The sequence below is a fragment of the Chenopodium quinoa genome, unplaced genomic scaffold (genome assembly GCF_001683475.1).
Source record: "Chenopodium quinoa cultivar QQ74 unplaced genomic scaffold, ASM168347v1, whole genome shotgun sequence".
Taxonomy (NCBI): Eukaryota; Viridiplantae; Streptophyta; class Magnoliopsida; order Caryophyllales; family Amaranthaceae; genus Chenopodium; species Chenopodium quinoa.
In genome coordinates this window covers 1,544,046-1,616,134 of record NW_018742441.1, presented here as the reverse complement: position 1 = coordinate 1,616,134, position 72,089 = coordinate 1,544,046, and the positions used below count along the sequence as shown (strand labels likewise).

General features: G+C 35.6%; 4 protein-coding genes across 5 annotated transcripts; 2 read left to right on the top strand and 2 right to left on the bottom strand.

Annotated features, from left to right (window-relative positions):
• Positions 1-30,816: 30,816 nt before the first annotated feature.
• LOC110716575 (pentatricopeptide repeat-containing protein At4g20740-like) lies at positions 30,817-43,347 on the top strand. 2 transcript variants are annotated; one of them, XM_021895204.1, is made up of 3 exons: positions 30,817-33,162; positions 42,635-42,773; positions 42,866-43,347. In XM_021895204.1, the coding sequence occupies exon 1, from the start codon at positions 30,975-30,977 to the stop codon at positions 33,147-33,149; it is 2,175 nt and encodes a 724-aa protein (XP_021750896.1). In that variant the 5' UTR covers positions 30,817-30,974; the 3' UTR covers positions 33,150-33,162; positions 42,635-42,773; positions 42,866-43,347. The 2 variants fall into 2 exon arrangements, with proteins under 2 accessions (XP_021750896.1, XP_021750905.1); XM_021895213.1 differs by having other exon boundaries at positions 42,625-42,773.
• Positions 43,348-43,730: 383 nt separating this feature from the next.
• On the bottom strand, positions 43,731-47,383 carry LOC110716588. The gene is made up of 2 exons (XM_021895223.1): positions 46,777-47,383; positions 43,731-44,162 (listed from the first exon to the last, which is right to left on the bottom strand). Exons 1-2 carry the CDS (start codon positions 47,050-47,052, stop codon positions 44,037-44,039), a joined length of 402 nt encoding a protein of 133 aa, XP_021750915.1. The 5' UTR covers positions 47,053-47,383; the 3' UTR covers positions 43,731-44,036.
• A 5,035-nt stretch (positions 47,384-52,418) lies between these two features.
• LOC110716566 (glycosyltransferase-like KOBITO 1) lies at positions 52,419-59,518 on the top strand. Its single transcript, XM_021895195.1, has 11 exons — positions 52,419-52,984; positions 53,541-53,690; positions 53,802-53,854; positions 54,389-54,497; positions 54,590-54,724; positions 54,840-54,884; positions 55,452-55,639; positions 56,425-56,566; positions 58,365-58,411; positions 58,527-58,614; positions 58,822-59,518. The coding sequence occupies exons 1-11, from the start codon at positions 52,646-52,648 to the stop codon at positions 59,098-59,100; spliced, it is 1,575 nt and encodes a 524-aa protein (XP_021750887.1). The 5' UTR covers positions 52,419-52,645; the 3' UTR covers positions 59,101-59,518.
• Positions 59,519-66,573: 7,055 nt separating this feature from the next.
• Positions 66,574-67,860, bottom strand: LOC110716894. The gene has a single exon (XM_021895551.1). The coding sequence runs from the start codon at positions 67,858-67,860 to the stop codon at positions 66,574-66,576; it is 1,287 nt and encodes a 428-aa protein (XP_021751243.1).
• Positions 67,861-72,089: the final 4,229 nt, after the last annotated feature.

Genomic DNA, 72,089 nt, shown 5'->3' with positions numbered 1-72,089 from the left:
CTAAAACATTTTTCCTTAGTGCTTTTAACACCAAGTCTACTACTTTGATGTTTCTTGTCTTGACCTACTTTTTAAAATGCCTAGCCATACGAGTCTGGTAACACTGAGTGTGATGTAGAGCTTCTAGTCGTTTCTCATCGAGTAGAATTAATTCTTCATATCTTGCCCTAGTCCATTCAACTTCATCGAGTTTACTCTCTAATGCAATGCGTAGAGATGGTATTTCTAGTTCTACAGGTTGTACGACATCCATTCCATATACCAAGGAAAATGGCGTATTTCCTGTTGATGTGCGAATTGACATGCGGTAACCTCACAATGCGAAGTGAAGTTTTTCAGGCCAATCCTTATAATTCTCAGTCATTTTCTCGATGATAGTCTTTAGGTTTTTATTAGCCGCCTCGACTGCTTCATTCGCTTGAGGTCTATAAGGGGAAGAATGATGATGTTGAATGCCGTATTTTTGTAGCAATTCTTCACATTCGGCTTGAAAGTGAGTTCCATTGTCACTTATCATTTCATGTGGGACTCCGTATCGACAAATAATATTTCTCTCGATAAAGAGTGCTACATGTTTTGCAGTGAGTTTAGCGTATGATTGCGCTTCGACCCACTTTGTGAAGTAATCAATTGCTACTAGGATGTATTCGTGGCCTCCTGTTCCTGGGGGAGTAATTTTGCCAATGATGTCAATTCCCCATGTAGAGAATGGCCATGGCGATGTGTAGGTGTAGAGCAAGGATGGAGGGATATGTTGTAAATTGGCATAAATTTTGCACTTAGGGCATCTTTTTACGTGTTGATGGCAATCCCTATTCATTGTAGTCCAATAATATCCTTCTCGCATTATCTTTTGGACTAACATTTTGCCATTTATATGAGTGCCACAGATTCCTTCATGGACTATTCTCATTGCTCTTTGTGCATCCTTCTTTCCTACACATAAGAGAGCTCGACCCTTAGGTACCCTTTTATGTAGCTCGTTGTCTATGAGTACATATTGGGAAGCCAAAAGCCTTAATGCTTGTTTTGCTCTTTTGTCCATATGAGGAGGCTATTCTCCTTTGGTGACATAATTGAGTATGTCCGTGTACCACGGTTCTTCTTCTTCTTCTTCTTCTTCTTCGCCTTGGACTACTTCGTCGTCTTCTATAGCCTGGATGTATGCTGGTTTGTGCCTTTTTTCTATAGTTAGAGGCATTTTCTCGGTATCCGTGGGAATCCTAACCATTGAGGCTAATCTTGCCAAGGCATCAGCAAATTGATTTTCCTCTCTAGGTAGATATGTATATTCTACCTTGTCTAACTGATTGGTAAGAGTTTCCAGATAGGTTTGGTAAGGGGCTAGACTTTCGCTCCTTACTTTCCACCTTTTAGATATCCGATTGATAATCAAAGAAGAGTCTCCGAATATTCTTAACTTTTTTACTCCCAATGCCAAAGATGTTTCAAGGCCTACCACGCATGCTTCATATTTAGCAGCATTGTTGGTAACGTCAAAATCAAGCTTTATGGAGATTGGAACATGCTCTTCTTTAGGTGATACTAGTAACACTCCAACGCCACATCCCTTTTTCTTCGAAGCTCCGTCGAAGTACAAGGTCCAAGTATCATCTTCAGTAACCATTAGGTCTTCTTCTGGAAATTCATTGTCTTGTATTGGCGTCGAGTCTTCTATTGGAAAATCTGCTAGAAAGTCTAACACCACGGATCCTTTGATAGCTTTTTGTGGCATGAACCTTAAATCAAACTGGGCTAGATTGACTATCCATCTTGATATGCGTCCATTGAGTGTAGATTTCTCGAATAGATATTTGAGTGGATCTAATCGGGAGACTACGAAGACGGTACGCACTAGCATTTAATGTCTTAATTTGGTTGTGGCCTACACCAAGGTGAGGCACAACTTCTCGAGTGGTGTATAGTTGCTTCGTACTCGAGCATCTTCTTGCTTAGGTAGTAGATTGCATTCTCTTTTCCTTCTACTTCTTGTGCTAGCATAGCTCCCATTGTCTCTTTGGTAACCGTCAATTATAACCTAATAGGTATTCCGGGAAGTGCTGGTGCTAATACGGGAGGGTTTGCGAGATAGGCCTTGGTCTTTTCAAAGGCTTTTTGACACTCGTCATCCCATATTACTGGTACATTCTTCTTGAGTTTTTTGAAGATTGGTTCACAAATTATCGTCAATTTTGATATGAACCTACTTATGTATTGCAACCGGCCAATAAATCCTCGAATCTGTTTCTCAATCTTGGGCGGTGGCATTGACATGATTGCTTTGATCTTGGTTGGGTCCACCTCTATTCCTTTAGAGCTTATGACGTAACCCAAAAGCTTGCCTGAGGTGACTCCGAAAGCACACTTAGATGGATTCAACCTCATATTATATTTTCTTAGCCTTTCAAAAAATTTCCTTAAGGCTACTTGATGGCCTAGACGGTCTTTTGATTTTACAATCATGTCGTCGACATATACTTCGACTTCTTTATGCATCATGTCATGGAGTAAGGCAGTTGCTGCACGTTGGTAAGTAGCACCCGCGTTTTTCAAGCCGAATGGCATTAACGTGTAGCAGTAAGTGCCCCATGGCGTTATAAAAGTTGTTTTCTCCATGTCTTCTTCTGCCATGAGAATCTGGTTGTAACCTGCGTATCCATCCATGAACGAGAGAAGCGCGTGATTTTCCGTGTTATCTACCAGAATATCGATGTGTGGCAAAGGGAAGTCGTCCTTTGAACTTGCCTTATTTAGATCTCGAAAGTCGACACACATTCTTACCCTTCCGTCTTTCTTTGGAACTGGGACGACGTCGGCGACCCATTCGGGGTATTTGGATACCTTGATGAAACCTGCTGTTATTTGTTTTTGAACTTCTTCTTTTATTTTAAGAGCTACGTCAGGTTTCATTCGACGTAACTTTTTTTTTACGGATTTCATTCCTGGAATTAGTGGTATAGTGTGTTGAGCTATTTCTCTATTAGTGCCTGGCATATCTTCATATGACCAAGCAAATACATCGATAAATTCTTTAAGTAAGTTAATTAAATCGGTTATTTCTTGTTTATTCAGTGTTAATCCGATTTTAACTTCTCTTTTATGGGTTGAATCATTTGAGATATCAACCGTTTCAGTTTCTTCAATTACCGGTGTTTTCTTTTCGAGTGTTTCCATTGCTTTAATAATTTCTTTGTCTTTTTCATTGTTAGTTAAGCAATGCTCGTCATCTTGGGTTAGAGAAGAACACGAGAAGTAAGGAGAATGAGAAATATTATTATACTCTGAGATCATTACATCAAAGAGTGATATGTCCTCAAGGACTGGATCACTAACTATCCTAGGAGAAGAAATAGGAGGGGGAGGTGCTATTACTAAAGACTTAGAATACTTTAGGGGGAAGGACTCTGACTCAGAATCTAACTCAGACGACTCTTCAAACATCGGTCCTTGCCCTGTCGTGATGGATATCTCCCTTCCGCTTGGAGTAGTCACCTTGATAGTCTTGCGCCACCCCTGTAGGGATCCTTCAGCTGGAGTGATTAGCTTCGAGGGATCGAAGCTTTCACTTTGTAGGATTGTTTGAATGAGCGAGGAGTTATCCTCTTTACAAGTTGGCTCATTCTTTTCTTGCCCGAACAAAATCCCATGACGTTAAATTCAAAGCATGGGGGTGCTTTCTCCTTGTAGACGGGATTTGGGATTTCATCAGTGAAGTAGCAATCCAAGAAAATCTCGAATCCCGGTTGTCTTATGTCGTTTACAACAAATGGCTCGGGAAATTCATGGCATGGATAGTCCTCTCCTTCTTTTATAAATTGACCATTAAGCGTAAGAGGGTACTGATCCATTGGGATTGCTTTCTTTTGAATGCGAGCATCCCTACGTGCTTTTGACTTTTCCTGGGCTCGCTTGAGATCTTTCTGAGTCGGTTTGAAACCAAGTCCTAAAGTGTCTAACTTAGGGAGGCCAGGTGACTCCAGCGGTTTTTCCATTCCTTTCTTCTTTCCCAGGGTCATCCCAGGAAAATGTCCTTGTTTCTTCAGCATGGCATTTACAATCATGTTGGAATGGGGGTCATGGCAAAGAGAGGCCCTTTCATCCTCCTGGATTAAGGAGACTTCTTCGTTAAAGCCCCATAAATCTTCATCATCCTCGTCGTGCTCGACATTAATGATTGAATTCTCTATAGATTTGTTCCTCATAGGCGAAGCATCGATGGTGATTGGAATTCCCCCAACTATAGCTTACTTGTTGATGGAGAGATGAAGGGACGGCCTTTAGATCATGAAGCCAAGGGCGTCCCAACAACAAGTTGAACGAAGCTTTAATGTCTACTACTTGGAAAGTAGTAGCATGTTCTATTGCTTCTGTCGTTACATTCAGGGTAATTTTGCCAAGAGCTCGACGACGAGTGTTGTCGTAGGCCCTTATTCCTTGTGTAGACGGAGTTAAATCTTCGTCCCTTATGCCGAGCATCCTCGCAGTTCTAAGTGGACAGACGTTGATGGCCGATCCATTGTCTACAAGAGTCATAGGAACATTCATCCTCTTGCAAACTACTGTGAGGTTTAATGCCTTGTAATGTTTGTCACCTTCTGGGGGTAAATCTTTGTTAGAAAAGGTGATCAAATTAATTGGAATAGGAAGGTCACTTGTGAGGAAGTTTTCTAATCCCTCGGGAGTAGTGTTAGAATCTATCCCAATTTTGTCCAAGGCATTCATTACGGCCAACCTATGTTCTCGAGATGTTTCCAGAAGTTTCCATACATTCATCTCAACTTTTGTCTTCTTAAACTGCTTAACAATATCACTGTCTTCAATGATAGGTATGGGAACTTGTTGTGTGGTTGGAATAGGTTGTGTTGAAACGGGAGGTTGCATTCTCCCGGATCTTGTGAGGACGTCTATCGATGAGTCTTCTTCAGCCCAAATGTCATCTGTGGTGTATGACACGGAAAGTGGATGTCCTACTATGTCCTTTAGATAGACATCTTCTTCATCACTATCCCAAACTCCATTAATGGTTGCATCCTCTTCTTGTTGAACTTGGACTAGTTTCTTTTCATCAATCATTTTCTGAACCAAATCCTTGAATTTGAAATAGTTTTCTATAGTGTGACCCCCTGATTGATGATACTGACAGTAATATCTATCTGTTCTTTTCAACAATTCAAATGGTCTCGGTTCGAGAGGTTTGATCTCGCCACTCTCGGAGAGCATTTCGAACATTTGTGCATATGGGATCCCAATTGGAGTGTAGATTCTATTGCTCTTCTTGGGCTTTTCAGTGACTTGTAAAGGAAAATGTTTTGCCTCATGAGTCGTTCTCACTGGTGTGAATTCCCTTTTAGGTTCATCTTTCGGAAGTGGAACCTCATCACATTTCTTTTGGGATTCCTTTATAGCCTTGAGAGCTTCACGTAGTAGATGCGATACCTCCATCATAGACAGTGTGAGCAATTGTATATCTTCCTTACTTGCCGGTTCTGGAAGGTTATCCTAGACATCGAAAAAGATTTCCTCTTCCTTTTCTATGGCATGAATTTCTTTGACAGGTCTAATGAGATATGAGGGATCAACCTCGTTTTCTTCATCAGAGATAACCAGGGTATGAGCGAGAGGTGCATTGTCAATGCTTGGCTTCTTACTGGCAGAGGGCAACGACAGCTTGTTGTTGTCGATTAAGTCTTGGATGGCTTCCTTAAGCTTCCAACAATTTTCGGTGAGATGGACCCTACCTTTGTGATACTTGCAGTGTGCATTGGGGTTCCAATTAGCCGACCTCTTCTCGACTGGTGGGTCCCCAAATGGTCCAATTGGAGTTATAAGACCTTTTGCATTTAATCGATCAAATGCGGTGTCATAACTCATACCAATAGGAGTAAAGTTCCTCCTAAATGGTTTCTTCTATCCTTGATTGTTCATAGCAAGGACTTCTCCTAAATTAAAAGTGCTAACGTTTTTTGAGTGGGCGGTTTTGAAAGAAGAAGGATTGTCGTTCTTCTTTTCTTTCCAGCCACTGTTGGAGTTATTGTTAGCAGCTTTACACTTAGCCAAGTCGTCTTCAATATTGATCCCAATGTGATAAACGGCCTTGAAGGTATGGAGATTATTTTGATACTTGAGATGCTTGGAATATTTTTCTTGAAGATTTTCAATGAATAGCCTCACAGACTCTTTTTCACTTGGCACCTCAATCATCTTAGCTGAGGTTTCCCTCCATTTGTTAAAGAAAGAGGTGAAGCCTTCATTCTCTTTCTGCTTGAGGATTTCAAGTTCCCTATGGTTAGTATCGACTTGAATGTTGCACTTGTACCTATCAACGAAAGCGTTTGCTATGGACTCCCAGGTGGAGGTCTTTTCTTTCTCGAGAGAAAAGAACCATTGTTGGCAAACGGTCTCGAGAGATAGTGAGAACAGAGAGGGAAAAACCTTCTTATCGATACCCTTAATACTCATTATTGTTTCAAATGCTCTTAAATGAAAGTAAGGGTTGTCATTTGCTCTGAATTTTGGGATGGCGTTGGCGTTGAACTTCTGCGGAAGAAGATCTTTGTCCACCGAGACCCCTTGTGATGTAAGTTCTTGAAACTTGTAGTCGCTAGACAGCTTCCTTAGACTCTCTTGCATGAGGTCCATCTGTTGTTGCTTCACGGGATCATCAATCTTGAGTGCAAGAAGCTTCAGTGTCTCAGTCACGGTAACCAGTTGGTTCCTAAGATCATTGACTTCTTCTTGTGTTACCATTATAGTCTTAGCTTTCCTCTTACGAGCTATGGGTTTGTCGAAAAGTTGGACTTGTACGAAAAGGTTGTCTTTGATTAATCGTCCTTCCTTTCTTGACCACGCGCTGTAAATTAAACCATTTTGCGTTTTAATTACTTGACTCGAATCAACTTGACTTTACGGTTTATTTTAAGGAGGAAAAAAAAAGAATAAATAAAAAAAAGGGTGCATATTTTTGGCAAAAATAATGTACGTATTTTTAGGGAACTAAGTATAGTTTTTTTTATTGGAGGATTAATATCCGGCTTACCCCCCTAAAAAAATGACCGAAAAAAACGCGCACACAAGACTCTCTTAAACATGGTCAAAGTATGTTTATTGGTGTGTGCGTTGAGTGTAAGTGACATGCTCGGACTCTCGTGTAAGACCATGGGACTTAGTGCCTAAACTCGATCATCAACTCAAATAAGTACTATTGGCAGCAAAACTTAACCGAATTAGTTAGAAAACTTATTAATTAGATTCTAGGTGATGACCCGACCAATAATCCGAACCGTCGGCCAGACGACAGGACTGGCGTCGCACTGTGGAGCTTGGCGCCAGATGACAGAGCTGTCTTCAGGCGCCACACTCCATAATGTGGCGCTACAGCTCAGACCTTGGCGCCAATATTGGAGCTTCGATCTGGGACTGTTTTCGGTGTTATTAGTCAATTGGGGTATGCCTAAAGTCGTACTAGGTCAATTCCGATTAAAATATTAGACTTTATTGACTCAAATTAATTAACTAATTAATTAATTAAGCAAATTTCTTTAAATCATTAATTTATTAAATCTCAACACAAGTCAAACAAACGGTTAAGAGAAACATAGAATATATGCACAACAAATAATGCACAATTAGTCAAGTAGGCATAATATGATGCAATGTGTTTGCAACCTAACCATGGCTCTAGTTCTCTAAAGTTCGGGATATGGTTTAGTTAATAGAGGGTCCATGGTTAATTGTCCGGATGCACGGCGCGGAAGCCTAACCGTGAAGGGTTGGCGCGAGTGGATGGGACACCGCGAGATTAGAAAAACTCGCTTCCATGGTTTGGTGAATTCAACATCTCGGATGTACCCTTTGTTGCACGGAGCGTTCAATCGGGTAGATGAAGCATGAATTCCCAGAGGGTTATGTCCATATGTAGAACACATATGGGTTTCAGAAAAGTGAGAAAAAATTCAATCAGGAAGTAGGATCGAGCAAACAATACGAAAAACCGGTCGAAATTAGAACGCATATTTCAGGGTCGGTATTGGGGGAAATTGACGCCAGCAATCAGAGACTGGCGCAATCTTTTAGCTGTAGCGCCTGGCGCCAATGCTGGCGTCTAGCGCTACGGTTAAAATGCTGGCGCCAATGCTCTGGCCCCTGACGCTACTTCCCACATGCCTCAGCAGCTTTCTGTGCTCGATAAAATTTTCAAGTTTCACGCGGTGTTATTTCGGTCCTAGTTGTGAAAGATATTTCTCAAGTTTCCTACGTGTAAAATCCTATGTTTTTAACTCATTAAGGATGGTCTTTCCAATGAGATCTTTTTTATGCATATGACAATAATATTAATCAAAATTACGCACATGAATTAAAATAGAAATCCTCCCCAGTGGAGTCGCCAAAAATTGTGGGGAATAAATTTCAAGCGTTAAACCCCTTAGCTTGAACCCCACTGTGATCATACACTAAAGTACGGTGGCGTCCAAAAGGGAAGAAGATAGAGCAAAAGAGTCGCCAACAAGTTTTTTTAGGAACTTGTAAACCGTTCACAAGGAGAAGGTTACACCCCTTAACGATCCAAGAGATCGTCAACTCCAAAAGGTCTAGAACCAAATAAGGGTTCGGGGATGAAGGTACAAATCCAACCTAAAAGAGATTGAACCTGCCCTAATAATAGGCCTCTACTTTATTCTGATCGTATTCATGTGCGCTTCTTAACTAACTTGCAATCAATAGGATTAACCCTAAACCTGTTTATCTATGTTGGTTGAATTTAATGCACAAATAAACTATTATTGGCGATCACTTGAATTATAATCAAATTAACCCTAACAAGATTATTAATTATCTTATTAAGCGTGATTACAAGTAAAAAATTCCCTTTAAACATGCATAAAAGGTGTGATCAAGCAATAAAGAATAAATAAGCATCAAGCAACATAATAATAAATATAATGAAAATAAAATTATAATCATCACAAATATAATTAAGAATAATCATCATAATAACAATCATACTAATCATAATAATAATCATGTTGATCATAATAATAATAATTATAACAATAATAAAATTATAATTATAGTCAAAGCAATTATAAAAATAATCATAAATCACGTTAAGGCATAATAAAAAAAAATAGCAAGATCCTAGGCATGATACTAACAAGATTAATAGCAAATCCTAGCATGTCACTAAGCAATAAAAATCAAATCTTTAACCCTAATATGATACTAACAATCATAAATATTAGGAAGAACATAGGAAGCATCGTAACAATCATATTTAATATTAAAGTTACCCTAGACATGATACAAGGAATATCATAATAACAATGTAAACATGATTTCTACATAATAATATCAATTAAAACCATTAAAGTACTTACTTTGATGCCTCGTACCTCTTTCTAATAACAAAATACACACGTTAGTAACTTCAAGGAAAATAATAAACAAACAATTAAATTAAATAATTGAAAGAGAGATTTGGGACCAAACCCTCAGAAATTAAACCTTTCACGTCTAGGGCGAAGGCAACTTCAAATATGGCTAGGTGTTTCTAGATCTTGCGAATGCGGAATTTTGTATGTAAAAACAAAGTTTAGAAAAAGAAAGAATTGTGAATTAATTGATTAAGGAAATCTTAAGGAGAATTAGCGAATTATTAAAGAGAATGAAAGAGAATTGAAAACTGATTGTTGGTGAATGTCAATTAAAACTGACTATTGATGAGAATTGGTGAATGAAAACGGAGTTTTTAATACGTTATTTATAGAGAAAATCAGCCAAAAAGATAAAATAAACAAAACAAAGTCTGACGCACAAAAAACAGAGCTGGCGCCAACCCTGACTAACTAGCGCTAGGCACCAACACTAGCGCCAGGCGCCAATGCATGAGTTAGGCGCCAATGCTTGGAGTCAGGCGCCAAGCCTGTTTTTAACGCGTTTTCGAAAATCAGATAAGTTTGCCGTACTGGAGGATAAAATCATATATTTTCCTCAAAAATGCTATTTGATTTTAATTAAAACTCTGAAAAGTCAACAAAAGTCAATTTATCAATGCTAATTGAATTAGGAATGAAAAGAACCTTCTAGAAGAATCTAGAAGACTAAAACCATTCCTAATTGCATTAGGAATGATAAATCATATTAGGCCCTCCCCTAGATCATTGGGCCGCACATAAGGCTCAAACCGGGCCAAGTTCGGTAAATTGGCCATAACTTCCTAATATTCATCGGAATTGGGCTTATAATATATCGTTGGAAAGCTCTTGTCAAGCCCCATCCAACTACACTACTATTGGACCCATATCATGGACCATCCAAACTGGATTGACTGTTTTCTTAAAATAAGTTTTCAAAAACAGAGATAAGAGAAAAGAAATTAAAACTTTCCGCAACACTAAACTTTCCACACTTTCGCTTCATTCGATTATGATTCGACGCAAAAGGTACTCATCACTGGGTTTGGTTTTGGGGAGACACAAATGGGTGTCTACAGTAGGATAGGTACGGATGATTATGATACCCAAGATTATAGGTTTTGGAGTATGGGTTATTCTGCCTATAAGCTTGAAAGGCATTGACTTGCTCCACGGAACTTCTGCAATCTTGCTCCCAATGACCTAAAATTCCACAATTTTCACAGAAAGCCTCATTAGCATTATTATTAATTGCAGAAACATTAGTTACATTAGTAGTGCTAAGATTATCTAATTTTTGGCAGATATAGGTTAATTGAGCTTGCAAAAAGAATACAGAGTCAACACTATGCTTCCCCTTGTTAGCAAAGCCTCTAGGATTCCCATATTGGGAATTATGTATCACCATATCTTCAATAACTTGACCTGCATCATCAACATTAAGGTTCATAAACCTCCCACTAGCTGCAGAATCCAATATTATTCTAAATGAATTTCCAATCCCATTGTAAAAGGCTTGGATTAACTGCCATTGTGCCAGATTATGGTGGGGACATTCTCTTTGTAGGTCCTTGAACCTCTCCAAGCCTCATATAAAGTTTCATCGGCTTCTTGGGAAAAGTTTTGAATTGCACTCCGTAGTACAGCGGTTCTCTCTGCAGGATAATATTTGTTAAAAAAATTCAAAACAAGAGTTTCCTAGTCAGTTATACCAAGTGCAATTCTATTTAAACCATTAAACCATGGCTTTTCAAGTTTAATAAAAAGAAAGAGAATCTCCCTAATTTGGTCTTGTGTGACCCCAGCTTTCCTGATGGTATTACAGTACTGACAGTAGTATGCAATATGAAGATTTGGGTCTTCACCTTTAGCTCCACTAAATTGCTTCCTTTCTATCATCGTTATAAATTGGGGTTTAATCTCAAACTGTACCCCATCAAGAGCTGGAGTGGGAGTAAGGTGTGGAAAATCTGTAAGCTTTGGTTGTGAATAATCACTAATCTTCTTTGGATCCGTCATCTCTTATTTTGGATCTGAAGATACCTCTGAATCGCTAGAATCAGTTGGAGGGTCTCGGTGATTATTATTATCACCAGAACCCGCCGGAATTTGCTTGTGAAAATTCTTCTGCCTATGGAAGGATCGTTCAATCTCGGGATCGAATGGGATGTAACCTGATCTGGAACACCTGGGCATAAACAAAGAACTAGAAGAAAATATGGACTTGCCTCAAAGAACTAACCTTCTCTGAGACAAAAAGAAATAACCCAGACTACAAAAATAATCAGAAATAAAAATAAAACCGTTTCCCTAGCAATGACGCCAAATTTTGACAGGCTAAAGTCATATCACCTAATCAAAAGTAATTCCTAAATCCTCTAACTAATGTAGATAGGGAAGTAGGGTCGAATCCACAGGGAAACAAGTCTTTTTATTCCTAATTAATTAAAATAATCTAAATTATCAAGTAACCAATATATTATAATCAAAGGAAACTAAACTACGGAGATTTAGAGTAAAGAGAAAACAATGAATAAAAGATCTAGGGAGTAGGTTCACCAACAAATAATATTCCAGGGTAAAACATAATAATCGATCATCAATGCTAAAATTAATCAGATCATAAAGGGCTTTCGCTACGTATTACAATCACACAATTAATTTACCGGTATTAAATCTCATCTCTCGAATCTCGACTTAACCATTTATAAATTAACCTACCTATTGAAACTAGACCTAAACATCAATTCTCATCTCTCGAATCTCGAATCAATATTGTCAAACTCATGCATAAAAGATCTGCGCAAATCTAGTCACAGAGCATTAAATCAATCAATAGGAAATTAATCTAGCATTGACAATTAGCAACAATAATTTACCCCTTCATATTATTTATGGATCCCCATAAACCCTAGAAGGAAATCTACTCACACATAATTAAATCTAAACTAATCAAAACAATAAAAGAAGACATGATAGAATAAAGAAATAAAATTGTTGAAATTAATAAAGAAGAAATCGTTACCGAAAACGACGGAACTACAAAGTTGAGTTAAGAACAAGAGTAAAAGTTGAGAGAAGTCTAGAGAGAGAAAATAATCTAAGTGGAGAGAGAAAGTCTAAGAAAAGATATAAGTGAAAAAATAATCCTAAAACGTACTTAAACAAAACTCTGAACAACTCCTAATTAGAAACTAACTGCTCGTCTAAGGAGCAGCTCAAGAAACACGCACCCGGTCGGGAACGCCTTTTTCTCCGCGTACCCTGCTAAATTGCTGCGCCCGATCGAGCTGATAGCTCACCCGATCGGGCGCGCCTTTTGCCACGCACCAGCACATCTCTTGCGCACCTTGCCCAATCGAGCACATGCTTGCCCGATCGGGCCCTTGCTTCACCTCGAGGCTTGAAACTTCTATTAGGCTTATTTCTTCGGTCCAATCCTTATATCCACTTAGGGTCTTGGTCACTCGGTCCAAATACCTCGGTATCCTGATTACCGAGCCCTTAATCACCGGCTTGATAACTCTAACCGGCCTTAGGCTTCAAAGATGGTCGTGCTCCTCCAATTTTCGTAGTTGATCCATGAAAACCCGGGAAAATGCTCCAAAAGTACAATTTCCTACAAAACTCAACCAAAACTACGAAAACACTAATTAGTAATAAAAGTGGCTCGAAAGAGCCAAAAACACTACTAATTATGACCAAGGGACATGGGTAAAACACTATATAAAATAGACATATCACACCACCACACCGCCCACCGATGTTGGCCAGCCGAAGCTAGCCACGGTGGCTGAGTGCCAATAGCAGCCACTGCCGCAAGGGCAGCAGCACTGGCAGCAGCCGTGCAACGCTTGCACACTGCTGCCCACAGCCACCTTGGACCGCCGCCTTCCCCTCCCTCCTTCTTAGACTGCCACCGGGTCGGCAGCCACCGTGGCTGCGCCACCTAGCCGCGGCTGCCGGCCTTAATACTAATTATTTTTTTTGTTTTCAATTTAATTAAAATAACATTTATTAAAATTAAATCAAATCAGTACAAAAATTAAAATTAGATCAACATTTAATATAATTAAAATTAGGGTTCATCATAAAATTAATCCCAGTTTAATTTTAACTTTTAAAATTAAACCAATGATCATACACAAAATATTTTTATGCATAAATCAATCCGATTAAAATTATGAAACATAAAATAAATCAAATTAAATCAAAATCAAGCACAAAAATCACATTTTAGGGCTAGGAATTTTCGAAATAATTCAAAATTAGGGTTAGGGTTTTTGATAATCCGAAACTAGGGTTCTAGGGTTCGAAATTTTTGAATGATCTAGAGCTTAATACGGTCATCTTCATGGATATTTTGAGCATAATTAAATCACATTAATTAATTCCAAAAGTTTAATCACATTAAATATAACAATTGAACCATAATTAAATTAATCTCCCTCCTAATTGAATTAAAATTGTGGATTATTAAAAAATTATTGTCAATATACGTAAATTCAATAGGCTAACTGATACCACTGTAGGAGATTATAGGTACTACGCAGCGGAAATAAACATGAATCATATTCATACAGTACCTAATCCCAAGATCTAATGCATAACACATAAAGGACATATAATCGTACCTTTGAAGCGTGATTCCACGTGCGATCGAGCAAGAACAATTGGAGATAAAGAACCCCAAGCATGATTCCTCTACTTAGTCCACGGGCACAGATTAAGACCTCCACTAATCTAGTTAGTTGCAATTGAACCCTTCAATTGACCTTTTACAGAGAAGAGTGAGAAACGAACCACCATGAACCACCACGAACCACCATACGCGCCACCAAGGTTGGCCGGGCGTACAGATGAGGGGAGGAGAGATATAGCCGTGAGATAGAGAGAGGAATTAGGGTTTTTGGGATTGGTTTCCTTTATGTCAAAATACACTGTGTGTGAATTATGACTGCTTCTTTGCAACCCTAGGCATGGATCTTATTTATAGATCTCATCTCTAAATAAGAGCCCATGTCAAAAGCCCAAAACCTAATTCCAATCTAACTATGCTAGCCCAATCCATTTCATGATTAGTTAAATGCTCATAAGGCCCATTAATGGGCCTCTAACTTGCTTAACCCAATACCCTTGTGTGTGACCTCATAGGATCCATTCTAGCGGGCTTTGGACTATTTGACTAGTCCAAAGGTCATCTCTCATAGTCTAGCAACAGATGATGACTCCCCAAGAGAACAAACTTATTATCTCCATAATAGTGATCCTTGATATATCTAGTAATTGCACTTATCGAAGACAAAACTCCTTCATCTACATCCCTCTCTAATATTCTCTCTTTTCCCCTTATTTTATAATACGTTATCAGCACCATTTCTTTAGTTATCGGGAATCGGAGAAAACATTAATCAAACAATATATATAGTACTTCGTACACATTTTTTTTTCCTCCCGTTGAGGTAAGCTTCATCACTTTGTATTGATTAAGCTATTTTGTTCTAATAGATTATCTTATCATGGATAAATATTGCATGAGTTGATTACAATTATCATTATTTTATCATAGATTCAATCATCATTATCATGCGTGCGTTGATCATAATCATGAAATTTTTTATCCTGATTGTTATTTTGGTTGATGACATGTTATTCCAATAAGTGTAGTGAGTGTTAATTTGGATAAATTTACATGTTTGTGTTGAAGATTTTGGTTGTTCTTTGTTGTCACGTTATCATATAATGTTGTCTCTAATGATCTCTAATAATTGTATTATAATTCATAATTTGATTACCAACTGTGAGTAGTACACTAGTATTTTCTACTATACATTATCATGATTGCTATTAATTTAATTTATTATCATGGATTATTTTAGTTCTGCAACATCTTTCTTGGTTGATTCGTTTCTTTGATTCGTGCATTACTATTGATAAGTATTTTAGTCTCTAATTCTATTTTGCAACACCTTTATATTATGCATAATTTCGTTATAATATACTGCTTAATTTTATTTTGTCAATACATATTAATGCTTTTTATTATCAACCATTATAATTTGATATGTATATGTTTGATATTTTATGAGATCTAATTTTGATCTATATTTTGTATAGTAAAATATGTCGAACCTTACCAAGCTCGAATTTGTGGCCCTTGATATTACTGGAAAGAGCTATTTATCATGGGTGATAGATGCTGAAATACACCTAGATGTTAAAGGCCTTGGTAAATTCATTAAGGAGGGTAATGAAGCAACATTCCAAGATAAGGCAAAGGCCATGATATTTCTTCACCATCACCTCCATGAAGGACTCAAAAATGAATATTTAACTGTTAAAGACCCACAAATCCTTTGGAGTAATCTAAAGAAAAGGTATGACCACCAAAAAACAACCTAGAGCTCGTTATGATTGGTTGAATTTGAGATTGCAAGATTTTAAATCTGTTAGTGAATACAATTCAGCTATGTTTAAAATAACTTCTCAATTGAAATTATGTGGAGAAAATATTACTGATGCAGAAATTCTTGAAAAGACATACTCCAGTTTCCATGCTAATAATATTGTCCTGCAGACACAATGTAGAGAAAAAGCTTTCAAAAATATTATGAATTAATATCTTGTCTTCTTGTTGCTGAGCAAAATAACGAGTTGTACTGAAAATCATGAATCATGTCCTACTGGATCTACTCCATTCCCTGAAGCGAATGTGACAACCCATAACGGGAAAGAAACTAAAAACAGAGACCACTCCGGCAGTAGTGGTCGAGGTAGAGGTAGCGGTCGTGGCCAATGGCGCGGCCGGGGTCGTGGACGTGGATATGGTAGAGGCCGTAGAGGTCATTTCACGTTCCCACCAGAAGTGGGAACGTAGGGATGATAAATAGAAAAGTGATACCAATATGTGTTATCGTTGTGGAGGAAAAGGCCATTGGTCTCGGTTTTGTAGAACTCCAAAGCATCTTGTTGAACTTTACCAAGAATCATTGAAGAAAGGAAAGAAAGTTAAGGCAAACCTTGTTCTTGAAGATGGTGAAGGTGATATTGATTTTAGCAATGCAAATCAATTCAATGTTGTTGATTTCCTTACTTCCCCAGAAGGGAATAATTTTTATTTTGGCAGTACAACTCATTTAGAAGTTATTGATTTCTTCCTGCCCCAGAAGGGAATAATTAAAATTTTATTGTTTTGTGTCAGTTTTAAGTATTAGACTTATGTTTGCTTATTCTAGTGATTTACTTAAGTTAATTTCTATGGTTGTAATAAGGACTTTTGCTTTATAAATTTATGAACTATTTGAGTGTTTTTATTGATCATGTTTATTTTTATGCTAAATAATTTGACATGTATTTTATTTCATGAAAAACATGGATATTACTCAAGTTCAGTTTGCTATGAATGGTGAAGAATTATGTCTTGCTGACAGTGCAACTACTCATACAATACTTAAAAATAAAAAATATTTCTCTCATTTGATGATGAAAAGGATTAATGTGAGTACCATATCGGGTAGTACAAATATCATTGAGGGCTCCGGAAGAGCCACTATAAAATTGCCTTGGGGAACTAAAATTAAAATAATTGATGCTTTATACTCCCCCATTATCTCAAAGAAATTTATTAAGTTTTAAGAATATTCACAACCATGGTTATCATATTGAGACAATCAATGAAGAAAATAACGAATTCTTCAAATCATGAATATAACTCTAGGCACAAAACATGTTTTGGAGAAACTCCCTACATTCTCCAGTGGTTTGTACTACAAAAATCAATACTATTGAAACTCATGCTATAGTAAACTAGAAGTTTACTGATAATTTTGTTGTTTGGCATGACCGGTTAGGCCATCCCGGTTCAATAATGATGCGAAAAATAATTACGAATTCATGTGGACATTCTTTGAAGAGCCAACAGATTCTTCATAATAATTTTTCATGTGCTGCGTGCTCAGAAGGCAAGTTGATAATTCGCCCATCACCATCTAAAATTAATTTTGAATCAATTAGTTTTCTGGAAAGCATAAACACGGAGATATTTGTGGGCCCATACATCCCTGTAGACACCCATTTGTGTCTCCCCAAAAACAAACCCGGTGATGAGTACCTTTCACGTCGAATCGTAATCGAATGACGTGAAAGTGTGGAAAGTCTAGTGTTGCGGATAGTTTTAATTTCTTTTCTTTTCTCTCTGTTTCTAAAAAAACCTATTTTAAGAAAACAACCAATCCAGTTTGGTTGGTCCATAGTATGGGTCCAATAATGGTGTAGTTGGATGGAGCTTGAAAACAATTGGTCTTGGCTGCACTCTCTAGTGCAGCCAAGATAGCTACAAATTGTGAGGCCCAAAACGCGCGACCTAAATAAAAAATGAACATTTAGTTAAAAAAAATGAACATTTAATAACAAAAAATGAACACGTAAAAAAAATGAACATTTAATACTAAAAAGTTTACATGTTATAAGGAAATGATCATTTATTAAAAATGAATCTGATTATCATATAATCATAAATTTGCTAGACCATGACCTTAAAAATGAACATTTAGTTAGAAAAATGAACACATAAAAAAAAGAAAAAAAGAATATTCAGTAATAAAAATGAACATGTAAAAAAATGAGCATTCAATAATAAAAAGTGAACATGTCAAAAAAAAAAAAAAAGAACCTTTATCATACAACCATAAAATTGGGATCATATACATCGAAAATTCTCCAACTTAAAGGCAAATTCGTTGCAATATCATATACTTCTTCATCACTTCTTACTTGTTTCTTCACTAATTCACAGTCTTTGTCTTCTACAAATACAATTAATTTGTACTCATTAAAATATAACAAATAATTAAAATTCATAATCATCACAACATATGTTCATAATAATTATTTAGAATGTTCATAATATATAATCATCAATACAGTAGTTAAAAATATAAATAATTATCACTCTATATGTCATTTGTGTTCATAATCAATAACAGATATGTTCGTAATTTAATGAATAACGAAACATATATATTCATAATAAATTGTTTAGATTTTCAACACTAAATGTTAAGATAATTTAACTTTCAACGTATTATATTTTACTTTCAACCTAATAAAAATGAACATTTAGTATTAAAAAATAAACACTTATAAAATGAACATATAACAAAAAGTTATGAACATTTAGGATATTAAAATGAACATGATTTTCATAAAGGTTCAAATTCATTGTATATAATTATTAATGAAAAATAAAGATAAAATAAATTGTTGAAATATGTTCATTTTTTATGTATTTAATATTCATTTTCGGTGTACTAAATGCCCATTTTGTGAGATATGTTCATTTTTAAATTCCTACGTGTTCATTTTTTTTACAGAAATTATATTCAAGATCGATTGTAAATATTGAAACTCTAAAAAATTGGATATACACCTTAAATCTAATTTTGATTCATCTTAGAGAAATTAATTATTGATTTGTAACATAATTATTAGAAATCAAAAGAAAAAAAATCAAAAGAAAAAGAGAGAGAGAGAGAGAGAGAGAAAGAGAGAGAGAGGGGGGGGGGGAGAAAATAACTACAAATTAAGCAATACAATTGATATTCATTAACAATTAAGCAATTTAATTGATATTCATCACAAACTCATAATAATTTCAAACAATCAAACAATAAATCACCATGCATGATCAACGAAATCATACAAAATACAATTACAAATTAATAAAATCTAACCTCCATTGTTTTCTTTGACCTTCAACTTTCTCTCTCCTCCATTTTTTTCTTTCCTCTTTGATAAAGCCAAATGATTGAATATGAAACTCATAGATTTAGAAAGAAAGAAGTACACCCATTAAAACACGAATTAGTAACTCAAAAGTTTATATAAAGAAGAAGAAAACTTTAAAGATTGAAGGGAAATGAGGTAAAGAGGAGAGAGAAAATGTTAAATTGAGAAAAAAACTGAAGAGAGAGAAAAATAATAGAACTAAGGAAGAAGAAGAAAGAGAATTAAGATATAAGGAAGAAAAAAAAAACGTATGTTCATTTTAACGTACAATATGTTCACATTTAATGGTGTTGCAACTAGCTTGGCTGCACTAGAATGCAGCCAAGAATTTGCAGCTTGAAAAGAGCTTTCCAACGATATATTATAAGCCCAATTCGATGAATAATGAGGAAGTTATGGCCAAATTACTAAACTGGGCCCGATTTGAGCCTTATATGCGGCCCAATGATATAGAGGAGGGCCTAATATGAATTTATCATTCCTAATCCAATTAGGAATGGCTTTAGTCTTCTAGATTCTTCTAGAAGATTCTTTTCATTCCTAATTCAATTAGCATTGATAAATTGACTTTTGTTGACTTTTTAGAGTTTTAATCAGAATAAAAGAGTGTTTTTAAAGAAAATACGATTTTTCCCTTCTGTACGGCTAAATTTTATCTGAATTCAGAAAACGCGTAAAAAAATTAATTAGCACCTAACGACAGACATAAGCGCCTGGCGCTAATGCCTGGCGCCTGGCGCTAACTTATTTTTTCCTCGTCGAAACTCTGATTGGTTTTTCTATCTTTTTGGCTGATTTTCTCTATAAATTGCCTCCTAAAATCTCCGTTTTTCATCATTAACAATCACAAATTCTCAAGAATTCTCTAATTCTCTTCTCTCTCGAAGCTAAAGCTTGTTTTCTCTTTCTCTCTTTTCTAAACCAACCTTTTTATACACAAAATTCCGCATTCACAAGACCAAAAAACACCTAGCCAAGTTCGAAGCTGCCTTCGCCCTAGACGTGAAAGGTTTTAATTTCTGAGGGTTTGGTCCCTAAATCTCTTTCAATTATTTAATTTAATTGTTTTGTTTTATATTTTCCTTGAAGTTACTAATGCGTGTATTTTGTTATTAGAAAGAGGTACGAGGCATCCAAGTAAGTGCTTTAATGGTTTTTTATTGATATTATGGTGTAGAAATCATGCTTAGGTTGTTATTTTGATTCCTAGCGTCATGTTAGGGTATTTTGATCTTCCTAGTATCATGTTTAGGGTAACAACTAAAAAATCCTAATATCAAGTATTATTAAAAGTATGATGCTTCCTATACTTCCTAATATTTATGATGTTAGTATCATGTTAGGGCTATATATTTGATTTTTTAATGCTTAGTGACATGCTAGGGTTTGTTGTTAATCTTGTTAGTATCATGCCTAGGATCTTGCTATTATTATGCTTTAACATGATTATTTTAATTATTAATATTTATAATTGTTATTATATTTTTATTGTTATGATTATGTTTCTTGATTATATTTTATTGTTATTGCTTGATCACACCTTTTATGTATGTTTAAAGGGAATTTTGTACTTGTAATCACACTTAATAAGATAATTAATAATCTTGTTTAGGGTTAATTTGATTATAATTCAAGTGATCGCCAATAATAGTTTTATTTGTGCATTAATATTCAAATTATTGTATGAAGTCGAAATCACCTTTCTGAGAGGCTTCGAGCTCTGTCGTTGCTGAGATATCTCTGGCGCCAGGCGCTGGAGTAGGGTCTTCCCTATTCTGCTGCACCTGTATTTATTTTTGACTATAGAACTTTGCCAATTTCTTTAACCATCTTAGGGTTGACCTAAGGCTTAATGTTATCTTAGGGTTGACCTAAGGCTTAATATTATCTTAGGGTTGACCTAAGGTTTAATGTTGTGTGACTCATCGACTTGGCACGACTCAAGGTATAAACTTGACTCGATATGACTGACTCGAGGTTGACTCGACTCAAAGTGAAATGACACATGTGTTAGACTCATGACTCGTGTGTGCATAGTGTTGATTATACGACTTGAAAATGAAAAAAGCAAAAATTTTCCGTCATTTTTGTGGAGGGTACCGACTTTCTCCCGAAAAAGAAAGACGCGAAAAAGAATCGAAAGTTTTCGAATGCATGTTGAATGAGCTTAGTCAATTGTTGTTTGATACTATCTCTCAAGATTCAAGGATTAACCCATCCTAGGCTATCTCAACTGTTGACTCCACGATGAAAGTATTTGGGTAACTTAGGCACGGAGGCTAAGCACTTCATACTTCGTGATGCAATGATGATTACGATTGATGAGCGATTTTGATATGATAAGGCATGCTTCATTGTTGTGTTAAGATTTCATGACAAAGAGTTCCTAAGGGAAGTATATTTGGTCATGTATGTGTGCAGTGTGTGATATTGACACTAAAGTTAGGCCGCAAGAGCTAAGTGTGTGGGAAAATATATTGTTAGAAAAGAATCAAATGGTGGTGACTCTTAGGCTAGGTAAGCTAATGATGTAGGGATCAAGCCCCCAAGTCTAGCTCTAAGTGAAAAGGGATGAGCATTAGAGATTCCTTGATATGATCATGGTGTAAGTGTGTGAATGTGAATATGAATGCATGTTTATTACGGCCGCACCTCGATGTGAGGTTGCCTACGTATCCGTTAGGAATCAGGCCTGAACGTAGCTCTAGCCAAACCTCGCACAAGTGTGTATACCTCAAAAAAAGGTATTTTTAAGGGTTGTAACGTGGTTAGGATAAAGGTTTAAAGAAGAAGGGGATAAAGGCTCAAGACCCTAGATAAGCCCCCAAGGTGTGCAACCTTGCTTTTGAATATTTGTATTTTCATGCTTGAGGTTTTCTACTCTTTTTTAGCTCTCTTTTCTTTAGCATTTATTTCATTTTTAATAAGTGTGGGCAATCCCGATCATGCGGTCTATCACTCACTTGGCATTCATGTTTCTCAGGCACAATACCGAGCACTCGATAAGAGACGCAATCTGAGACGTGTTCTTATCGAAGATACTTTCATATCAAAGACATTGGAACACTTACCCTTTTGTACACTTTTATTTATTTTTTATCATTGCTTAAATTTAATTTTTTTTTAGATTCACTCAAGCTTAGAATTGCATAAGTTACACACCATCCCATCTCAAGGTTAGGTAAATGTAGGTTGAAAAAAAGAAAGGTCTATCGTTAGACGAGGCTCAAAGTGGTTTATGAAGAAAGGATTTGTAAATTAGAAAGGCGAAAGGAGATATAATGTGGCTACAAGGGGTGCCTCAAATCATTGGTATACCTTGTGCTTAGCTCGACATGGATTTTTTTTTTTTATTATTGTTTTTTTTATGCAATGCAATGTGATGATCATACGCAAGGAAATAAATGCTCATTTTTATTAAAAGAAAATGAATAAAGAATCTACAAAATTTAATCTAAGGGAAAAGAAAGGTGCCTATGCTAGACTTATTGGGGAAAGGAAAAAATGAAAAAGAAATAGAAAAAGAGGTCATGAAATCTTGTCATTGCAGCTCGCCTCTTGTCTTGTTTTGTTCGCTTCATCATCACCCAGTCTTCTCGCTAGCTAGAGGCAATGGGATCTTGTTTGCTTCACGGGGTCATCGACTTTAAGTGCGAGAAGTTTCAGTGTCTCAGTCACAGTAGCCAGTTGATTCTTAAGATTATTGACTTCTTCTTGAGTTGCCATTATCTTCTTAGCCCTCCTCTTTTGACGAATCGGTTTATCAAAAAGCTAGACCTGAATAAAGAGGTTGTCCTTGATTAATCACCCTTCTCTCCTCTACCAAGTACTGTGGAAAAGGAAATTGGGGATATTTATTGTTAATTATTTGACTCAAACTTTATTCAACATGCAATGGATGGAGGAAGTGAAGAAAAATTGGAATAGAATATGAAGAAGAAAGATGGAGGTGGAGGGATATGAAGAACTAGGAATAAAATGTACCCCCTAAATCAAATGACGGAAAAGACTGACTCATGCATGAACCTAAGACATGGCCATGGTGATGTATACTCAAAGTGTGTACTAAGACTAGTGAGTGTAGGTGACATGTTAAGACTCGTGTCATGACCATATGGCTAGACTACGTAACCAAGACTCGATTAATGACTTGACAAGGTGTTATTGATAGCGGAAATTAACCGAATTAATTAGCAAACTGGTTAATTAGACCCTAGGTGATGACTCGACAAATAATCCGAACTGTCGGACAAGCGACAGGACTGGCGTCACAATATGGTGATTGGCGCCAGACTTTTTAGTAAATGTCTGGCGCTACACACCATATAGTGGCGCTACAGCTCAGACTTTGGCGCCAATACTGGAGCCTTGGTCTGGGACTGTTTTTGGTATTATTAGTCAACTGGGGTATGCCTAAAGTCGTACTAGGTCAATTCCGATTAAAAAAAGAAAAAACTTTATTGACTCAAATCAATTAATTAATTAATTAGGTAAAGTTCTTTAAGTCATTAATTATAATCTCAACACAAATCAACAAACGGTTAAGAGGAGCATAGGATATATATGCACGACAAATAATGCACAATTAGTCAAGTAGGCACAACATGATGCAATGAGTTCGCAAACTAACCTTGGCTCTAGTTCTCTAAAGTTCGGGATATGGTTTAGTTAAACAGGGTCCACGGTTAATTGTCCAGATGCACCGCGTAGAATCCTAACCGTGAAGGGTTAACGCGTATGGATAGAACACTGCGAGTTTTTAGAAAAAAAACTCACTTCCATGGTTTGGTGAATTCAACCTCTCAGATGTACCCTTTGTTGCCAAGAGTGTTCAATTGGGTAGATAGAGCATGAATTCCCATAGGGTTATGTCCATATGTAGAACACATATGAGTTTCAGAAAAGTGAGAAAAAATTCAATCAGGAAGTAGGATCGAGCAAACAATACGAAAAACCAGTCGAAATTAGAACGCATATTTCTGGCTCGGTATTGGGGGAAATTGGCGCCAGCAAACAGAGATTGGCGCCAACTTTTAACTGTAGTGCCTGACGCCAATACTGGCGTCTGGCGCTACGGCTAAAAGTTTGGCGCCAAGCTCTGGCCCCTCACGCTACTTCCCACATGCCTTAGCAGCTTTCTGTGCTCAATAAAATCATCCAGTTTCGCGCGGTGTTATTTCAGCCCTAGTTGTGAAAGACATTTCTCAAATTTCCTACGTGTAAAATCCTATGTTTTTGACTCATTACGGATGGTCTTTCCAATGAGAACCTTTTTATGCATATGACACAATGTTAATCAAAATTACGCACATGAAATACTTAGAACTTTTCGAGTCTCATCCACTCATTCTAGATCATTGCCGAAACAAATTCAGGAATTAAAATAGAAATCCTCCCCAGTGGAGTCGCCAAAAACTGTGGGGAATAATTTCAAGCCTTTAAAATCCCACTAGCTTGAACCCCACTGTGATCATACACTAAAGTACGGTGGCGTCCAAAAGGGAAGAAGATAGAGCAAAAGAGTCGCCAACAAGTTTTTAAGGAACTTGTAAACCGTTCACGAGGTAAAGGTTACACCCCTTAATGATCCAAGAGATCGTCAACTCCATAAGGTCATGAACCAAATAAGGGTTCGGGGATGAAGGTACAAATCCAACCTAAAAGAGATTGAACCTGCCCTAATAATAGGCCTCTACTTTATTCTGCTCGTATTCATGTGCGCTTTCTGACTAACATACAATCAATAGGTTAACCCTAAACCTGTTTATCTATGTTGGTTGAATATAATGCACAAACAAATCTATTATTGGCGATCAATTGAATTATAATCAAATTAACCCTAAACAAGATTATTAATATCTTATTAATCGTGATTGCAAGTACAAATTTCCTTTAAACATGCATAAAATGGTGTGATCAAGCAATAAATAAATAAAATAATATGTATATTAAGCAACATAATAAATAATCAATATCATGAATAATAATTATAATAATAATCATGTTAAAGCATAGCAAGATACTAGGCATGATACTAACAAGATTAATAACAAATCCTAGCATGTCACTAAACGATAAAAATCAAATCTTTAACCCTAACATGATACTAACATGAATTAACATTAGGAAGAACATAGGAAGCATCGTACTTTTAATCATACTTGATATTAAAAATACCCTAGACATGATACTAGGAATCAAAATAACAATCTAAGCATGATATCTACATCATAATATCAATTAAACCATTAAAGTACTTACTTGAATGCCTCGTACCTCTTTCTAATAACAAAATACACGCGTTAGTAACTTCAAGGAAAATAATAATCAAAACAATTAAATTAAATAATTGAAATAGAGATTTGGGACCAAACCCTCAGAAATTAAAACCTTTCACGTCTAGGGCGAAGGCAACTTCGAATATGGCTTGGTGTATCAAGATCTTGTGAATGCGGAATTTTGTATTAAAAAGCAAAGTTTAGAATATTTATTCTAAAGAATGAATGAAGATTGATGAATGAGATGAATGAATTAAAGAGTTGATGAATGATTTGTGAATGAAAAGAGTTGATGAATGAAGAAGAGAATTGATGATTCTTGGTGAATGATGAAGATAGTTGGTGAATGATAGATGTAGATGATTAAAACTTAAGAATAAAGAGAATTGGTGTATGATAGATGTAGATGATGAATGAAAACGGAGTTTTCGATACGATATTTATAGAGAAAACCATCCAAAAAAGATAATTTAACAAAACAGAGTCTGAAGATCACAAAAATGCATTGGCGCCAACCCTGGCTAACTGGCGCCAGGCACCAGTGGCTAGCGTCAGGCGCCAATGGCTAGCGTCTAGCGCCAAGCCTGGTTCCAGGCGCCAAGGCCTAGGGTTGGACGCCAAACTGACTTTTAACGCGTTTTTGAAATTCTGATAAATTTCCCGTACTGGAAGATAAAATAATATAATTTCAATCGAAAATGCTATTTGATCTTGATTAAAACTCTGAAGAATCCTAACTGAATTAGGAATGATAAAGAACTTCTAGAATGTTCTAGAAGACCAAAACCATTCCTAATTGCATTAGGAATGATAAATCATATTAGGCCCTCCCCTAGATCATTGGGCCGTACATAAAGCTCAAACCGGACCCAATTTGGTAAATTGGCCATAACTTCCTCAATATTCATCGGAATTGGGCTTATAATATATCGTTGGAAAAGTCTTTGCAAGCCCCATCCAACCATACCACTATTGGACCCATATCATGGATCAACCAAATTGGATCGGCTGTTTTCTTAAAATAAAGTTTTCAAAAATAGGGAGAAGAGAAAAGAAATAAAACCTTCCGCAACACTAGACCTTTCCACACTTTCGTTTCATTCGATTATGATTCGACGTGAAAGGTACTCATCACTAGGTTTGGTTTTGGGGAGACACAAATGGGTGTCTACAATCCCCGAACTACCAGTCATGGTTCCAGACCTATTGGAGTTGACGATCTCCTGGATCGTTAAGGGGTGTAACCTTCACCTCGTGAACGGTTTACAAGTTCCTAAAACTTGTTGGCGACTCTTTTGCTCTATCTTCTTTCCCTTTGGACGCCACCATACTTTAGTGTATGATCACAGTGGGGTTCAAGCTAGGGATAACGCTTGAAATATTCCCTACAATCCCCCATATGGACCATTTAGATATTTTATGGTTTTAATTGATGCCTCAACTAGATGGTCACATGTATCCTTGTTATCAACTCGTAACCTGGCGTTTGCGAGATTACTTGCCCAATTGCTTAAGTTGCGGGCACATTTTCCAGATACTCCCATTAAGACTATTCAGCTTGATAATGCTGGTGAATTCACATCTCAAGCTTTCAATGATTATTGCATGTCCATTGGGATCAATTTTGAACATCATGTAGCACATGTTCATACTCAAAACGGTCTGGCAGCGTCATTAATTAAACTTCTTCAGTTAATTTCTAGACCATTGCTTATGAAATCCAAACTCCCAATTTATGCTTGGGGACATGCTATATTACATGCAGCAGCACTAATTCGCATTAGGCCAACAAGTTATCACAAGTTCACCCCATTACAATTAGTTTATGGTCAGGAACCAAATATTTCCCATCTAAGAATTTTTGGATGTGCAGTTTATGTTCCAATAGCTTCACCACAACACTCTAAGATGGGTCCTCAAAGGAGGTTGGGAATATATGTTGGGTTTGAATCCCCGTCAATAATTAAATATCTTGAGCCAACAACTGGGGATATATTTACGGCTCGTTTTGCAGATAGTCATTTTAACGAATCACTTTTCCCAACATTAGGGGGAGAAAAGAGAGAGCTGGAAAAAGAAATTAAATGGAATGAATTATCATTATCTTATCTTGATCCTTGAACTAAACAATGTGAGCTTGAAGTTCAAAAGATAATTCATTTACAAAGTTTAGCGAATCAATAGCCAGACTCGTTTGCTGACCCTAAAAGAGTGACCAAATCACATATTCCAGTTGTAAATGATCTATTTAAAATAGATGTCCCGGAAGGACAAAATAAATTTGCTAATGAGTCTAAACCACGTCAGAAAACATGGAAGACCAATAGGTTCCAAAGATAAGAATCCTCGCAAAAGAAAAGGAGCATTGATTGATGATGGTCAAATTGAAGAAACAATTTCTAAAGGATCTCCAGAAGAGAATTTAGACATGATACAGGAAGAAATTTAGGTACCTGATAATGAAGAAATTTCAACAAATTATATCATGTCTGGAATTACATGGAACCGAAATCAAATCGACGTCGCTGATGTTTTTGCATGCAATGTAGCATCAGATGTTATGGATAATAATGAGGATCATGAACCAAAATCAATTAAAGAATGTAGACAAAGAAATGATTGGCCAAAATGAAAAGAAGCAATTAAAGCAGAATTAATATCTCTTGAAAAAAGAGAAGTATTCGGACATATAGTCCATACACCTGAAGGTGTAAAGCCAGTGGGATATAAATGGGTCTTTGTGCGAAAGAGAAATGAAAAGGGTGAAATTGTAAGATATAAGGCACGATTAGTTGCACAAGGATTCTCACAAAGACCTGGTATTGATTATGAGGAGACATACTCTCCTGTGGTGGATGCAACTACTTTTAAATTTCTGATTAGTCTGACAATAAGAGAAAGACTTGACTTACGTTTGATGGATGTAGTCACAACTTATTTATATGGCCCACTGGATAATGACATTTACATGAAGCTCCCAGAAGGATTCAAGCTGCCAGAAGCAGCGAAATCTAGTTCTCGAGAACATTTCTGTATTAAATTGAACAAATCTCTTTATGGGTTGAAACAATCTGGGCATATGTGGTATAACCGTCTAAGTGAGTATTTGTTAAAAGAAGGATAAGAATGATCCTATCAGCCCATGTATTTTTATAAAGAAATTTGGATCAAGATTTGTTATAATTGCGGTGTATGTTGATGATTTGATCCTCATTGGAACTCCTAAAGAGATTTCGGTGACTGTCAATTATTTAAAGAAAGAGTTTGTAATGAAAGATCTTGGGAAGACAAAATTTTGCTTGGGGTTACAAATAGAGCACTTAGAGAATGGAATCCTTGTGCATCAATCAACATACATAGAAAAGGTTCTTAAAATATTTTCTATGGATACAACACATCCATTGAGCAACCCTATGGTTGTAAGATCACTTGAAGTAGAGAAAGATCCATTCCGACCTCGGGAAAATGATGAAGAAATTTTTGGTCCTGAAGTACTATATCTTAGTGCAATTGGAGCACTAATGTACCTTGCAAGTCATACACGACCCGACATATCATTTTCAATTAATTTATTAGCAAGGTTTAGTTCATGTCCAACCCGGAGGCATTGGAATGGGATTAAACATTGACTTCATTATCTTCAAGGTATGAAGGATATTGGTTTATTTTTCCCAAAGTTGTCCAAAGAAAATTTGATTGGTTTTGCAGATGCAGGTTATTTATCTGATCGTCATAATGGTCGATCGCAAATTGGATATGTGTTCACACATGGTGGTACTGCCATTTCTTGGAGTTCTATGAAACAAACCATTGCAGCTACGTCTTCCAATCATTCTGAGATTTTAGCAATTCACGAGGCTAGTCGTGAATGTGTATGGTTAAGGTCGGTTGTTCAACATATAAAAGAAGTTTATGATTTATTGTCTAAGAAAGAGGCACCGATAACTCTATATGAGGATAATGCAGCTTGTATTTCTCAACTTAAGGAAGGATACATCAAAGGTGACTGAACAAAGCACATCTTACCCAAATTTTTCTTCACTCGTGATCTTCAGAAGAATGGAGATATAAATGTATTGCACATTCGTTCAAGTGAGAATTTAGCAGACTTATTCACTAAGGCTCTTCCGACCGCAACATTTAAAAAGTTAGTTTATCATATTTGATTGCGTCGTCTCAAAGATCTTCAGTGATATAATAATGAGGGGGAGTAATTGCACGTTGCACTCTTTTTCCCTTATCCATGGTTTTTTCCCACAGGGTTTTTCATGGAAAGGTTTTTAATGAGGCAGCATATAAGCGCATTAAATCTCTCTTAGATAAAGGGCATCCAAGGGGGAGTGTTACAAATAATAATGTATGTCCATTATAGCTTGTAACTATCTCTTTATTATGAATATCTTAAGTATCTTTGTAACTTCATTTGTAACCTCCATATGCTTTTAATTCACATTGTAACTCTTTATGAATGGACTCTTCATTGTCCATTTAGGTTACATGGTTCACATGATGTATATATATATATGGTTCATGAAATGGATGAATATAGACAACACAATTACCTATCTACATCTCTCACTAATATTCTTTCTTTTCCCCTTATTTTATAATAAAAATAACCAATGATTTATTATTTCCAAAAATGTTATCCTTACTCTAATTTTATTTTGATTTATTTACATAATTGATAATTGTCAATTAATTTTCGGGGCATTTGGTAGGAGGGATGCGATTAAGTGGGATAAGAAGGTGGGATAAAAAGGTGGAATAGATGGAATAAGGATAAAAATAGTGTATTCCATTGTTTGGTATGAGTTGGGATTAGATTGGATTAACTAATAAAAATACAAAAATACCCTTACTATCCTTTCATCACCCTCTTTTCCTTTCTCTTTCATTAAGGGTAATAATGTCTTTTACCCATTAAATTTAGTCCCCATCCCTTATATCACCCCCCTTAGTTACTAATTTGGATGTGACATCATTTTTGGTGGTCCCCATTGAAAATGATGTCATTAAATTCTTGTTAAAACTCACTAAGACTTATACAAATTTATCACTTTAGCCTTAAGACTTAATTATTTGACATATTATATGTAGACAAGTGTAAAAAAAAGGGAATAATAAAAATAAAAGTAAAGTGGGTCCCAATCTCAAGTCTTAAGTTGAGTCTTGAAAAATGAGAAAAGTTTTAAGTATAAATCTTAAGACTCAATTTGATACTATCACCCCAAATCTTAAGACTTGGAGCTAAACTTGCTCTAACTCCCTTTTATGTGCATCCTATCCCCCTCTCTTATCCCTCTAAACAAACACCCCTTTTTGTTTATCAAAAGGATAAATCAAGGCGTCACTCATTCCCTCCCTCCATTCGAATACAAAATGGTGGCAAATGCAGGACAACAGAATGGGAAATCTGAATGAAATTGTTAACTAATGAATTCAAATATGATATCCATTGTTGCATGAAATCAAACCCGAAATCAAACCCAAAATCAAAATGCCACCACCTGCTAAACCAACCAAATTCTACTTCTTCTATGGCAAAAGAAAGCCTTCCCAGAATCGACCCACTGTGTATGGTGGTCTCTTCTCCAATCGCCAAACCATAAACCCTAATTCCCCCAATTCCATAAACCCTAATTTTCATCAATCTCAAAAACCCACAAATTTTAATCTTCAAAATTGGGACCCAGATTCCCAAATTGGGTCAAAACCCTCTCAATCTAAAACCCCATCGGAGAATTTCTTCCATATTGCTCAGAAATTATCCCCAATTGCTCGTTTCATCTGTGATTCTTTCAGAAAACACCAGAGGTGGGGTCCAGAGGTGATTGCTGATCTCTCGAAGCTTCGCCGGGTTAACCCGGACATGGTTGCTGAGGTCCTTAAGGTGCAGGATGACCCCAACATTTGCTCCAAGTTCTTCCATTGGGCTGGTAAACAAAAGGGTTATCAACATACTTATCTTTCTTATAATGCATTTGCTTATTGTTTGAATAGATTGAATAAGTTTAGAGCTGCTGATCAAATACCTGAGTTAATGCATATGCAGGGTAGACCACCTAGTGAGAAACAGTTTGAGATTTTGATTAGAATGCATGCTGATAATAATAGGGGTCTTAGGGTGTATTATGTGTATGAGAAGATGAAGAAATTTGAGGTTAAACCTCGAGTTTTTTTGTATAATAGGATCATGGATGCTTTAGTTAAGACGGGTCATTTAGACTTGGCGATGTTGGTTTATAAAGATTTTAAGAAGGATGGTTTGGAGGAGGAGACTGTAACTTATATGATTTTGATCAAGGGTTTGTGCAAGGGTGGGAGGATTGATGAGATGTTGGAGCTTTTGGGACGAATGAGGAGTTTGTTAAAACCGGATGTTTTTGCATACACGGCTATGATTCGGATTTTAGTGGGGGAGGGGAATTTGGATGGGTGCTTGAAGGTTTGGGATGAAATGGAGAAAGATAAGGTTTTGCCTGATGCAATGGCTTATACGACTTTGATTTCAGCTTTGTGTAAAGGGAATCGTGTGGATAAAGCCTATGAATTATTTAAGGGTATGAAGAATAGGCGAGAGTTGATTGATAGAGCTATATATGGTGCATTGGTGGATGGTTTTGTGGCTGATGGCAAGGTTGGTTCAGCCCTTGACCTGTTAAAGGATATGATGGATTCTGGATATAGGGCAGATTTGTCAATCTATAATTCATTAATACAAGGATTATGTAATTTGAAACAACTTGACAAGGCTTATAAGCTTTTCCAAGTAACAGTTAACGAGGGTCTCCAACCAGACTTTACAACTGTGAATCCAATGTTGATATCTTATGCAGAATCAAGAAAAATGGATGATTACTGCAAATTGCTTGTCCAGATGGAAAAATTAGGATCACCGGTTATTGATGGACTTTCTGGATTCTTCTCTCTGATGGTTGAAATGGACGAGAGATTGCCTTGCACTTTAGAGGTATTCAAAGATTTGAAAATCAAAGGTTATTGTAGTGCATCAATGTACAATATTCTTTTGGGAGCTCTGTACAAGGTAAGACAACCAAAGGAAGCATTGTCCCTCTTTGAGGAAATGAAAGATTCAAACTTTGCACCCGATTCAACAACTTACAGTCATGCGATCACATGTCTTGTTGATCTTGAGGATGTGAGAGAGGCGTGTCTTTGGTATAATAAAATCAAGGAGATGGGTTCCATTCCCTCCGTTGCAGCCTATTGCTCTCTGGCCAACGGGCTTTGCAAAATAGGAGAGATTGATGCAGCGATTTCCCTAGTCCAAGATTGCTTGGCTAATGTCAGCAGTGGACCTATGGAGTTTAAATACACTCTAAGCATTATCCATGCTTGCAAAGAGAATGATGCTGACAAGGTCATAGAAGTAATAAATGAAATGTTACACCAAGGAGGCATACCTAGTGAAATTATATATTGTGCTGTTATCTCTGGCATGTGCAAGCATGGGATGTTGGAGGAGGCTAGGAAGGTTTTCTCCTGTATGAAGGAGGAAAAATATATATCCGAAGCCAATGTGATTTTTTATGATGACATGCTTATGGAATACATGAAGAAGAAAACAGCAGACTTGGTCCTATCAGGATTGAAGTTCTTTGGACTGGAGTCCAAACTGAAAGCAAAAGGTTCTACATTGCTGCCAAGTTAAAGAGTGAACAGAGGTAATGTATTCCATCTTATGTTTAACAGTATTTGTTTTTTTCCTTTTTGAACTAGATAACCTAATAATCTTTACTCCTGAATCATTGTGGGCATTACTGTAATGGGGAGAAAATTGGAGAAGTTTAGGTATTTTCTATTGGAAAGAAATATGGTTTTTATGCTGTGTCAAATCTTTTTGTAATGGCTAACATGCTTGGCAAAACTTTGTTTTATACTGCAACAAAATTTGTGACATTGTAGTTAAAGCATTGGGATGTTGGGTTGTCACTTGTCAGGATTCGGGAAATTTGTGATTCGTGCACCACTAACTAGAACTATTTAGGTAATTTGGCACTTGGAGATAGCCCGAGAATTTATAGTGCTGAGATGTTATGCTATTGTACCGTCTCCAAATGTTCAGCAACAATATTAGGTTTTTCCCAAGCTGTTGCATGCTTGAAGGCTTCACCTGACAAGCACTTCACTTTTTACGTTTATGAAAGAGGAGAATCCTGTCATTCACCTATCATTTTCCAATTTGTTCATCACATTTTTTTTTTTCCAAACAACTAATGTGCTTTTGTGGTCCTATTGATAACGCTGTGTATGTTTATGGCTTAGTAAAGGAATTGCTAGAAGTATGAAATAATTAGGCTTTATGTAATACACTAGTGTAGGCGTCGTTTGAAGTGAGCCTACGTTAAAGCATGTGGAGAATATGCTTAGCACTCATAGGAAGTGAGAATTGACATATACGATTAGGGACAAGGAAAGTAGGGAGCCGCTAACAAGTTATTTAAGGAACTTGTAAACCGTTCACGAATTATTTATGGCAACAACGATTAAGGGACAACAAAAGGCAACAACGATTGACCCGTGAAGGTTACACCCCATTCATAATCCATGAGATTACTAACTTCGTATGGTTCGAAACCACGAACGGAGGATCGGGGATGATGGTACGAAGTGAGTCATAGAGTCACATTCGCCCGTATTGGCCTCTACTCGATTCTTATGATGAAAAGTGATTCCTGCGATTTCAAAGGGCATACAAACAAAGATTTAATTTGCTCCAAACTATTATTAGGCTAAATTGATTGAATATTAATGCAACATATTATTCTAAAATATTAGTGATTACTTTAATTAGTAACAAGATTAAAAAGGAACCTAAACCGGTCGTCCAAATTATCTTATTAGTTGTGATTTTCAATTGCATTTTCCCTTTAAACATTGCAACTTTTTATGGTTTTCGGGCTGCTGTCGAGATCCAGTATCGTCCTTGGGCTGGGATGACCGATCTTCCCGAGGCCCTGGAGCTTTTGGCGTGCCGTACTATTTTCTTTGGTACAACACACTTTGTTTGGTATCTTGGAGAGCGCGTTGTTCGTCAGCACAACGCTGACCTCTTTGTGGTGCCTTTGCCTCCACCGGAGTCGATGCTGGATTCACGTTTGCTTAGGGAGTTGCCGAAGAGGGGGGAACGCTATACATTTCCTTGGCAAGAGCTCGTGCGTATGGAGGGCGATTATTCACATGACTTGCTTCCTTCCTTGGCTCCTCCGCCCCATCTTCCCGAGGTATGATATTATTTGACCCTATTTGTCTCAAGCACACACTAATATGCACACTAATTAAGTAAATAATGTCAAATACATAAAGTGTGAATAAAATATACAAAGTGAGTCATGATACATAAATAGTGTCAAGTGTCATCAATCAAATTACATAATAAAAACCCTCGGTCAAAACTCTCCAAATCCAGAAAAGCTAGGATCAATGTCATCACGAGCCTGCGAATACGGGAACGGCGAACTATAGAGTCCCTCCATCATCCGTGTACGAGGAGTAGTATCCCTACTAGTCCCCATAGGTGTAGGCGGAACCTATCAAGCTGGTAAACGGCGTAGGCTGACTCCAAGATGTAGGAAGCGTCGGAGGAGGCATCGTCCCATACAGTGGAATTGAAAATAAGCCCTACACCGGCGGAGGCAGCGTCCCAGAAACCCTGGTCCACGGGGATAATGACTGGCCTAAACTCAAGGGCGCTGCCACTGCGCCTCCACAGAAGACTGCCACCGCTAAGTCTGAACCCTGAAATGGCTGAGATGTCGGAGGCTGCTGCCGCTGAGACTGAGAATGTCGACGAACCTCAGGAGATCGTCTGCGGTGACTAGGCCCCCCTCGTCCCAGTCTCTATGCCTCGAGCGTGAGCGAGACCTACGTCGCTCCTGAAAGACGCAAAGTGAAAAGATGTCAATAGTGCAAGATAGAAAAATGGTAATTATGGGAAAACAGGTGAATATACCTCGAGAACATTGCAGCCGTTTCAGGAGGCTCAGTGGCAGCGCCCTTCATCTTCCCAGCCATTCGAGTCTTCAGAGAGTTTAGGCCAGTCATTATCCCCGTGGACCAGGGACGCTGCCACCACCGGTGCAGGGCTTATTTTCAATTCCATTGTATGGGACGATGTCTCCTCCGACGCTTTCTACATCTTGGAGTCAGCCTACGCCGTTTACGAGTTGGACAGGTCGTGCTTTGAATTTGTCTTCTATTGGAGCTATGGGGACTAGTAGGGATACTACTCCTCGTACACGGATGATGGAAGGACTCTTTGGTTCGCCGTTCCCGTATTCGCAGGCTCGTGATGACACTGATCCTAGCTCTTCTGGATTTGGAGAGTTTTGACCGAGGGTTTTTATTATGTACTTTGATTGATGACACTTGACACTATTTATGTATCATGACTCACTTTGTATATTTTATTCACACTTTATGTATTTGACATTATTTACTTAATTAGTGTGTGCTTGAGACAAATAGTGTCAAATAATATCATACCTCGGGAAGATGGGGCGGAGGAGCCAAGGAAGGAAGCAAATCATGTGAATAATCGCTCTTCATACGCACGAGCTCCTGCCAAGGAAATGTATAGCGCTCCCCCCTCTTCAGCAACTCCCTAAGCAAACGTGAATCCAACATCGACTCCGGTGGAGGCAAAGGCACCACAAAGAGGTCAGCGTTGTGCTGACGAACAACGCGCTCTCCAAGATACCAAACAAAGCGTGCTATACCAAAGAAAACAGTACGGCACGCCAAAAGCTCCGGGGCCTCGGGAAGATCGGTCATCCCAGCCCAAGGCCAATACTGGATCTCGACAGCAGCCCGAAAACCATAAAAAGTTGCAACGAATGCCGATAAATAACATCAAAGTATAGAATAACATGCTGTGAAATCGATTCTTACACCAACAGAAAAGGTGCCTTGACACAGCAGCCCGCGCAGCATAGATACGGACTCCACTCGTGACTCGCCTCGATCACGCTAGCTGGCTCCAACAAGGGAAATCATGGACCGCTCCGCGATGTGGTCGAGGGGCCAATCCCGGAAATTACTCATAGAACCACAGTTGCAACGAAAGTAATCTCTAAGCACATGAGTTATACTGATTAAAACAAGACAAGAAGAAGAAAGATCGTCACCTTTACGACTCTCCATAAACTGTAGACAACAATAGGGGCCTGATCATTCAGTTGCCTGCACCCATGATGCAGCGACGAGAATAGATCAGCATATCCAATACTAGCCAATACGAGAGTAGAAGGCAGATAGCACACGTGAACTCTTATCATGAGAAAGAGTCCCGGAAATGAGAATCAAGATAAAGATCCGCACTCGCTGGCTCAAATGTCGTCTCAGTTATGTCAAAGCCATGGGCAAGAATAGAAGCCAACTCTGATCGCCCACTCCTAGGACCACCTCGAGGCACCGGCCGAGTCCTGATATGCTGAACGACAGGACCTAACAACTCTTCTACCTCAACCGCCCCCCAAGTGAGGTCCAAAATTTGCCGTATAGCCCGCTCGGTGAAGCGTAAGCCGCTAATCATGCTGAAATCCAGCGAGGTCACTGTCATCTCCCCCAAAGCAAAGTGGAAAGTGTTGGTAGTATCCCAAAAATACTCCTAACAACGCTCGAACAACTGTCGAACCATAACCTCGGGGGCTGCGAAATCCTACGACTGCTGAATAGAAATCTCCTAAACCGGCACACTCCCATAAGGCGTTAGTGACAAGATCCCCCGTGATAATCCTGTATAGTCGGGGAATCAAATCTCCAGCTCCTGATCCATGATGGCGAAGCATGCCATCGACTGCACCGGTAAGTGGACACTGAGAAATATGGTTCTCACGAAAGAAAACCAACTCGTCTGGTGTCCACGGAGGTGGAGTCCACCTACCCCTACCCGTAGAAGGGCGAGGCTCAGTCTCCAAAGCATCGTCGTCTATGCCCTCGGGAACTGTGAAAGTGTTCTCTCAAAAGCCTGACGCCGGCCATGAGTAGATATGTCGCGATCCCGTCTTCTAGGCATGCTATTACATTCAAACAAAAATAAAAATTTAAATACTTAGCATCATTTCCTAAGTTATTTATTTTAAAAAACAACTTAATGACTACCTCAAGTTGCATTTTCTGTTATTCGCAAAATTTTTACCTCAGGCTAAAAATTAGCAAAATAATAGAATTATTTCTAGTACTTAGTTTCTCCATGACGAACTAATACTACAGTTCTCCTAAATTGCTTGACACTATGTTCTCCATGACAATATGGTACATATATAGTACAAAGCATGTTTCGAAATTGCACAAAAACAACAGATCGGCACATCATGAAATATTTTACAAGATCTACAACCAATATATCATCATTTCAAGTGCGAAGAAATAATGTGAACAACAAGAACACCATTTCACACACAAGTAGTACCAAAAATGGTGATTTACTCGTTTCTTCACCAAATCACACAAACTTGGTCCCAAATTGCTCAAAAACAAACATACATTCATATACAAGCTAATTCATGGCAAGAATTTTGACATAGAAGCTTAAAATCAAAAGGCCCCAATTTGATTTTTTAGGGTTTTAAGCAAAGATGGCATTCACGACAAAATTTGAGACAAAAAACAAAGAAAACTTACATGGATCCTTGTAGAAATTCGAAAATGACGAAGATAGTAAGAAATTTGAGTGAATTTGGTGAAGAATTGAGCTCGAAAAGCTCGGAAAAAGCGCAGCAACAGAACTCCAACACCGCGACACGGTAGCTCATGGTGTATCCCGGTGAATCTCCATGCAACACGGGTAGCAGCCAGAGGCGGATCTACGTAGTGACCCGGGGGGACACGTGCTACCCATCCCAAAAAAAAAAAAAAAAAAATTGTTTACAAAAAATTCTCCTATGAAACACAATATAAAAATTACACAATGCGTATTATTCAGCATAACTAAGGTTGCTTCAGTGGTATCAAAGTAGGGGCATAAAGTTTTCTTTTTGTACCCAATGGTCAGCTGTTCGATTCTCTTCATGTACACAATACACCTACTTTTTATTTATTTATTTATTTATTTTTTATTAGGAATTTTTAGTTCATTTCTAAGTCTTTGTTTTTTTTTTGTTTTGATATATTTTTTTTCCTAAAAAATATCAATGATTTATTATGTTTTTCCCCAAAATTAATTTCCTCTTTCTTGACATTATATTCAAATAGATTAGATATAAATGGTTTCCATCGAAAAGTGATTCTTCCCCAAATAACTTTTCACTTTCTTGACTTTATGTTCAAACATTAGATAAAAATAACTCTCATAAAAAAAAATGGTTAACAACAATAATAGTATTTTAATAACTAGTATGATGTACATAATTTTATCCATGATAACAGCTCATTGCAAAATCTATAGATGTTTAAAATTTGATGACAACTTTTTTTTAAAATACAGAATTACAATATATTATGCAAAAAAATAACTTGATGTGTTAATTACCAGTTTAAATAATTTAATTTGAGTTTCAACTTTCAAGTTAGTAGGTGTATTTTTTTTTTCCTTCTAGCATTTAGTGCTACCCCTAATCTGGAATCCTGGATCCGTCACTGGCAGCAGCGACAGTAGCGGCGAGCACTCGAAAAGCTGCAGCGATGGAACCAAAACAAAAACGGCGAAACAAATATGCCGTGACACGATGACAGCTGCCGCGGCACGGGATTATTTACCGTTTGACGGGACTAAGCACAGTGTCGCGGCATAATGCCACGTGACGCGGTGCACAGTGTCCTGCACGCTCCTGAAAACTCCTGGCGAATATTCCGGGCATCTTTGACTAAGTTTGAACGATTTTCCGCAGCTTTTGAACAATTATTTTCTCACTGGAATTACTCGGAAAATTCTAATTGGTATTTAAAGGTTACTAAAATTACCAATTTATCCCTAACAAGCATCAGAGTCACATTTTCGACATTTTAAACACCTAATATGGTCGGATATTCGACTTGAAGGTAAATCACCTGTGGCCCACGTTCGAGGATAATTGAACCATCATTATTTCATGGCGCAAGGTTCTCGATACACAGAGACTTGCAAATTTTATTAGACAAGTTTTTTTCCTCAAAGCATGGAAAATTGTCGATCGTTGTCACCTCTCAGAGCATTCCCAACAATGTGCAAAAATTGGTTTCCTCATTCTCTCTCTACCCACTTTCTCTCTCTTCCAACCCATGAGCATTTTTGTGATCATATTTTTATCCCACCGATGATAAAAAAAAAATTTATTCCCCATTCTCTCTCTACTACATCTTCTCTCTTACTTTTACTAATACCTTCTTATATTTCTCTCTACTATATTATTTTTAAATCTTTTTTTTACTTGCATTGTTGACCCCACATGGTTACTATTCATCTTTAAAAATGCTTATCCTATGAGCAATTTTCATTTTGCTCATGAGCATTTTTACTTTTGCTCATTGATGTAAGACATTTTTGTTTTAATTTTACCCAAAGTTTTGCTCATGAGCATTTTTTTGCTCATTGTTGGTAATGCTCTCAAAGCAAAACAATTAGCGATTATATCAGTTGCGGCTTTCCTAAAGCATGGAAAGTATTATCGGTGGATTTCCTCAAATATAGAAAACCTCTAAATTCATCTGTTTTCCTCGATGGATTTCTTGAAGTATAGAAAACCGCTGTCGGATTTCCTCAAGCATGGAAAGTATTATCGGTGGGTTTCTTCAAGCATAAAAAAACGCCAAATTCATTTGTCGACTTTCCTCAAGCATGGAAAGTATCTTCCAATAGGTTTCTTCAGGCTTAGAAAACTACCAAACTCATCAGTCGACTTTCCTCGGGCATGGAAAGTATCTCAGCGAAATGTCATCCGGTGGATTCCTTCAAGCATAGGAAACTACCAATCATTTGTCACCGATACACTGGTGTCAGATACGCATTCTATCCCTTTACTCTTTTATCTGTGGAACTAACACTTTTTTGCATGTATCGGCGTATATACAGTGATTTAGGATCGCAATACGTCTTAAATCATTCTCCGTCTCTATCGACTACTTTGACTATCATTTTCAAAACTGACGTATCTACAAAATCAGTCAAAGTCGGTTTCTGTAGACACCTAAAAATGTCTCCCTGAAACCAAACCCGATGATGAACAATCTTTCACTGCCATTATTGGTCGGGTTCAGTTTTTAATCACGAGAGTGCTTAAAAAGTCATATTTAATTAAATTCAGTTTTTAAAATGGCCAACACATCAGTTTTGATGTTTAGTCAAAGCATAGTTTATTTTTTATTTTGGCCTAAACCTTTTTATTCATTTATTATTATTATTATTTCATCCCAATTAATAAATAATAAATCAAAAATAGCTCGAAAATAAGAATCAACACTTAAAAAGGCTGAACATATTTAGGGCAAAAATGTATTTGGATGGAAAAACAGACGCAGGAACTACCGCGTCATGGCAAACTGTGCCATGTCACGGGACACTTTGCCGCGCCACGGCATAGTTCCCCGTGACACGATGCCGGTGCTATGACACGGGACAGCCCCGTGTCATTTCCGCGTAAACCTTTCACGCGTTTTAACTCCCATAGGTTAGATATGTCCCGTGTCACTCCAGAATATCCCGCGTCACACAAATATTTCCCGTGTCGCGGCAATGTTTTTAGGGTTTTTATCCTTTTTAGGGTTCCGTGCGTTCTCTCTACTCATTTTCCCTATACATACCCCCTCATTTTTTATGTACTGGGCATCAATTAATTTTCTTTTTCTCTCTTCTATGCTCTAGCCTAAACACTAGCCTACTTCTTTCAAAATTCCTTCCTTAAGCACTCCAAGGAGCACGTACTTTATTCGAGGTTCTGTCCTAAACCAAGGCGTGAAAGGTAAAACTGTTTGAGGGTTTGGCCCCAAATCAATCCTATTTTGCTTAATTTAATTTGATTTAATTGTTGTTTTGTTAAATTTCCTTGAAGTTACGAACTCGTTTATTGTTTTATAGTTGCAAGCAAACAAATCAAAGTAAGAATTATGTTTCTTTTATTTCTATTATTTTTCTAACGATTTTATATTGTTGGTTTTATGGTTAAATTGCTTCCAATATTAATGTTTATTCTATTATTATTTTTTTATCACCATATTGCATGTTTAAAGGGAATATGTAATTGAAAATCATGACTAATAAGATAATTTGGACAACCGGTTTAGGTTCCTTTTTAATCTTGTTATTAATTAAAGTGGTCACTAATATTTTAGAATAATGTGTTGCATTGATATTCAACCAATTTAGCCTAATAATAGCTTGGAGCAAATTAAATCTTTGTTTGTATGTCGTTTGAGATCGCAGGAATCACATTTCATTACAAAAGTCAAGTAGAGGCCAATACGGGCGAATGTGACTCCATGAGACACTTCGTACCATCATCCCCGATCCTCCTTTTGTGATTCCGAACCATATGGAGTTAGTCTCATGGATTATGAATGGGGTGTAACCTTCACGGGTCAATCGTTGTTGTCTTTCGTTGTTCCTTTATTCGTGGTTGCCTTAAATGATCCGTGAACGGTTTACAAGTTCCTTAAAAACTTGTTGGTGGCCCCCTACTTTCCTTGTCCCTTATCGTATTATGTCAATTCCCACTTCCTATGAGTGCCAAGCTTTAAAAACGCCCATTTTTAATAAACCCATTTTTGTATGCCAGTAAAATAGAAGCTTTTGTGTCAATTTTCACACACACACACACACACAGACTTGCAATAATAAGTCAAAACCCGTTCAAACGCTATAAATCATGCCAAACTGTGTGTCTAAGATTCAGAGTATATTGATTGAACTTATTTCCTTTTTTTTAATAGCATCTGCCTTCGATTGTTCTTACAAAATAAAGTTTCTGTGGTGTCTTTGTCAATAACATAATGTTACTGACCTGCATTTATTCCTCCTCTTGGTTCCTGACATTGTATGTTCCTTGTGGTGTCAAGTATATGAGCAAAGTCAAACCTTTTTGTGCGGGGTGCTAAAATAACAAAATCCATCTCAGAGGGAACTTTTATTCTGAATCCATTAGCACATTGGACTTCATTAACATTGGAGGCTCTTTTTCTATAGCCTAGTATATCAACTAATAAAGAAATTAAAGAATGTTGCAGGAAAGACTCAATGATGGCCTCAAAGGGAGGCAGCAGAGCTGGAAGTGATACAAGATTCAGTTTGAACTATGGCAGCAAATAAGGTACCCAAATTATCACATGGAAGCTGTTTTCTGTTTGTTCTGCTGCCAACTAACAGGTGATTTGAATCTTGCTTTATTATACGTACTGTACTACTTTTGCTCAAAATGACTAGTCAAGTTAACTCACTATTGAATTCTGCTTGCTTAGGTCATGCACCAATGAAATGTGATCTAAATAGGGTGCAAAAGGTTAAGCTGATCTGTTGATACTATCAGTCACGGCTTTCTCAGAAGATTTGCAGAATGCCGCTTCAGAATGGAAACAACTCAGCATGCTCTCATTAGAAATTATCTATATGAAACTGACTGCCATAGCAGTTCAGTTACAGCATTGTTTTAAAGAGTATCCAGCCTTGATTAAGTTCCGTGGTATATATTTCTTGTAGTCACTACTGTATACTTGTCTTAGGAGTTAGGATAGCAATAGATTTTCTTTTATAGTTTCATTTCCTTGTTAGTAATTGTGTAGCTAAGTGTAGATTAGAGTGAGATTCAAGTGTTCTGACTGGGAACATTGAATTTCTTTTTTGCTGTTGCTGTTGACAATAGCTAAACCAGATTTGTATACTGTTAGCAGTACTTGTGGTATTACAATAATAATAATTCAACTCTTCTGTTCTGGAGGATTTACCTGTTGGTTTGAAGTATGGAATCATATTGCTGCCGGCACCTGTATACAAAGGGTAATTCAAAGTGGCTTACAATCTACATTTTATCAAGGTCCGAAATCTTTGATTTTTAGGGGTGAAGTTTGAGTAATTCATAATTTCATATACAAAGTACTGCATTAACTGCAATCTTAACTGCCATGATTATATTCAGATACTAGTTGTACATCACCAATTTTCATTATGTTACCCAAAAAAATAGGATGAAGAGTATTTTGTAGATGAAGATTCAACAGAATTTGGAAAACTTAAGGGTAGATAAATGAATTGTATAGATGATGATTAAAATGGAATTTCTATATTAGTATACACAATTACACATATATCGATCTGTAAATGAACAAGTAATTGTAATCTGCGCGCTCAGCTAGCAGGTTTGGACTATCATGGTCCCTCAATATTTTGAGAGAAAAAGGAAGTTTCATTTGGTAACTTTCTTTCAAAACAAAGGCAACTCCTCTATGGATTCCACCACTTCTACAATAACTATTGCATTCATCATTGTAGTAGCCACTATACTGATATAGCTATACAAACTGAGGTGTATTCAGTTCATCTCATGAAAGATTGGAGCAATTACAGGGGTGAAGATGCCTAAATTAGATCTACCCTAAAAATATGTAATTGCAATCCCAAGTAGAATGTTGGAATTCAAACTTCACGCTTCGGCCTATTGCGAGCTCGGGAAAGTGCAGGTTCCTCTTTCTTAGGGATGACTACTTCAGAGGCATCATCGATCTCTTCCTCTGCTTCTCTAATTGCTTCATTCATGGCAAGCTGTCACACATGCACAATTAGGAACAAATTAGAATGCTAACAGGATTACAGGACAAGTCACCGAAATCACAATATCATCATTGACTACAAGAGCCACATAAAAGAATATACATCAACTATCAGTAGAGTTTCCAACTTTCCATGACAATTGTACTTGATTCCAATGTCTTGCTTTTATTTCTCTTAAAATGGTAAGAACGGACATCAGAAGCCACTAGATATCCAACATGCTTCATAGTTCATATTTAGGAAATATACCTCTAGTAGGAAAACTAGGGCTTGGAGCATACAATGCATAAAATGACAACTTTCTATGTATAAAGAAGGGGTTGATATCCATGGACTCTGAGCTAGTCAATGCAAAATCACAAGGAAAATATTTGTATTCTGTCTTGTAATCACAATCAGCTGATTTAAGCAGGTTTCTCTAAATTATTTCAACTTGCAACTTTGCTGTCTTTTACAGCAAGAACTGAACAACACTTAACATCATTATAAGTAAGCCACAGTCAGCTGTTCTTCCAACACACTGTATAAATCAATGCAAATGATGGTCTTAGTTTGGCAGTTCTAGCAGTTTTTATTTTTAGTTTTTACGTAGCAAAAACCCAATCACGTCAACTGCCAATCATCAATCCCCACTTTTTCATCCTCTTTTTTTTTTTTTTTTTTTTTTTTTTTTTTTTTTTTTTTTTTTATTCATCCCAAGTTCTCGTAATTGAGCTTTTACAAAGAATTCTGTTATTTTTTTTTTCCCCAGCTCTACCTAGTAAGATACAATGATACATATCACGAAATCCTACTTACCCTCAACTTAATTCTAATTGTTTCATCACATTCCTCAAATATTCCGTCGTAGTTGTAGCTCTATAGGTCCATGCAATCATGAGAAGGCATTAGGCTCCCGGTATCGACTTCTCCCGAGCCAAATTTATTTTGTTAAAACACAACACTTTTTAACAACACTTTTTATCAAGATAAGCAATCATTTTTCCAAGATAACTTGGCACAGAATGATATGACTAGAATAGTGTTACTGGTCACTTATAAGTTATAACCCAACATGCAAAACCCTCACCTACATTTTTAGCACTAGAATAGTGCTACTTCTTCAACAGTTTTGCATGCTAATCTATCAAAATGCTATCAAATAATCAGGCGAACCACTACTTCAAATTCATCTTTACCAAACCATGTATATACACCCGACCCCCTCGTTTCCATAGCCACAAAGAACCCTTTTCCAGGTTTTTTTTTTTATTATATTACGAAGAAGTTTAATTTGTTATGGTACCCTTATAAAATTGACCAGAAATTAGCAAGAGACCAATATGGACCAAGTAACAAGATACTGTCAGTTGCAAAGCAGAAAACACTATATACTAAGGGCCTTTTCTGATTAACTGAACTGAGCTGGAGTGAACTGAAGTGATTGGAGCTAAACTAAACTGAATTGAACTGAAGTGGATTGTTTATGAGAGAAGGAAATTAGGAACTGAACTAATCTGAATGGAGCTAAACTGAACTGAAATTAAGCCGAAGAGAACAGGCCCTAACACGGCCCTAACACCTCAATAAAGATATGTTGTATTATGCAAGCAAGACCAACATCAAAAACACCTTTCTCCTCGCCTTGATTCGTTTTACTTTCTCTATTAAAACATCTATGACTATTTTGTAGCGAAATAATCTACACAGTGAATACTCCATAGTACAGAAATCAAAGATTGCAACTCTCCCCCTTAATTTTTTCACTCAATTTACCATATAGCGCATACAACTTTTAAACAATAACCCTCCCACTACTTCAACAAAGCCACTGAGGACTTAATCAGACCCATCAACAGTTCAAAACAGCACCCTGGTGTCATGAAGTCCAAAATTGTATGGCCATGGAAATTAAGAATTTGCGAACTAGCTTAGTCGATTAAAGTCTCGGGATTGGGTACCAAAGTCCTAAGATCAAATCCCATCTACATCACATAAACATACCTTTTGTAAAAAAAAACAACAATTTGCTATAAAATTTCATCTAAGGGCATGTTCGGCAAAATATAGCTGTGAAGGAAGCTGTAGCTGTGGAGATAGTTGTTAGCTGTCGACAAGCTGTGAAAAAAGATAATTTAAGTATGATTGTTCGGTAAAGTAGTGGTTGACTAACTGTTACATTTAAGAATCAACATGTTATTTTTTAAAACTATACATTAAATTTTCAAAAGCTACTTTAAAATCTACTTCAAAAGCTGACTCTAATTTCAAAAGCTAATAATCCTAGCTTTTAATACTCCACCACTAAAAGCTACTTGAACTATTACTTTGTCAAACAATCACATTTTTGTTGAACTATTACTTTGTCAAACAATCACATTTTTTGTTGAGTAGTGACTTGATCAAACCACTAAAAGCTACTTAAAAATTACTCAAAAGCTAGCGTTGAACACGCCCTAAATATATCTATCAACCACAACCCAAAAACTCAAAAACCCCACTTAATTATACCATAAACCCATTTCCTAGAAACAAATTAACACTACAAAAAATGCATAAAAAGCCAGAATTCAGCATATTTAACATACAAAAATTGTACAACATATAAATTACTAAAATTATATACCTCCTCAAGGAATTTCTGGTCAAGTCTATCACCAATTCGAAAAGCAGTGAAGACAGTAATGGCGAGAAGAGAGAATGGGAAGACGAAAGCAAAGATGAACTGAGTGGTAGTTGGGCCAGCGCGAGCAACAACACTGACGCCTCTCATTCGCCGGCGGTCTAATTCGCCGGAAAATCGAACTAGAGACGGTCGGAGAGATGTCGGAAAAGCGACGTGAAGTGGCTGATGATGTGAGGAAGAGAGAGATTTAGAGGGAATAGTAGGGAAAGCTGCCATTTTTGAGTGGATAGATAAATAGATATGGTGTCTGTTATGTACAGGAAACAGGATAGTAGCGGTTTTAAAATGGAGTGAAGGGAAATTCTTTGTATGCCGGGGTGTGTGCGTTGATGGATACTATCAATAATGTTTTTTTTTTGGTATGTGTGCACATTATACCCCTTTCGTGTTTTAATAAGTGTTACTCGTATACTTATCAAATATAACTGTTTTTTTTTTTGTTGGAAAGAAGTCCTAATGGACATTAAAATTCATTTATTAAAATCATACGGCATTTACAATTGGCGGTTAATGATAATCAAAAGAATTTAACAAAATCATACAAGAATTAATCGTAGAAGAGCTAACAATCTAAATACGTAAATATAACAATTCGGCACATTCTCCATCCGTTGTCTCATACAACTTTTTGAGTGGATCCGTCGCCGCTTCTCAATTTTGTAAGAAAGTAAATTCTTGTGGTGATTCTGTAACCCGAATCCGAGCCATAATCAATCGTAACCTCGCATAACCGTAGACCAAATTAAACACAAATAAAACCTTGTCTTTTAAAGGAGTCCGAAAAACCTTCTATTTCGAAGGAGATCGAAAAAACCCCGACTTTCGAAGGAGATAAACCCTTTCATTCAAGGGAGACATTATTGTAACCTAAGAAACAAAAAGTTAAAAAGAAAATAAAAATTGAGGCTTTCCAATAGAAGCCCCTTCATAATTGACAATGGAGGTTAATGGTCATATTTTCATAGTGTTAAACTTTATTATTATTATTATTATTATTATTATTATTATTATTATTACTAGATGTAAGCCCGTGCGATGCACAGTTCTAGTAATTATTTTATTTAATTTAAAATTGTGTATATTTATGAAGATCATTCATTAGTTATATGGATAAAATTCCTAATATCATAAGATACTTTTTTAATTTTAACACTAAAGTTATCTTTTGTTGTTTTATTTATTTTATGTGACGCAGTGACGCTTGAATTTAAAATCCCAAACCTTATTCACTAATTTTGCTTATGTGACAATTTAAATTTTTAATTCAAAAAAGAAATGACAAATCTCGTTTTTTAATTGATCAAAATAAGTCTTTTGCCTATGCGTTTATTTAATATACTCGTTTTGTTTAAAATGTTAGTCTCATTTATAACCGTTTAACTATAAAATATTATGGGAAATTAGTCATATGAGATTTAGTTTTATTCGTCTCGATGAGTACATTATTAAAATCAGACTTTTACAACATTTTCTAGAGAGAGATTAAAGATATTTGAGATTAAAAATTTGCATCCATATATGTAAAAAAGATAATTATTACTTAGTTTTTTTTATTGTTTTTTTAGAGAAGATAACTATTGGTTTTTAAAAGTAATTTAAATTTTAATTATTCACTATTCGTTGTTTTTACCTAGTCAAAATTCTTAAATCTTATTCGTCACTTTTGCTTAGGTGGCGAGTAAATTTTTTAATTCTAAAATAAATTATTAATCTAATTTTTCATTGGACAAAATAATACCTTTTCTTATGTGGCGCGTCAAATGCTCCCGAAAAATGTCTACTTTATTTATATACATTAGATTTTATTATTTTATTTTTTTATTTTGCAAAAGGCTACATTTTGGTATTATTTTTCTCTCCTTGTCCTTATTCACTTCTTAACCAGTCTGATTATCTTTCTTTTGCAATTTTATAAATACTCTAGCTACCTCACTCACTTCTTATTTTTATTTAAGTCAATTAACATGTCAAGAATTGTGTGCCGGTCAAGTGTAACACTTATTAAAACACAGATAGAATAGGATAAAAATATATGTTTTTTTTTTCTGGAAACAGGTGCAAGATTTTGAGGGACACAAAAAGGATTATAGCTAGGCACGAAAATAAGGGAAAAGTAGTATAATTAATTTAAAAATAAAATATAATTTTGCAAATAAGCATTGTAATTAAGTAACCCAATGACATTTTACATAATACGGAGTAACATTTATTCTTTTGTAATGGTTATAAATATCTAAGTCAAAGAGAATACGCGAATAGTGCCTAAGTCAAAGTGATGCAAATATTAAAAAGCACCAATTTTATTAAAATCAAAGTACAATTTTCTTAAAATTGCTTAAATGAAATTAATTCTCCATTTGGGGAGGTCTTGGGCTCTTGGCATCGTACACTCTATTACATGTGTACTCCCTTCGTTTTATTTTAAGTAACCCATTTGGAATTTAGATACTATCTATATATTAAATCTACTTTGTCATACATAAAATAAATAAATAAAATATAGTCGTGTGGGTACTTGTTGGAATCGTCTCGATGAGTAGATTATTAATATTAAATTATTATAAATTATGGTTATCCATAATTATATATATAATTGAAAGTTTTGTATTGGCATGCATGTCATGTGACTATAAGGCATTTTTTTTTTAAAAGAAAAGACTTATTTGCAAAAAGAATTAAAAAAAATATATTCTCCATTTGTGTCATTTTTAAAAAACTTTTTCCAAAAGTAGTTCTCATAGGAAGGTAGAATCATATACTAATTTTGTACATTTTGCGCGTTTTTCATTCAAAGCAGTAAAAATGCTAATTATGTCAGGGATTTAATTAATAAACTGCTAATGACAACAGTGGTTAAATAATAAAACCCAATAATCATTAGTGTTTCTTTTTTTTTATTATTTTTTTTTATGTTCTTGATAATGAAATGCTACTTGAAATGATTTGGGTTGATGAACTTCAATACATACATTATTAGTGTAATAGATGTTGAAGTTGCTTACCACAACTTGTATTTGATAGCCATTAGGATAGTTATATACTCTAGGTCAACAGACTCACACCCGTGTCATGCATAGTTAGAGGTGTGTTTTTATCATTTAGTTTGTTTAGTATTTGAAAATTGGGGTTATTGATTGGTGTTAAACATTGTCTGCATTAGGTCATTATGTATGGATGGGGTTGTTTTTAGGGGCGTTGGACACTTCTTTTTGTTGTAGCCTTATTGGGCTTCCTTTTGATATTCTCCACAATTTTGAACTTAACCTATCCTTGATGTCTTGATGATTAATTAAATTCATGCCTTGTGTTTCTCCTATTAATGATTTTATTTTCATAATAGGTTTATATATTCTTCAACTGTTTAAATGGTGGGGGTTGAATTAGACCATAACTCGATTCTTGCTTAACGTCCCTAGCTATGTCATATGCTAGTGGCTGTAACAATTCAACGATCACTTACTATTTATGGTTTTCACTTCTGCATAAACCCAAGCAATTTGGATTGATTATTTCCATCCTTTTCCTACAGTCACTAACAATTACCTTGCAAATAACCCTTTCAACAAACAACCATCAATCTCAAAGAAATGTTTTATGACCATTAAAGCATATAAAGCCTTCCAAATACATTAAGAGTAAGCTTAAGATGGTGTTTAATGGATTTGATCTTTTGATTTCTAATTAATGCAGACCTATACAACCAGTGGCGGATCCAGGAATTCTAACTAGGGGTAGCATAGAATAATAAGGGGAAAAATGGAAATTAAAAAAAGATCTATATTGTATACTAGCATTATCATTAGCCTTTAAATTTTAAAAATTCATTTTTATTGATGAATTTTCATTTAACGAATATGGAATAAATTATATTCTACTTATAAATATGATCAAATTACAAAGTATTTCATAGGTTTAATAGTATATTTTTGTATGTATTCCTCTGAATTTACTATTCAAAAGTAAATATAAAACTATAAAATTATTTTATTTTATATAAATTATTGATTTACTCAAATGAAACTAAATAGTAAATATAATAATTACTACCAAATAAGTATTTGCATTGAAAAGTGCAACAAAAATGGGAAGAAGTTTTATCAAAGGAGGAGTTTTTAAGAATAATATAATTTTTTTTGACAAGAAGAATAATATTGTTTTATTATAATTATATTTGGTATTATGTACCGTGATTAAAATAATTAAAGTATAAGTATATATAATTTATAATCTTAAGATTCTACTAATTTGTATGTTTTTATAACTTAAATGAGAGTTTTTACAAAAATTATATTATGTACAAATATTTTATTTTATTTTATTTGAAGGAAATATTATGTACATATATAACTATAGTTAATTTGTTTCAAAAAAGAAAAAAAAAATCAATCTAAGAGACCTGTTTTATATAAACAGGTCTATTTTCTTTTTACAATGAAATCATAAAAAGAAAAGGTTAGAACCTAAGAGATTTGTTTCATATAAACAAGTCTCATTTCTTTTAACTTGGAAAGAAGCGGGATTGTTGTCATTTATTATAGCAGACTCTAAGAGACCAATTATTTAAGATAACAGGTCTCTTTGAGCTTTTTTTTTCCAAGGGTAGCATGTGCTACCCCTTGTGCCTTCATAGATCCGCCACTGTATAGAACAAAAGATTATTGCTCCTTATATTCACCTATGATAATTTGTTGAACCTTCTTCCGATTCTATCCTTTAAAGCAATCACTTGCTATTTTGATCATATATTCACCCACACTATGCCAACTACTTCTTGGAACTTAATATATTTGATAATCTCATCTTATCCAAGATTGTCGATATTCTTCTTTATAAGCACCACATTAAAATAAGATATGTAAAGAAGAAGATGAATGTTTTTGACAGAGTGAAGAAGTTAAAATGAAAGAGGGAAATTGCTTTTTAACCAGCACACAAAACTCTTAGTATTTATGTCGTTCACATACTATACCCCAAATGACGCTCTCTCCTTCTTTGAAAAGATTTTGATGTTGAGATGACATTCTTGATTAACATTGTAATAATAGTGTTTATTTTTATTTTTTTAAAAAAAACCTAAAGAACTAAGTTTTAAAGTGCATTTATTTAATTTTAGCTGAAAATGTCACACTAGTTCCCAAAAGGTGCTTAAAAATAACAGTCTCCAAAATGAAAAATTATGAATACGTAAAACTTAGTTGACATATGATTTTTTTTTTTTTTTGAGGCATAGTTGACATATGATTATACAATCAAACATTAAACATTTACAGATGTACCACATCAAATCAAACCATGTATTCCTATTTCTTTGCATTTGCTTATCACTAGATACCTTTAATTTTACAATAAAAAAATACAAAAACTTTCTATTTGAACAACACTCATTACAAATATGATATCTGTTGTACAAATCAGGCCATAATTTAATGAAATCAAAATTTTTACAAATTTGGTAAATTAGAAGTGAATTGAACATAGCCAAATTCCAAACACTACATATGGTGATTTGGATATCACCAATTTAATATAATTATGGAGATCATCATATCTCCACCAAATATTATAATTCCATATCAAGTGATTGCTTTCTAATTAAGTGAAGATTCACATCTTACATTCAATCATTCACCCAATTTTTAACTCAAAAATTTCCCAACTTTTTCAATTATCAAAACCATCAATTCTTTTCCATTTTTTTTTTAATTTTTCACACATTTCCCACCTTCACCATTAAACATACCACCAAAAAATAAATTCATTTTCCTCTACAAAAACTCAAAACTCCAAAATTCTCTCTCCTTCATCAGCAATGGCGGGTGGACTTCACTCTTCTCTAAGACCACCATCTTCATCTTCTTCATCAAACAATTCTTTCACTTATAGAATCCTCCTTCTTCTTACTCTTCTCCCTTTTACGCTCGCTGCTTTCGCCTTTGTTCTTCAATGGCGTGGTGGTGTTACAGACCCTTCTACACGTTACTCTGCAGAAGAACACAAGTTTCCTGGCATGGATAGTTCTCCTCCTACTACAACTACAACTTCCAAGGTTATGCGCTCTGATTGTGGACCCCTTTTAAGCCATTTATCGCCTTCTTTTCCTTATAATCGTGATTGGAAGTTTCATTATCAAACCGATCTTAAGCCTAAGGTAATTTGTTTTTGTATTGTGATTGATTGGGTTTTTGAGTTTTTTTTTATTGATCTGATTCTGGTTTTGTTTGTTTTGATTTGAATCGAAATGGGTATTGTTTGATTTGGTTGATTATTGATGGGGTTTTGTCTTGACCTGCTACTAAATTTATGATTCAGTTTGGATTTTGATTTGAATTGATTGCATGATTTCTTATTGTTTATGTGAATTAGTTGTAATTTTTTAATTGGATGCTGATTTGATTGTAAATGGATCAGTTTTTTAAATTTGAATTGTGGGATGCAATTGATTAATTGAGTTTAATTGGCATTTTGCTGATTCAATGTCATTTCTTGTATCTGTGCATTTCAATTACTAATAATAGCTGAGAAGATTTTAATTGATATGTTTTGAACTTTTTAATTACTGTATTAGTTAAGATCTAACATTCTGAATCGATTTGAAATCAAAAAATGAGAACTGTACTGAGAAGTTAACATGCAGGGAGCTAAATACTCTGTATCGATTTGATGTGTCTTTATTTGAACTAAAGACCTAATTTTGTTGTGATTAGATTGCGATCACGACGAGTACCTCAGCAAGTTTGGAACAGATTCTTCCATGGATGTTCTTCCACAAGGTTATTGGGGTCACTACATTTTACCTGTTTGTGGAAGGGAAGGCTGCAACACCAAAAGTTACAAGGGTTTTAGAATCTATTCCTGTGAGTTTAACTGCGGTCCTTCGACTTTCTCCTTTGCCACATTTAGGTTTCTTTAGTTGCAGTAGTTTCTGGTAAGACTATCTGAATAGCTGACATCTGTTCTATGTGCAGGGTGTAAAAGTTATCTATAGAACAAAAGAGTTAGAGGATCAACAAGCTAGAAGGTGTGTTAATCCTGCATTTTGATAATTTAAATGTTAAGCTGGCAGTGTCCAACATGTATTTGTAATTGCAGCATTGATTAGGGAAATTATTTGTTCAATTTTGAGCTCTCTTTGTCATTTCCTATAACTTTTTTAAACTCTCTGCTGCACACTTCCCAATTATTAGGGTGTTTGGGGGCAGGGTAATTTGAACCTGGTAAAAGCTAGTTATATCAGGGTAATTTGGAGGTATGGATTTTTTTTTTTTGACCTTCCGCTTATTGGGTTAAGGCTTGTTCGGTTCCGTGGTTGATTGGTATATAAGCTGTATAATTGCTTAGCACCGTGCCTTGTGGCTACCCATATAGCCTTTACATCATCTTTAGCTGATCTGATCTTGTTTTGATGCTGTCTGTGTGTACTAGTGGCGTACACTTCATTTTTGAAAATTTAGATCCCTTGGATGGACTGATATGAGGCTTTGTTGTTTTTGATTTGAAAACTTGTATGTTCAATCGATTGACTGCTGTTCCTTTCTTTTTTTTTTTTCTTTAGCCGAATTTGGAATGAAACATGGCTGGCAAGTTTCTTTTACAAGCCCTGTAATTATGAGTTATTTGTGAAGCAGTCACTTAACATGGAGATGGCAATTGTTATGGCTAGGGTAAGAAAATACCAGTTAGTTTTTGAGCATTTGACAGATTTTATTAATCTTATTTTTTTGGCTGATTTTTCTATGGATCTTGCTATCTTTAGGATGATGGTGCAGACTGGATTCTTCATCTTGATACTGATGAGCTAATACACCCGGCTGGTACTCGGGAGTATTCATTGCGGCAACTGCTGCTTGATGTTCCTGTGAATGTGGATATGGTTGTTTTTCCGAACTATGTAAGTAAAAATGCGCTAACATAATAACCGCTTTATATTGTTATCTGTTCTAGTATAGATGTTTTTTCTTATACACATTGTTATGGTGCTGATTTAATACCATTTCTTTTTTCAGGAAAGCAGTGTGGAACGTGATGATATCCAAGATCCTTTCAGTGAGGTAGGCTCTTTGAATGGAGATCTTTGATAAAATTTTCCTGACTTGTGTTTTAATTGATGATTAGTACAGAGTATAATATTAAAAATCTTTCTAGCTTAAGACACTTTATAGTACATTTGCAACTGACTTTTCCCATCAATATAATTATAAGCTGTATACCTTAGAGGTTATTTGTCTTGATTCTTGAAACAAACAAATCATTCAGATTTTAACATATATCACAGCTCTTTATTACTGGCAAATTAGCAACTTAAAGGTTAATACCAATTTTAAAAAACAGATGGGAGTGTTATAAACTTATAATCTTGTTAGTTATTGTTAAGACTTTTTAATACCAAAATGCTGAGTATATCTTACCACAGTTTGTGCAAATAGGATACATAGACAATGGTTATTACTATTTTTATTCTTATCATTTTTTTTTTATATATTTTTTTTCACATATTGTATAATTCTACGGTCCCTACTTTATTAGTGTCAAATACTTAGGGACATAGTTGTTTTCCTATCATTTTCTTCTCATACCCTACATCTCATCCACTGATTTGTGTTGCTTTCCTGCAATAGGTATCTATGTTTAAAAAGAATTATGATCATCTCCCAAAAGATACGTACTTTGGCATGTACAAGGAAGCTACTCGTGGAAATCCCAATTACTTCTTGACCTATGGTAATGGGAAATCGATTGCTCGAGTACAGGATCATCTGCGTCCTAATGGTGCCCACCGGTGGCATAACTATATGAAGACTCCTAAGTATGACAACTTTTTCTGTCTTGTAAGCACATTAGTTTTGTAGTAATGTGTAATAGTTTTTATTTTATTTGTCTTCTCTTTGGAGTTTATAGGTATTATTTGATAGCCATGGGGGGTCATCATAAAGGAAAAAAAAAGTTTGTTAAAAGACAGTGAAAGAGTGCTACGGCTGCTACCAATTTATATAGGTGTTAGTTAAGTATCAGCGTCTCCGCTTTAGATCAACCTTGAACCTGTAAAGATCCTTTCCAATATAGAAAGATGCCATAACCACTTATTAGTTATTACTGAATAAGGCAACAAGGAATGTGTTCTCTGAGCATATAGGTTGAGGTGTATATCATGTAATGGCATTAATAACTAAAAGGTTTGGTGGGACAATATGAGTGGAGAGGGGATACAATTCCTATGAAGTTTCCAGGGTATTATAAGGCATAGATGGGGTAGGAAGGGCTTGCTTAAATTTGAAGGGATCAAACCAAGGCATTTGATGATTGCTCTCAATGTTCTTGGACATTATGGCTTAGGATGAGCAATGTCAGCAATGGCTTAATGGAAGGAGAAGAGAGCCACGTGAATTCCGGAAGGGAAAAAGATGGGGGGGGGGGAGGGGGAGAGTTAGATGTTCAGATAGTCAATTTTTCTAAGCAAGAGGCCATGATTCAGTGTTGCCCATTTCTAATTGTTCCAGCTCCCTTGTCATTATTTATGCAAAATTATCTATGGAGTATATCATTTCCTTTATGGTTTTAGTGATTTATGTCATTTGCTACTTTTTTTTGTAGTGAGATCAAATTCGAAGAAGCCGCTGTTCTGCACTATACATATTCAAAGTTTTCAGACTTGACTTCTAGACGTGATCGATGTGGATGCAAGCCAACAAAAGAGGATGTTAAGAGATGCTTTATGCTGGAATTTGATAGAGCAGTAAGTTTTAGCTTTAACCACATTTTTTTATATCCATTCTTTCCCTCCTCTTTTCTCTGTGATGTGAAGTGTTTTGGATAGTAAGGGTATCTTCTTTTATTGTTATGACTGAAAAAGTAGTTTTCTTGGCTTCGTCTATTGTACAACTGGCTTGTAGTTATGAGTTAGTCCTTAATAGTCAGAGTCCAAACTTGAAGTCCCATGGTAGAATCTGAACCATATTAGTATCAGATAGGGAATTTGTTGCTAGAAGTTGATTCCCTAAAAATAATCTATGCTATTTATTGGGCATGATATTAATATAGGGTTGTTTTTCCTAAGATGCATGACAGTCTTGTCTGTGCTTGGATTATAAGTTTGTTGTTGTCCTTGTCAAGCTTTATGACTGTCTATCAAATCAAACATGCAATAGATAATCTTCTCAAGTGTCAGTACCTAATTTCCCTATAAGCCGATTTAGACAATTAACATGTAGGAAAATCTGAAATGAGAGAGGCTTTGGGTGCATACCGTCATTAATGTTAAATGATAGAATCCTCCTCTTTGTTCAGAAAATACTACAGATTCTGTATCTTAGATGAGATAGGACATGCGTGGGTAAAGGCTCCATATGATTTTGTAACTAAACATGTTACCCAAATTTGTAGAAAATTATCATTAGAAAATCCAAGGTCTCAAAGGAACCCGATTGCCAGAATGATAGGGGCCAAGAGCTTGCGACTGGCCTGCCAAGAAGCAACACTACTTGCACCAAAATCAACCCTTTAAGCTCTTTAGAACGTCTGCTAGAAACTTTGAATAGAACTTTTATGATGTACAGCATCTGTAGATTTCACACCCTTCCTGAAATATTATGCGAAGTAATTCCTATTAACCAAAGATTATAAAAATTTATTTTCAGCTTTGACTGTACCCTGGTCTTCGGGTCTTCCTACTCATTTTCACTGCTCTCTATCCCTCTGCATTGAACCCAGCACAAACTCTGTTACGCCTTAAGATCAACATAATACTTCCCTACACCCCATCAGAAATGAACATTTGAAAAAGGGGGTGCTGCTCGTTGTCAGGCTGTTCAGAATGCAGGCAGCAGAACATTCAATGCTCCACTTGCCCAACTTATCTGCTGTGCAATTGTGCATAGCCAAGTTATAAACAGATGCTCTTTGGAATAGCTTTCCTTGCACATAACACTTCTCCATGCTACTTTTACATTTTACCAACAGAAAAGGTCTTTTTTTTTCCTTTTTTTTTCTTCATAAAATTGATCCAGCCCACAACTTGCTGAACATACAGCCTGCAACTAAAAGTCATTTAAGCTTGGGGTTCAGGAACCATTAATAGGGATAGTACAAGTATCAATGTCTGCCCTTTCATATAATAGCTGTCTATCCACCTATTTTGTATTTGATTAAATTCGAATTCAACATCTGATTGCTATCATCTGATTGTGCTTTCGGCTTGTGCTGTCATGGAAGCCAATATTTTGTTGGTTTGGTTGAGTATAGAAAGTACAATTTCATAGGAAGTTATTTTTTCATATAGTCTAGTTTTGTAGGAAGTTCATGAACTTGTTTGGTTTACTATAGGAAGTTCCACTCCCTAATTGGAACTTCTTAAGAACTAGAAAGTGCTTCTTCCTTTGGTTTTGCTCTGTTCCATTTTCTAAATGCTTCCACTTCCCACGTACCTTGTCGTCAACCAAACAAGTACTAAAGATATGAATGATGGTGTTGATTATTCTATTTTACCTTATGCATATATTTCTCATTGTTGATTAAATAAATGTTACCAATGGCAGGCATTCATAATTGCTTCAACTGCAACTGAGGAAGAAATGAGGAAGTGGTAAGTTATTGAGCCTAAGAGATCTTTTTGTCTGTTTATTGGTTGGTACGGAAAGACGTTACTTCAACGGATATGATTCATTATTACTGTTTTTTTGTGGCGTCTCTGATTTTAGGTATCAAGAGCATGTTGTATGGGGAGACAAAACACTAAACCTGAAACTGTTGAGGAAGGGCATTTTAACTCGCATATATGCTCCCATGGTAAGTGTTGTTATTCCCTTCCAAACATCATCAAACCTTGCAAGGCTTATAACAAAGACATGGATGTGATACTGCTGGGCTAAAATATGGTCTATTCAGAGTACTCTGTAGGAGAGATCACTCTATTTTGTTGTGTTGTGCTACTGTTTCTCACTTTTATTTGTTTCCTGTATCTCTTATTCTTGTGTTCTTTCGTCTACTTAACAGGTGATTGTTCAGGGTTTGAGAGAATCTGGTGTTTTCACTTCTATTATTGAATCTGCTTCAACATCTCTTTCAAAGGACAATTTCTTATCTTCAATCGTGAGTTCTAATTCAACAAGACCTAATGATTTGGTCGCTTCCTCAAGGAAGAGGAGTAAAGTCAGAGAGTCTCAGGCAACTGTGAGGAAGGTTCTGCAGTTTACAGATGCAGCTATTCATGAAGCTGCTATTCCACCATTGCCATCACCAGGTGTAGATGACGATGATGTGCAGGAATCATGATTGATCTGACTTATTCATTTTACAGCTTCCTATTCTTCTGCCCATTAGGTTACCACATGATTGAACGATAATTTAGATGGTTTGGTATAGAGAATGGGGTGAAGTAGGAGGGAAGAGGTTTTACCTTTATGGTTTCTTCCCGATCATTGCCCAAGCGCTTTGTACACATAGAGAGTGAGAGAGAAAGAGAGGGAGAGGGTGGTAGCGGAACATTTTTTGGCCTGTTCATTTCTAGTACCAGCCCTGTGCCTGAGTCTAGAAATCGGGGTCGCGTATTATGTACAGAAACTGGTGGTCGATATGATGAGAGGCGATTGTTTCACTACTTGGATATACATAGACGTAGCGTAGGCACCTTTGTGATACTCTAATTCTTTGAATGGATCTATTTTTAGTGCTTTCTTTTTGTTTTTATCAAGTTTTTGGTCGATTAATTCAATCATTGAGATTATTGCAGGTCAAAGCTTTTGGATTCCATTAAAAGTCAATTACAATATTTAATTATTGTTGATGTACTCTTAATTATGAACCTAAAATTATGATGAAAATTTATAGGCTAGAGAATAATAGCTTGTACTATCAAATTAGTAAATTAAATTTATAGGTGATGGAATTAACATGAGAAGATTATAAAAAGTTGAGTTATAAAGCAGAATAATACCCACAAAGCCAGATCTTGGAGTACTCTGAACACCAAACCTCTTATAAGAAGAATAATTATTTAAACATCTAAGCAATTATCAATTATGTTACAAACATGAAAATAAATATATATAATTGATACTTACAAGATCTAATTAAAAAAAAAAAGACATTATAAATATCAAATACAAATAATCACAAGGAATAATTAAAGTAGCAACCCGGTGCAACGCCCGAACTACACACTAGTTTAAGTAATTATAATACGAAGTGCAAAACTCTGATTTCTTTATCTTAGGATCGAGATTGAAAATTTATAAAACACTTCTTTCTTCATTTTTTTTTTGAATGGAATAGGGAGGGTAATTTCATTAATAATAATAGTCATTTGACAATCACAATAATTCCTGAAGAGATCTAAATTCTCAATATAAGAATTAAACACCCCTAAACTAATGGTATTTGCACTACTCCTGGATAAATTTAGATGTCTTCGCATCGTTCTTTACATAGCTCCATTGATGTATAGTCGCAAAAATGATAAAACTTGATTGATCATTAATATCCAAATTTGCAAGCCAAATCTTCCAAATTTGTACCCCCCCATACCAACAGACTTGCAAATCCACAAATAGACTCGCAAGTCCACAAACAGACTCACAAATCCACAAATTTGCAAGATGAATCTTCCAAATTTGTATCCCTACACACACAGAAAACAAACAAACAAATTATAATAAACATCCCACCATTAGAGAACTCACTAAACCATACATAAAGGGATTGACTATAATCACCATAATATTAGTGATCTTTAATAGCTAAAAACATTAAATTAAAGAAGAATTTGGGGCTTACCATCAATAAAAATCTATGGCAGCCCCTAAGTTTTATTGTGGTGGCTAGGTTTGAATTGAAGAGAAAGAACAAAGAAAATTTAGGTTTTTTTTTTTAAGTTGGCTTTTTTAAATTACTTAAAAAAACGTGTTTTCTATCAAACTAAATTATAAATTCTACTTAAATAGCCCTTATTTATGAACTTACCTATTTAAACAACGGAAAATTTGCAAATTGCAGCCATTTAAAGTTCGTATTTTGCAAATTGCAGCCATTTAAATTTTTTTTTGCAAATTGCAGACCAAAAGTTCATATAAATTGTAAATTGCAGCCCGATTCAATTTTTTCATTGGTTTACATATTGAAAAATCTTCGGTTAAGATTTTAGGGGTCATTCTAATCCTTAAGAACTGAATTGAGCTCGGAATTAGCAAAAAAATAACATAAGTACAGTGTCTCATATATATTTACAGTTTTCCACAAATCGATACATTTTTGTTACGCAAAACGAGATACTTGCATTATTTTTTTGCTAATTCCGAGCTCAATTCGGACCCTTAAGAACTAAAATGGCCCCTAAAACCCTAATCGAAGATTTTTCAACTTATAAATCGATGAAAAAGTTGAATTGGGTTGCAATTTACAATTTATAAAAACTTTTGGGCAGCAATTTGCAATTTTTTTTTAAATTCCTGCAATTTGTAAAATACGAATTTTAAATGGGTGCAATTTGCAAATTTTCCTTAAACAACCTACAGAGTACGTAGTAATTTATTTAAATTTAATTTTACATAAATAAGTAAAATAAAATGATTAGAATAAACCCTTAAACTTAATTGTATATTGAGATGTTGGATTTTTAAATATGAAGAAAAACGTAGCCATTAATATAAAAAAAGAGTCCACTTTTGATTCATAAATTGATCTGAGGACGATCACATTGCACATCTTACGCCGTATTACATTGCACGATTACATAATTATGTGAAGGAAGATTCTGAGCTACCTTCTATAAATTTTTCTTAATCTTTTTAAGTCTTTGTTAATTAAAAGATTATTGGGGAGATTAATTTTCAGTTGTGTATAAATAATGAAGATGTGTATGTAAAACCAACAAAAACCAAATTACATAATCAGAACGTACGGTGTTGACGAGCATGAAAATGGCATGGAGGAAGCCCTTTGTTTTAGGAGTACTCCTCTTTCTCCTGGCATCATCTTCAGGTTTTTTTTTTATTTTTATTATTTTTATTATTTTTTTAATTTTTTATTATTATAAAAAAAAGCTAGCTATGTACTTCCATTATAAGAAGTTAACTCTGTAAGTTTGTTTTTTCTTATTTATAAATCAAAATAGATGGTCAAAGGTGAGTATGTGAATTGAAATTCTCTTAATGTATTCAAAGAGCGAGAAGGCAAACCTAAATAAAACTAGAAATGTTTCTTAAAATGAGAAAGATGAGAAGGACATTATATGCATAATATTTATATTAAGGTCTTATTCTCTTCACCTTAAAAAAATAATATTAAATAATAATAATTTCAGTTCTGTAAAAATAAGTGCAGTTCAGTAAAATTAATTTCAGTTTAGTAAGAATACTTTAAGTTCAGTAAAAATAAGTGCAGTTGAGTAAAATTAAGTTCAGTTCAGTAAAAATACTTTGAGTTTAGTAATAATGCTTCCAGTTCAGTAAAATTCAGTAATCTGAAAGAAGAATTATAACTAAAAATCAGTAAAAATAATTTCAGTTCAGTAAAAATAGTTTCAGTTCAGTAAAATTAATTTAAGTTCAGTAAAAGTAATTTAAGTTCAGCCAATATAATTTTGTTTCAATAAAAATAATTTCAGTTCAGCAAAAATAAGGTGAATAGAACGGGGCCTAAATGTGTATATTTTTTTAACTAATATGCCAAAAAAAAAAATTGAATCTAATTTTATATATTTTGAACATGATGTGCACAATTTCATTTTTTTTCCCAACAAATTCAAATTTTTTATTAGTCCAAAAATCAATTTTGCACATTTAGTAGATGTTAGAAATATGCATACATATTTAGTGAAAAACTTTTGCAGATTACTTTTTTTTCATCCTTCTCATTTTAAAGAAACTTCTCATTAGATCTTAACCTTATATATATTCTAACCAACTTTTGTATAAAAAAAACTCTTATGCAAGTTGTAACAAATAAATCTGATTACGTGACACAGCCATGACACACTTTGCAGAGTTGTGTATGTATGCATAGTCTCAATTAGAAATGTCAATGGAGCGGGGTGGGGCGGGGCGGGGTGGGGCAGATGTTGACATTCCAATCCCCATCCCCACATATCATTTTCATCTCCATTCCCATCCCTATCCTCGCAAAAAGTTCAAAATTCATCCTCATCCCCACCCCACCCCCTTCTTGGATATCCACCCTCACCTAATCCCCACCAAAGACTCGCTTAATCCCCACCCAAGACCCATCTAATCTTCGCCTCTCAAATACACAATCCTACATAATTAATACGGATTACTATTAAAAAAAAATTCCTTAACTTTTTTATAAAATAGTTTAAAAGCATATAATTTTGCTTTTAAAGATATATAGATGTGGGTATGTGGTGGGGATGCACAGGTGGGGCGGGTACAATTTAAAATTCTCCCCCACTCCATCACCTATGGCAGGTATGGTTCTGTGAGGATTTATATGTCTATCGATCCATGTAGCCCTCGTCAGAAGAGCTTTTTTGTAAGCTGCTATAGCATCAAGGTGGGGATAAACTTGCTTACCTTCCTGGTAATAGTTAATCCTACATGCAATTGCATTGTTTTGTACAAAATCAGAAAGACATAATAGAAAGTCCTGAATTCGTACATAAGCTAAGATACATAATAACTTTGAGAGAATTGAGACAATCTTTAACAAAAGTCTGAAATTATTATTCCATTTGGAATCAGTAATCACATTATCACAGTCCCTAATGATTCGCGGGAGGGGGAATCCTTTCGATGTTTTCATTCCTTTCCCAATCATAATTGTTGCTATTTTAGGAGATATGACAATTTTTATAAGCCTTTACAAAACAAAAATGATTCATAATTCCTAATAGTGCTGATGCTTTCCAATCTGAACTCAAAAAGTACTTTGTATTAAACGAGCCGGACCCAGTTAATATCAGATATAAAGAACCCAACGTTTATATCATCCAAAATCTGACCCAGCTTTTGTCTGCTTAAGCTCTCACCCTCCATTGACGACGCACAACCTTCCGTCCTCCATTGAAGATGCCCAACCATGTCCACCTCCACCATATTTTTGGCAGCTTCGCCGCCGTAATCAACGAAAACCAGAAGAATAAAAGGTAAAACAAAGGGCATAGTTAAGTGGTTAACCCTAAAGGTTAGGGATTTAACATCTTCTTCGAATTGACCATTGCAGGTGAACATTCCCCATTATAGGTTTCAATTTTTAGTGATGAAGAAGTGATAATGGAGGTGGTAGCTTTGACGGAGTTAACGAACGAGGAAACCAATAAATGTGGATTTCTTTTAACTGTTAGTAGTACTGTACTTGAATTTACTCCACTACCCCTCACTAAATCAGCCGAAATGACCTCGGCACCCTTACTAAACCATGTGAAATGACAGCATTGTCCTGATATAACAAAGGTCATTGATACTACCTCCGTTAAATGTTATCTGCAACTTTTGTCATTTCAGGATGATCAGGGTTATCTGCAACTTTCCATTTTTGTTTCAATTTTAGTAAAAAAAAAAAGCATGAAATTACCATTTTACCTTTACTTATGTTTTTTTTAATTACTACCCTTATTATCTCCTAAACTAATCTTATTTCACAAACCTAAAACTAATCAGATCTACTCTAACCTAATGATTCCCTCCCTTTATTTTCCCATCTCCCTCCTTGTCTCCTCATTTACTGACTTCCCCAACCACCAAAAATTAATTTCTGATGGTTGGGTTTCCCTTTATGTTCATGAATCTTCTTCAGAAGATGAACCCTAGTTCATCGTTTCCCACCTTCTCTCTCCTCTTTTACCTCGATTCTTCCTCTCCTTCTCTCCAGATCTACTCTTCACCACACCATTTTCTGAGCAAAAAGAGTCCCCTACGAAAATGCCTAACCTTGATCCTTTGAAAGATGCGTACATAGCAACAAATGATAAGGGTGAGGAGAATCTGATCAACCACTTCCTCCATTGCTTTGAAACTAGCAACCCTTTTCCTCGTGATTTCTACGAATCCGCTGAAACTGCTGGCTACTGTTCTCTGTACACATACAGAGCTTTGGGTCAAGTCCTAAAAAGTATTGATGAGGAGGAACGGTTGAAGAGGGAGGAGGGGAAGTTGAAGAGGGAGGAAGATCCTCTTCCTATGGTGGTTGAATCTGGGTCTGCTGCTCCTGCTCCTGCAGATCTGAGTTCTGTTTGTCCTCTTCCTGCAGATCTCATGGTTGAATCTTCTTTGGGGGTTACTGTGGCTCCGAAAAAGGCCAGAACTAAGAGGCCTAGGTCACCCCCAAGGTCAGATCTACTAGGAAGGCGGCGCGTGTTGCTCTTCGGAGGATGCGTGGGCTTCCAGACCATGAGTACATCATCCTTTCTTCTGATGAGGATGAGGATATGGAGGAGGCTTCTTCAGTCCCTGTGGTCAACTGCTATGTGAGGCGGATGAACCGTTCGGTTCAACCCTCTAAGTGACTGCTTTCGTAACGGTTCCTAACCCTAATCTCTTTCATTTATATTCTTGAGTCCCTCATATATCTTGGTTGGTTTGCTTTGATTTTTTGCATGTGTTCTGGGCTACCTTGTTTGTTTTTTACTGGATTATGTTGTTGGTGGGTGAATTATATGAGTCTTGTTGCCCATATGCTGGTGGCTTAATTATAGACCATGTGTGGCTTAATTATAGACCATGTGTGGCTGGAATGTTGTTCATATTATGTTTTAGTAATACTGATGGTGATATTTTGAGTAATATTCATGAATGATATGGTGTACTCTGTATTTTTGGCTGTGATAATGTTGCCTTATGCTGGTTGTCTGATTGAAAGAGTGTTGCCTTGATCTCTCTGTTTGTGTACTGGATTATGTTGTTGGTGGGTGAATTATATGAGTCCTGTTGCCCATATGTTGGTGGATTGTTTTTTTTTTGGTGGATCTGTTGGATGAGCATGCCTGTGGCTTAATTATAGACCATGTGTGGCTGGAATGTTGTTCATATTATGTTTTAGTAATAATGATGGTTATATTTTGAGTAATACTCATGAATGATAAGGTGTACTCTGTATTTTTGGCTGTGATAATGTTGCCTTATGCTGGTTGTCTGATTGAAATAGTGTTGCCTTGATCTCTCTGTTTGTGTACTAAGAAAGATGGAACAAGGGATTGTGATTGATGAATGATGAATGCTGAGTTCAGTTTGGTTTGTTTGTTTTGTTGTGTGGTATATACAATGTTCTCAATGATCATGTTTTGTAGAGAACAATGTCTATGGGTTGGTGTTCTTGTTATAGCAGTGCTTCAATGAGTCCCCCCTTCTGATATTTGCCCCATGAATGTGTGGAATCCCCCTTGTCTGTATGAAATTCCACCCTTAGTGACTTTTATGGTTCAAATGATGAATGGACTCCATTGAATTTCACTTAACACATTTGAGTTGCTCCAACAATCTCTTGTTTGAGATTGTTGTTGAGGTAACAATGTTGTGAAGTGTAGTATTCAACACCATTGATAACCATTCTGATGGACATGTATTGCCATAACACTTCAAAAACTTGTCTTTATCATTTCATTCATATAGTGATTACAAAAGTTGATGCACATAAACAAAAGACTTCACATTTGACTGCCTAACATGTTAGTTTAATCTAAATCACCAAAATACACCTAACCACCTATTCATTACCCATGGAAAAAAAAAGGTTAAATGGTTATGTGTGGCAGTCAATGTTGTCAGTGTGCAAAACCTGGTTTGTGGCTTGAGTCCCCTAATCTGCATCCACTTCCATATCTTCTGCTGCATCTTGAGTCCCTTGAGTGGCTGGCCTAAACAATGTGTTTAGGTACTCTATAGTTTCCAGCACTATATCCCTTTGCACCTCCACCTTGTCTGGCAAAATGCCCAAATTCTCAAGCTTTTTTTTGTTCATATGAGGAATTTTGTACTTGTTACCCCCCTCTGCTTGCAGTATCATGATCATGCATTTTTGCAAAGTGATCCAAATGTACTTGTTCACCTCTGGTTTGAATGTGTCATAAGACTCAATGACCTTGTCCACTAGCTCATCCAAGTTGCTAGGAAATGATTGGTACTGCAGTGACTGAATAGACCTGAACAATCCTAAGTCTAACACATTCAAGTCTGGTGACTGGGGTGGCTGAAACACCAGTTGAATGTTGAACCCATTTGCTGTAGTAGCTTCAATGAATTCTTGATCTCTGGGTATCTGGTGTGGTCTTGCATTGTCCCATTGTATTGTGACATTTTTGCTTAGACTTTGTGGCCATTTTGAGATGACTGATGGTATTACTTTTGTGAGCAACATTTCCCTAATGACCTCCCTGTTCACATTTTGTATTGCCTTGGTCTCCCATGTTCCTGCAGGCCTGTTTTTGCTTGATTTTTTTGCTTGCTCTTTGACTGTGAAAGGAAACATGCCATATTTTCCATCATGTAGTAGCTCCCCATTTCTCCCATACAATGGCTTTCCCACTACTGCCATAAACATTGCCTTCAGTTTGAATCTTCTTGACTGTTGAACTCTGTGTGGGTCTTCCACACTTGAAAGGAGATAGAATCTCCTTTTATCTGGATTAAGATAGAACCATTTCTCATCTATGTGGATGACATGGTCCATATCATCAAATATAGGGTCTTCATTCCCAATGATAGGATTAATGTAAGACAGAATCCATTTCAGTCTTGCAACTTTGTGGTCACTTGTGAGAGCTGGCTTGTTGCTGCTTGTATGTGTTCTGAGCCTTCTTTTTTTTTTTTTAAAGTTGTGAAAAGTAACATGAGATATCTTCAATGCTGCTGCATAACTCCTCTCTGTCTGCCTAAGGTGTAGAGGCACTGACTGTAGGAATTCATTAGTAAATTCCCTTGGTTTAGGCCCTGTTTTGCCATACTTCTTGGACTTGACATCAATCACATCACCTTGTTCTAACTGTTTTTGAATGTCCTTGAAAACCCTTGTGATTGTTGATTTGTGTACATTGAATTTGTGTGATAATTCTTGCATGTACCCTCTTGGTAAATTCCCATTATGCATTTTGAGTAAAATTGCATCTACAATTTCCCTCTTCTTGTGCAAATCAAGTTGTTTTCTGCTTGTTGCTGCTTGAATGTTGCCTTGATCTTCTGTTTGTTGCTATGCTTGTTGATCATTGTCTTGCTACCCCTGTTCATCCATTACTTCATCATCAGAATCATCATACAAGCCACAATCTTGCATGTGTTCTTCAAAGTCATAGTAAAGCTCTTCTAGTTCTTCTTCAGTTAACAGTTGATCAACCTCCAAAAACACCCCTTCTTCTAACTCTTCCATGACATTTACTACACATGTATCTTTCCAGCTCAAGGTTGATGAAACAGGAGTCCCTGCTGGTTTTTTTTTTTGTGAAGAAGGGGTGTTCCTGTTAGGCTGAAAGGATGATGGAGGTGCCAAGCCAATGAAGCGTCTGATTTGTGAAGATCATGTGCATCACTGACTTTAGTTAGGATAATTTTTTGGATATTTAGGGACTTAATGACTGCGATTAGTGCTAACTTTTGGAAAACTAATGGTGTAATCTTAAAAATTTCATGGCTTGTCTTTTGGGAGAAACATTGAATGCTTGTGTAATGAATGAGGCTCCTTTTATAAGCCTCTTAAATGCTCATTCTGTAATGCAGAAATCTGTTTTTTTTTTTTTAAATTTGGTGGGAGTTTTGAATCTCCTAAAATTTCAAATTGTTTGAAATTTTAGGGAAATTTTAAGAGGGAAATCTATTTCCCTCAAAAAAACTGACAGATTTCCCCACTCAAATGCAAGTGGGGGGTCAGCCTTTCTCTCTCCTCTACTTTAATTAAACCATCTAAACTTCCACTAATTTTCACCCCTCAAATTTTGCATCGTGAACCATAATCTGCTCCAAAGTTGCAGATAATATTTAACGGAGGTAGTATTAGGTATCAACTTGGATTTACTCGTATTAAACAGTCTATTTGAAAATGTACAAAATATTTTGTTCATAATAATTACTGGTATATTAAATTTGAAAAGTTCAGCTAGCTAGAGACTAACCAGGTAACCAACGAGATCTTACCCTATACAAACTCAAATCTCCCATCCAAGACTCACTCGGATGAATTAAATTTTAAGGTAAGAAGTTACAAGAAAACCACAGTAGCTCCAAAAAGAAAAACAAGGATGCCCCATTTTCACATAGTGAGAAACAAAATGTTTCTCACATGGTATTTTCGTAAATAAATTGACAACTTTATTCAATTGTGGAGCCCACGATAATGAAAAAGTTATTGATTTATTTACGAAAATGCCCCTATAAAAATAAATTTCGTTTCTCAATATGATAAACAAGGAATTTCGTAAAAAAAAACTCTTTATTTGGAAAATTTAAGCTAAACATGGATTCAGTTTCCATTACTACCAAAAAACAAAGTGGTATCGGATATAATGTCACTAGTTTTCATAATAAATCACATAATTTCTACAAATAGATTGTAAGCTTTCCCCACAAATATAAAATGAACAATATTGGCACTTTTGCCCAAGAATTGGCTGAATGCAATGATTCATTCGAGACCTTTAAGGTCACAAGTAGTTAGAACATAAAACTATAAGTCACAAATGAGAGGTAACAATGTCCCATCTGTAAGGTATATACTATTTCGACATGATTCAATTATATTTTTTGACCTGTAAAGTTTGATAAAGAAATGTAAAGTACATTATACTTTGAATTTAATACGAAGTATGTTGTCTAGAATGTATAATCTAATATCTTATAACTAATATATCTTATAACTAATATATAAAGCTAAACTTTTAGCCAGACAATGAGGCAGCGACATTTGGCGTTCCAACTTTTCGCCAAGTATCGTGCCACGTAGGATAGAGTTATATAGAATTCAATTTGTAGGATAAAAAAGTTAGTTTAGAATTTTATTTTCAATCAAATTTGGATAGAATTTTAGGATAAAATTATTAATTTAGAGTTTTATTTTTGATAAAGTACCAATATTTCATATGTAGAAATTGAATTATAATTTTATTCAAAAATAATTAGATTATAACTCTCATAAATTATCATATAAATTTATTTTTTGTATCATAATATTTTTTTGGAGCGAAAGAATTAGTTCAAAATGTACTACATCCATTGTTTATAATACATTCCAATCAATTAAGATAATATACTTCACAATCTAATATAATTTTAATACTGTGTGTAGATCACGAGTCATTTCAAACAGAGTCATTATTTCAGGTCACGGGTCAAGAAATATTTTTCACTAATATTATTATTAATAGTCATTACATGTCTACAAGTTTAAATTGTCACAAAAATACATCAATCCTAACTAATTTTATTTGTATCAATGATATGCTTTAAAATTTGACATATAGATTAAAAATATATCTCAAAATTCAATAAACAACCCGGGCATCGCACGGGCACAAAACTAGTATATATAAATAAAGTATACATTTTTCGGGAGCATTTGGCGCACCACATAAGAAAAGGTATTATCTCGACCAATGAAAAATTAGATTAATAATTTATTTTAGAATTAAAAAATGTACTTGCCACCTAAGCAAAAGTGACGCATAGGTATTGAATAATTAAAATTTAAATTACTTTTAAAAACCAATAATTATCTTTTCTAAAAATAAAAAAAATAAAAATAAAAATAAAAAACTAAGTAATAATTATCTTTTTTTACATGCAAATTTTTAATCGCAAATATCTATAATCTCTCTCTAGAAAATATTGTAAAAGTTTAATTTTTAATATCTTTTTACACATATGGATGCAAATTTTTGATGGAAAATTCTACGTATCTTTAATCCCTCCCTAACAAATTTTATAAAAGTTCGATTTTAAAAATGTACTCATCAAGACGAATAAAACTAAATCTTATATGACTGATTTCCCATAATTTTTAATAGTTAACCGATTATAAATGAGACTAACATTTTAAACAGAACGAGTATATTAAATAAATGCATAGGCAAAAGACTTATTTTGATCAATAAAAAATGAGATTTGTCATTTCTTTTTTTGAATTAAAAATTTATATTGTCACATAAGCAAATTAGTGAATAAGGTTTGGAATTTTAAATTCAAGCGTCACGTAAAATAAATAAAACAACAAAAGATAACTTTAGTGTTAAAATTAAAATTATCTTATGATATTAGGAATTTTATCCATATATCTAATGAATGATCTTCATAAATATACAAAATTTTTAATTAAATAGAATGATATACTAGAACCATGCATCGCACGGGCTTACATCTAGTATGTTAATATAAGCATTGATATTACTTTTTTTATTTAAGAAAGTTGTACTCAAACTAACAAGATTTCACATATTATTATTATGTATTATTCATCAAAAATAGTACTACTTCTGTTAACTTTATTTTAGTTACAACAAAGGAATATTATTTTGTGAGACATAAAAAATTACTTTATTGCAACTAAAAAAATTCACGGGGGCAGTTAAAACGTTATAGACTTTATCGATCTCTAATGAGAATTAACCAAATCCATTATGGACACAGGGCCGTAGCAAAGGCAGGGCTACTGGGGCAACCGCCCTGGGCCCCAACTTGAAAAGCCCAAGTTCAGTTATGAGATAAGGCCCCAATTATTAAAAAAATAGACAAGCAAAGTTAATACTAAAGAATATCAAATGCTTTTTATGGTTCCTTATTCTGTGATTATCCGCCTAATTAATTCACTTTCCAAAGTGATGAATAATTTGATTCTCTTTCCAAAAAAATTGTATCTCTTCCCAATTTCTAGTCAAATTAATTCCATTCAAATGAAGTTGAAAATTTTAATTACCGGTTATTTTACTCTTAAATTTTCAATTGGCATCAATCTAATTATATATAACCTCTCAGCATGTCCTCCATCACTCATCAAATTCTCTTCTTTCCATTAACTTTTAATTTGTATGTATAAATGATTTCAATAAACTAAAAATTGGGGGGGGGGGGGGAAATATCACATTGATTGGTTGTCTTGAACCGTTACCAAAGAGGCAATGATTAATTTGTAAGTTCAAAAAAAAAAATATAATTATGTCATTTGGTTGATTTCCCTTTAAAAATTGTTTCTACTATTTTGTGCTTCGTATTTTTTTATACTTGGTGGTTGTGGGTGGAGGTGCTGCTGCAGGAGGGGTCGGTGAGGTGGTGATTTAGCGGTTAGGGAGTAGTGATGGTAGTGGGGTCGAGTGAAGTGAGAAGGAGTTGGAGAAATAG

Excerpts from the sequence above, each read along its gene's own strand:
- LOC110716575 (XM_021895204.1), top strand. The coding sequence starts at position 30,975 with ATGCCACCACCTGCTAAACCAACCAAATTCTACTTCTTCTATGGCAAA.
- LOC110716588 (XM_021895223.1), bottom strand. The coding sequence starts at position 47,052 with ATGGCAGCTTTCCCTACTATTCCCTCTAAATCTCTCTCTTCCTCACAT. Across the intron at positions 44,163-46,776 it reads ACCAGAAATTCCTTGAGGAG|CTTGCCATGAATGAAGCAAT; the intron begins GTATATAATTTT and ends CATGTGTGACAG.
- LOC110716566 (XM_021895195.1), top strand. The coding sequence starts at position 52,646 with ATGGCGGGTGGACTTCACTCTTCTCTAAGACCACCATCTTCATCTTCT. Across the intron at positions 53,691-53,801 it reads GGGTTTTAGAATCTATTCCT|GGTGTAAAAGTTATCTATAG; the intron begins GTGAGTTTAACT and ends TTCTATGTGCAG. Across the intron at positions 54,498-54,589 it reads TGGCAATTGTTATGGCTAGG|GATGATGGTGCAGACTGGAT; the intron begins GTAAGAAAATAC and ends TGCTATCTTTAG.
- LOC110716894 (XM_021895551.1), bottom strand. The coding sequence starts at position 67,860 with ATGCATAATGGGAATTTACCAAGAGGGTACATGCAAGAATTATCACAC.